At 33.3% G+C, this 72,089-nt stretch overlaps 2 protein-coding genes across 2 annotated transcripts; one reads left to right on the top strand and one right to left on the bottom strand.

Moving 5' to 3' along the window:
- Positions 1-8,101: 8,101 nt before the first annotated feature.
- Positions 8,102-13,292, top strand: LOC140878555 (uncharacterized). The gene is made up of 4 exons (XM_073282160.1): positions 8,102-8,234; positions 10,940-11,269; positions 11,462-11,763; positions 12,016-13,292. The coding sequence occupies exons 1-4, from the start codon at positions 8,102-8,104 to the stop codon at positions 12,295-12,297; spliced, it is 1,047 nt and encodes a 348-aa protein (XP_073138261.1). The 3' UTR covers positions 12,298-13,292.
- Positions 13,293-28,449: 15,157 nt separating this feature from the next.
- On the bottom strand, positions 28,450-67,692 carry LOC140878554 (uncharacterized). The gene is made up of 12 exons (XM_073282159.1): positions 67,228-67,692; positions 66,945-67,134; positions 66,716-66,849; positions 66,450-66,562; positions 66,053-66,296; positions 65,262-65,423; positions 65,077-65,156; positions 64,417-64,585; positions 50,279-50,613; positions 49,937-50,186; positions 49,320-49,576; positions 28,450-28,564 (listed from the first exon to the last, which is right to left on the bottom strand). The coding sequence occupies exons 1-12, from the start codon at positions 67,690-67,692 to the stop codon at positions 28,450-28,452; spliced, it is 2,514 nt and encodes an 837-aa protein (XP_073138260.1).
- Between the last annotated feature and the right edge of the window lie 4,397 nt (positions 67,693-72,089).

Raw genomic sequence — 72,089 nt, 5'->3', positions numbered from 1 at the left:
TTTTAAAAGAAAATCGTCGGATTAATCAGACCCTACCTGATTAATTTATTCGAGCTTACGTCACTTCATATATATGTTCACAGCATTTTCCTTCAGATCAATGTTAAATTTCAATTATATCGCAGGCTAGCTGCTTCCAGAAGGGTCAACCAATAAATGATGCTCCTATAATCCTATGCAACAAAATCAACTAATGAAGAGAGCAAAAGTCAATCAACATTAATCACTCGAGGCTTTGTTTGGATAACAAAAGAATATCAAATGATCAATATCTATTCAGATAGTATCGTGCGTGTATATTTTTTATAAATTACACGAAGACACATAACAAAAAATGTTATTATGAAATTAAAGAATATGTTTTAATGTTTCGATTCGATTTATTATGAACATTTGTTTCTTCTCCGTTGTGGTTGATGTTAAAAATCAACCCAAAACATAGAATTGAACCTCTAGGTGATGTCGACTTACGACCATTAATGCAGGAAGCTTCTTGCTTGTGTATAACGTCAACACGAGAAAAAAAAACAGAGATTATAGTTGAGTAGGAAGAAATGGTGCAGATATATCCGGCTACATTGCAATATACGCAAAAAAGAGGAAGATATATCAATTATTGTTGGTTTTTTTTAATGATGGATCTCGTAGCTGCTATCTTTCGATGTATATTGAGTAAATTAAAATTAAGCATTCGTGCTAACACAGACTTAGAAAAATAACAGGTATGTATTCATTACAGAGATTCGATGAATTTTTTTTAAAATAATAGACTTCTGTGGAGATGATAGATTTTTGTTGACTTCTACAAAATTCTACAGAGTTGAAAAAGATATTTACAGACTCTCGTAGATTTACTTCCAAAGATTTTTACATATTCTATGAACTTTTTCACATATTTCAATGAAATATTTTATGAAAAATAAACTAGTTATACCCAGAGTCGTACATGTGTTCGATAGGACCTGAGGCAAAAAATAAAGACCGGGCACTCTTATTGCGATAAATAGTTTTAAAGTTCAGTTCGTAAATAACAAATTTACTAAATAATACATAGATATATCGGAAATAATATTTTACATAAATAACAAGTTAACCAATATTTGAAATGATTAAATAAATACTATCATCTAATTGTTTTAGAAAGAAAAATATCTATCAAATCTTTATAATCCAGTTATCAAAATATAGTTTTTTTTGTTGATGCAAATGTTATTGATATGATTAACAAAATATTATAGCAATATAATTACTTTGAAATAATCATTCAGTTCCTTCAAACACAGTAAATGCATACCAATTGCTCCTTTTTCACTAATATGTTAACTAACATCTTATGATCATCAACTCCAAACACTACTCATCATCATTAATGTATGAATGTATATCATGACTCAAAAGATTGTTGAAACTTCATAAAAGACTTTATCCAACTAGTTAAAAACTCACTCTTTTAATTTTTTAAAATTCAACAAAAATCCCGAAGTCTATTTATATTGTATTTAAAATTTATTAAAAATTACTAAATTTAAAGCATGAGCAAAACCAACAAGAAAAATTGATTAATGTAGAATTCAAAAAAATTCATGTGAACACAAAGAAATCCTAATTTTACTATGACTATAAAATATCAACCACGACAATTTTCAATTTTATGTTGCCAAATCAATTATACATAAAATAAATGAATAAACAAGATTTCAGTAAAAAAATTATTGAGAATTGGGTCGAAGGGGCTAAAATATTGGAGTGTCTGTGGATTAGGATTGTACATATAATATTAAGTAATTGAGGGGTCAAACCAATACAAAAAGGAAGCTAAAATATTAATCATATTAACATATCTCTCGAACTCAACATATACATCTAATAAAAAAAATGAGCCCCCTATTAGGCCGGGCCCTGAAGCGATGGTCTCTCTCGCCTTACATAAAGTTCGGCCCTGGTTATACCTAAAAAAAAGTACATTTAAATAAATTTAATTAATATTATTTAATAATATTTTTATATGTTTATTCGATATAATTATCCTTATATATATAAATATATGTGTGTGTATCAATGTGTGTTGGTTTATGTATATATTAAATGTAGTGACATTATAATTAAATTAATGAACAATATATATAATTAATGTTCAATAAGAGAATAAATTAAATTAAATTATTAAAAATAATTTATTATTATTTTCAATTCTATGACAATAAAATATTTTTAATAAAATTGTAAGATTTTTATATGTATAGCAGTATAATTTTATTAAGGAATTTCATAACTATAATCTGAAATAATAGAATTTCAAGATTAGAAGTTATAAAATAAAGATAATTATATTTAAAATATTTGAAAAAAAATTTATTTCAATCATATATTAAAATATTAATTTTTACTTTATAAAAAATAAATAGCCATATTTATTATTATTATTTTATCATTTTTATGGAGTAAAATTTCTACTATTTAAAAATTAAATAATTTTGTAGTTTTATTAGTGTATCTTTTATTATAATTTATTACAATTAATTGTATAAATTATGTATAAAAAATAACAAAATCATCTCCAAAATTTCAAAGGTAAAAATAATTTTTTTTATGGATTTTTAATTTTTTTTTTACCTTTTGATTTCACATTGTAAAAAGTTTCATAAAAAAATTTAAGAGGGAATAAGGAAAAACAAGTGGGAAATGAAATTAGAAATAAATTCAAATCTTTCGGTTCAAACGAAAGTAAATCTAGAAATTTTATTATTGTACTTTATACTTTATGTAGTTTAATGACTTTAATGTAGTCATTAAAAATATATTGAAAATTTGAATACATGTCTACTTTTATATAGTTTTTGAAAGTCATTATTGAATACCGCATAACTTTTTAAAACTCCACTAAAATTTATTTTAAATACCATTAGATTTCTATAAAATTTATAAAAGTTTAACTTGAATACCCATTAACTTTTAAAATTTCAAAAGAATATTTAAAAATCATGATTTCTTCCCCTTTATAATATATCTCCAAAAACTCTTGCGTACAGGGCCCACTTTTTGCGTTTGGTGCATAAATCTAGAAAATGGAAAAAGGTCTTGCCCTTAAATCGACTTATTATTCAAAACTTTATGTCTGGTCGGCAAACATCAATTAATAATGTCGTGTTTGAGACACGTGTTAATAAGAAGCACCTAATTTGTTTTCTCTCTCTTTCTCTCTCTCTTTTCTCTCCCTCTATATATATATATATATATATATATATATATATATATATATATAAATAAATCTTAAACACTATCTTTTGTTTTGTCAAAATTGTCTTATGTGATATATATATTACACTTTTATTTTTTTTTAAAATTTTTTTGATATTTCATATTACAGATTAGTGCCTAAATAATTTTTACAACTATGATATTTCTTCTATTTTAATATAAATAAAATTAATTACAAAAATATTATACACGCAACGCGTGCACCAATACACTAATAATAAATAATACCGATGTATGAACTATGGCATAACAATAAATATTTAAATGGCCCAATAAATCAAGGATAAGGTGATCAAAATTGGTGATGGACTTTTATGATTTCAGCCCAAGAAGGAGGTCCAATAGCAAAGCCGAGATTTCAAATAAATTACTTGACAGTTGCTTGCAAGAACAAATCAAATAAAGGTGGAACCGGAAAGTGAATGAGAAACAATGTGTCCCATTTTGCTTAAAATGGAGAGTGACAGATAGAGTATCATTGACGGAGGGTTTATATTTGTATAAAACCCCACTCTAATTGCAAGGGTGGGGTTTTTAATTTAAATTCTTTTAAATCTATAAATCAATCCCAATATTTTTTTTAAACAAAATGTATTTAAGCACAGGAAGGAGAGTGTAGCACTCCCCTCTTAGGATGCGTGCGTGTGCAACAGGCAGCGGGGTTGTCTTTATTTGTTTATTTTACTTATTATTATTTTTTCTTTATATAACTTTTTGTATCTGAAAAAATTTAGCATCCTGTCAAAAAATTTAATTGTTTTGAATTATATATGAAATAATTAATAAAATTCAGACCAACAGATGTCTGACTCGTTTATAATTAATTTCCCTCCTGCTCCCTCTTCATCTCACTTCAAACAATTCCCTACCCCCACTTCATCTTAACAGTTTCTCCTTGGCTCAACGTAAAACTCTTTCTCTTCATCTCTTATTTTTCAACATACAAAAAATTTTGGTGTTCTGGGACATGTTTACATGTCCACAAAAGACACAAAATGATCCATTTTTTTGTGGCAGATGGAATACGACATGCTCTTGGAAGAATTGGAATTGTTGGTCCCATTGTGATTTGTGGTTACGGGATCAACGGTCGATTCCCCGACAAAATCTATGAAGCAATCTACTGCCAGAATCAACGTGGATTGGTTGAAACAGGGCACGTGTATGTTTTTCTTTATATTTGTTATTTTATTTATCGTTAATTTTATTTTTTAAACAGAAGAACAATACAAGGGAGTGTTAGACTTTATATAATGAATTATTGACTTGAAGTTCCATCAGTCAGAGCAAGAGACGGCTTCATCACAAAAAGTAGTTTGCATGATCATTTGCAAGAATGAAAGGTTTGCGAGCCTGCTACATATGCTAACTAAGCAAGGTCAATACGTCACATTCTTGGTTCATCCAGAAAATGAACCAAGGAATTTTCCATATATATATTCTCGTCAAGCATGTTGTTGTCGATATGTGTGGATTTCCTAAATAAAATTGTACCATTATAGTTTTTAGCCATTATTTCTGGGATTTTAATGAGTTGTCAATTACTTATCCACTTAAAATATTTGATGTTTCCGGAAATTTTATTAGCATGATACATGTAATTTTTTTTGAGGGATTTTTTTAAAAATGCCTTTATTAAACTACCATAATGAATTTTGGCCTCCGATTAAGTTAATATTTTAAAATAGACCTAAATTCCAAAAATAACCTTTACGATATATTTTGTATTCAGTATTCTTTTCTATATAAACACGAAAGAGATATTAAATTTCAAAATATTTTTATGTTTTGAATGGATTTAATTTTATTTTCCTAAATACATATACTTTTGACCATTAATAATTGTCGACATATACGGGAAGTCTTTTAAAAGCAAAGAAATTAAAGTAAAATTTATTATGGATGGATACGTGCTGTAAGAAAAAAAATATACATAATTATATTTTATAACTTTTTAAAATACATTTTCTTAGTAATAACCTGATATGTCTATTATTAATGAGCCTTAAAATCAAAAGGTATCCGGTGAGCCTTCAAACCAAAAGTTCACGCTTCACCCTGAAGGCTTTCTCCCATGCTTTTGTTTAGTGCTAGCTAAACCTTTAAACCAAGACGCACAATTGTTTGAATTTAATTATTATAAAAAATAATCGATAAAAAACATAAAACAATGAGATCAAAGAAAATTGAGTGACCCTTGCAACAACTTTCGGTGCCCCTATTTACCTCCTAAGCAATACATGTGAGATTTGCGCGTTTTTGAGGTGTTTCAGGAACTGCAGTACAAATTTTCATGACCTTGGTACTGGACCCTATTTATCACCAATTTCTCCATATTTTAATTAACTAAAATTTCATGTACAAAGGAGATACTAATTTGTGATTTTGATATGGTATTTATCTACTCGTCAGAAGGCGATCCTCAAAAAAAAAAAAAGGTGATCTTGAAATCGGCTCATTAATAATATCCCTACTTCAACATCAATTCGATCAAAATCGTCTCACACCCATTTATGAGAAATGTCCTCAATTTGGTCAAACTCATCTAACACTCGCGTGATTGTTTATGTTATAATTCCTTCGCCAAATTGGATTGACTCTATGTTCCCCTTCCCAAATAAATTGACGCGTCTTTGTTTTTTTTTTTTACATACTTTTATAGAATTACATAGAGTTGTAAAATATTTTCACAAATTTTTGTGGATTTACTTTGACATATTTTTATAGACATTGATAAACTTGTTCACAGATTTAAACGGAATATAAACTTACACATTCAAATAAACATAATTACATTATAATATATTGATATAATAAAATTTATAAAGTTTTATATATTTTATTATTATTATTATTATTATTATTATTATTATTATTATTATTATTATTATTATTATTATTATTATTATTATTATTATATGTGTAGGTATAAATATGATTGTGTGTGTTTTGTTGTACATTTTTAAAAGATATTAACGTTGTACAACACACTCACATAGATATACAAAGGACGAAAGGTGATCCTCGAGTCAGAAGCAATCCTCATCTGGAAAAGGATTCCCTGAATAATTAATAAAATTCAGATCAAAAAATGCATGACTCGTCTATGATTAATTCCCCTCCCGCTCTCTCTTCATCTCACTTCAAACAATTCCCTACTCCCACTTCATCTTAACAGTTTCTTCTTCGCTCACCATAAAACTATTTCTCTTCATCTCTTATTCTTCAACATGCAAAAAATTTCGGTGTTCTGAGACATGTTTACATGTCCGTAAAAGACACAAAATGATTCATTTTTGGTGGTAGATGGAATACGAAATGCTCTTTTGGGAGAATTGAAATTGTTGATCCCATTGTGATTTGTGGTGGATCAACTGTCGATTCCCCGACAAAATCTATGAAGCAATCTACCTAGCCATAATCAACATGGATTGGTTGGAACAGGGGTGAGTCTTCTAGATATGCTAACTAAGCAAAGATCAATACGACACTTTCTTGGTTCATCCAAAAAATGAACCAAGAAATTTTTCATATTCTCGTCTAGAATGTTGTTGTCGATATGTGTGGTCTCCTAAATAAATTAAGTTGTACCATTATAGTTTTTATTCATTGTTTCTGAGATTTTAATAGGGATGACAATGGGACGGGGTGAGGACGGATTCGAACCCCATCCACATACCTGCTCCAATCCCCATAATTTCTTATCTGAGATTCCCCATCCCCATCCCCATTCCCGCGAGGGCCAACTCCCCATACCCATCCCCATGCCTGAGAATATATATATAATAATATAAAAATTATTATTCAATTTATGATAAAATACATAAAATATTTTAGTTAAAATTTTTTATTCTAATATTAAAATTTAAAATTAATCAAAATATTTTAAATAACAAATATTGCTATCAATCAAAATTATTTTAAATTAAATACTATTTATAAAAAAATTAGTAAGATTATATATTATTTCTAAATTTATCAAAATAAATTACAAAGTATACATATATTAATATTAATAGTTTATTTTATTTTATTTTTTAAAAAAAACACCGCCTGCTGTGGCGGGGGGTTTGGCAGACCCCTACCCGTTTATTAAAATAAAAGAAAAATACAAAAGAGGGAGGACTAGGCCAAAACCTCTCAAGAAATAACAAGAGCTACCAAGAAAATAACAGCAGATTTAATGAAAAACCGATTTGCATATAATATAGGGAAGACCTATCCTATCTAATATGCAAATCCCTTGGATTTTGCCATGCAGCTCCTCCGGTCTTAAAATTGCTAACCCATTAGCCACCCCCATATGAGCCAGCTCATTTGCAGCAGTGTTCGCCTCTCGATAAACATGAGATTTCCTAACCACCAAAGATAACAAGATATCTTGAATTTGAGTTAAACATCCACATATGTTCCAGTCTGTAGAATCTGAATCTAAAATAGCCAAGGCTGCCATGGAATCCACTTCCAGCCACAAGGAAAAAAAGTTATGTAATTTACAAATATGTAACCCTTTACTAATGGCTAACAATTCAGCTCTGGTATTTGATCCTAACCCAATATGGTCATGAAATGCAATAAGAGGATTTCCATTATGATCTCTGATAATACCGCCAATCCCAGACTCACCGTCTCCTTTCGAACATCCGTCCGAGTTCAACTTAAATTCTCCTATGGCAGGAGGTAACCAACGAAACACTCGAATAGAAGTGACTCTGTTAACCGAATATTTCAACCCCATAGATTCTGCTACTTCCATATAACCAGACCAATGCCCTGCTCTAAGCACTCCTGCACGGTTAAGGGACAATAGAAATTCAGTAATATTCATAATAATAATGGCCGAATGAATGTTCCTCCCCTTGTGTTTGTGTTCGTTTCTCGCACGCCAAAGAAACCATATAATAAGGAATGTGATCAGTTTTTTGATATGACCCTTTTTCTTCCATTCTCTGGTAGTCTTCCAGTTTTTGGGGCAGGTTCGAGGATGAGGATAACATTCTCATACCCGTCCCAATATATTGCGGGGATTTTTAAAAATCCTCGAACCCAAACCCATACACAAAAATTCTCCTCCAAAACCGCTTCGTTTCGGGTTTTCCCCGCGAAAACCCTAACCTACAGGAAAAATTGTCATCCCTAGATTTTAATGAGTTGTCTATTACTTATCCACTTAAAATATTTAATGATGTTTTACGGAAATTCTATTGGCATGATACCTGTAATTTTTTTTGAGGGATTTTTTTTAATAATGAATTTTTGCCTTCGATTAAGTTAATTTTTTAAAATAGCCCTAAGTTCCAAAAATGACCTTTAAAATATATTCTATAACTTTTTAAAATACATTTTCTTAGTAATATCCTGTAGGTCTATGATTAATGAGCCTTAAAACCAAAATGTATCCAATGAGCCTTGAAACCAAAAGTTCACGCTTCACCCTTAAAGGCTTTCTCCCATGCTTTTGTTTAGTGTTAACTAAACCTTTAAGCCAAAACGCACAATTTTCTAAATTTAATTACTATTAAAAATAATCGATAAACAACATAAAGAAATGTGATCAAAGAAAATCGAGTGACCCTAGCAACAACTTCCGGTTACCCTCTTTACCTCCCAAGCAATACATGTGAGATTTGCATGTTTTTGAGGTGTGTCAGGAACTGCAGTACAAATTTTCCTGACCTTGGTACTGTACGCTATTTATCACCAATTTCTTCATATTTAAATTAACTTAATTTCATGTACAAAGGAGATACTAATTTGTGATTTTGATAAGGTATTTATTTATTCATCAGAAGGCGATCCCCGAAAAAAAGGTGTTCTTGAAATCGGCTCATTAATAATATCCCTACTTCAACATCAATTCGATCAAACTCGTCTCACACCCATTTATGAGAAATGTCCTCAATTTGGTCAAACTCATCTAACACTCGCGTGATTGGTTATGTTATAATTCCTTTCCCAAAATAGAGTGACTCTATGTTCCCCTTCCCGAATAAATTGACGTGTCTTTTTTCACATACTTTTATAAAATTACATAGAATTGTAAAGGATTTCCACAAATTTTTGTGGATTTACTTTGACATATTTTTATAGACATTGAAAAACTTGTTCACAGATTTCAACGGAATATAAACTTACACATGCAAATAAACATAATTACATTATAATATATTGATATAATATAATTTATAAACTTTTATATATTTTATTCATTATTATAATTATCATCATCATCATTATATGTATATGTATAAATAGGATTGTGTGTGTTTTGTTGTACATTTTTTAAAAGATATTAACATTGTACAACACACTCACATAGATATACAAAGGACGAAAGGTGATCCTCGAGTCAGAAGCAATCCTCCTCTGGAAAAGGATCCCCTGAATAATTAATAAAATTCAGATCAACAAATGCATGACTCGTCTATGATTAATTCCCCTCCCTCTCTCTCTTCATCTCACTTCAAACAATTTCCTCGCTCACCATAAAACTATTTCTCTTCATCTCTTATTCTTCAACATGCAAAAAATTTCGGTGTTCTGAGACATGTTTACATGTTCGCAAAAGACACAAAATGATCCATTTTTGGTGGTAGATGGAATACAAAATGCTCTTTTGGGAGAATTGAAATTGTTGGTCCCATTGTGATTTGTGGTTACGGGATCAATGGTCGATTCCCCAACAAAATCTATGAAGCAATCGACCTAGCCAGAATCAACATGGATTGGTTGGAACCAGTGTTTTTAAAAGCGCGCTATAGTGTGCTATGAGGCGCGCTATAGCGCAATTTCTGGGCTGAGCGCTACATAGCGCTCAGTATTTAGCGTGGTACACAATTAGCGCACGCTATTTTCCAGAAAGGCGCGCCTGGGCGCCAATAGCGTGCGCTATTATGCTTTTTAGGGAATATCCCACACTATTTGTGCAAGATTATAAAAGCCCATCAATTAATTAATTTGACGTAAAACATACAATTGACAAGCCATTTCTCATGCCTACATCCAAGAGTCGATTCAAAATTCCTCGCGCGAAGCAAAATTATAGCCCCCATTGAGAATCGAAACTTTCCAGAGCAACTTCAGAGGTGAAGATGAACCCTAGATCTGATTTCAAGGAAGACTTCGGGTGCGAATTTGTGCTCTTTTGGGGCATTTTTTGAGGTGATTTTTGTTAGAAAAGTTGGGCAACAATTATTAGATTTCAGAGCAGATTTCTGTTGCGAATTTGTGCTTTTTTTTGGGCGATATGGGTTTAATTTCTGGGCAGACTTTTTTGGATTTATTGGTTGAATATTGGGCAGATTGTTGACTTGAAAGTGGTTGTAAATGTCAACGAATTCTTCAAAAAAATATATTGGTTGGAAGTATTGTTATCAAAATGAGGGAGAAAAATCCATTCGGTGTAAATTTTGTCACCATGTATCGAATGGGGGTGTTACTCACCTAAAGCAACATTTAGCTCAAAATCATAAAGGTGTTTCACCCTGTGTTAGTTTTTCGGATGATGTTAAGCAGGAAATTTTAGAATCACTTGAGAAATCTAGAGAATTTAAAAACAAACAAAGCGAATTGTTACGATAGATTGGTGAGGGTCCCCGGGGTGCTAGGAAATCATCGAAACATGGAAGTAAAGGGGGCAGCTCAATTGGATTTAATGGTAGTACTAGCACCCAATCAAAAGGTACTCTTGATGGCTTTGTTAGTTCGGAACCTAGACAAACAACCCTCAATTCAGCCTACAAAAAAGAATTGCTTGTTGATGTGAAGCGCAGAGTTGGTCGATTTATTTACTCCGCTGCACTTTCTTTTAATGTTGTGAATGATCCTTATTGGTTGCCTATGGTTGAGGGGATTTCCGAATATGGAAAAGGGTTCAAGCCTCCCTCGATGCATGAATTAAGAACTTGGATACTTAAGGCCGAGGTTGATGATATAAATATTATTTATGAGGAGCATGAAAAGGTATGGAAAACATATGGATGCAGTATTATGTCCGATGGTTGGACGGATGGTAAGAGTAGAAGTTTTGATCAATATTTTGGTAAATAGTCCTGCTGGAACTTTTTTTTTTAAATCTGTTGATGCATCAGCTTCTATTAAAAATGGCGAATTGATTTTTAAATATCTTGATGATGTTGTTAAAGAGGTGGGAGAGGAAAATGTGATTCAAATTATCACAGATAATGCTTCGAATTGCATCAAGGCTGGGAAAAAATTATAGAGACTAGAAAGAGGATATGGTGGACACCTTGTGCTGCGCATTGCATTGATCTAATGCTCGAGGATATTGCAAAGTTAAAGATTTTTACGGATACAATTAATCATGCTAAGAAGGTTGTAAAGTTCATTTATGGTCATGGAACTATACTTTCTTTGATGAGAAAGTATACGAGTAAAGAAATTCTCCGTCTAGCTGTTACTCGCTTTGCTACGTCGTTTCTCACTCTTCAAAATATGTATATGGTGAAAAGACCACTTGAACAAATGTCTGCTTCTAAAGATTGGGTTAGTTTGTCACTGTCTCAAACAACCCAAGGGAAATAGTGAAAAAAATTGTAGTTAATGATCCCAACTTTTGGCCACATGTTGCATTTTGTGTTAAGAGTGTTGTTCCTCTTGTAAGTGTGTTAAGGGAAGTTGATTATGAGGAGAGACCAGCCATGAGATATATATATGAGCTTATGGATAAGGCAAAAGAGACAATTTTAATTTAATTGTGGGGGGGGGGGGGGGGGGGGGGGGGGGGGGGGGTACAAGCCAATTTGGAATAAAATAGATGCACGATGGACTCCACAACTTCATCATCCTCTACATGCGGCTGGGTATTATTTGAACCCTCAATTGCGTTATGAAGAAAGGTTCTCTAATTGTAATGAAGTTAGAGATGGATTGTATGCTTGCATGGATAAGATGTTGACGTTCGATGCTCGTCTTAAAGCGGACATCCAATTGGATATCTATAACAAAGCAGCAGGAGAATTCGGAAGTACAATGGCAATAAAAACAAGAATGTTGCGGACTCCGGGTAAAATCCTTTAATTTTTAAAATTTTACTTTCATACTTAGACACGTAGTTACTTACATTTTTGTTTCTATTTTATACTAACATTCTTATTATTTATGTTATAATTAGCCAAGTGGTGGGAACGCTTTGGAAGTAAGACACCCGAGCTAACTAACTTTGCCATTCGAGTGCTTAGTCTCACTTGTAGTGCTTCGGGATGTGAAAGAAATTGGAGCACTTTTGAGTCGGTAGTTATTCTAACTTGACTTGAATTTAAATTGTTCAATATTTTTTTATATTATACTTTTAACTTTATATGTATAATACTTTGTAATATTAGATTCATACAAAAAAAGGAATAGGCTTGAACATGCCAAGTTGAATGCGTTGGTGTTTGTGAAGTATAACTTCAAGCTACATGAGAGAAGCATTAGAAGGAGAGATAAGATTGATCCCATTGTAGTTGATGAAATTGATTCGGATGATGAATGGATAACTGAGAAAGAAGATCCTGTCCTCCCCGTAGATGCTTCATGGCTTGAAGATGATATATTTGAAAGTGATCCTATTGTGAGTGTGCCGCCGGGTGCCATTGATAGTATTTTAGACTCGGATAAACGAGTTGAAGATGTTGAGAATGCATTTGAGACTCATCCCATGGTTTCAAAAAAGAGAGTTGGTGAAAGTTCAAGTAAATATATGCAAATTATTTATTTTATTTACATCACGTCATCACCACCATTTATTCTTAAATCTTGTCTCTTATATAATAGGTGGTGGTAAAGGCAAAGGCAAAGGCAAAGGCAAACAAGTAAGATTGAGTCTTATTGATGAGGAAGAGAACGATATGGATGCTGAAATTCATTGTGAAGTGGCTTCAACAAACTTGGATAGTAGAAATTTTCCAACCATAGATAGTCTTGATGATGATAGTGATGTAAAATTGGATGATACCGATTATTTTTAGATTATGTCGTTTTAGTTGTAAGAATTTCTAAATTATTATGCTTTCATAACTAATTATATCACTTATGTAACTTATTTGTTTGTATAAGTATATTTCTTACTTATATAAGTATAATTCTATTTTTTTAATTAAAAAATTGGCGTGCACGAATAGCTTACGCTATGCGCCGCGCTATTTACGCTACGCTATCACAAGACAAAAATGCTATGCTCCAACGCTACGCCTTTTAAAACACTGGTTGGAATAGGGTACGTGTAACGATTGTGTGTGTTTTTCTTTATATTTTTTATTTTATTTATCGTTAATTTTATTTTTTAAAATAGAAAAGCAATACAAGGGAGTGTTAGACTTTATGCAACGGATTATTGACTTGAAGTTCCATCAGTTAGAGCAAGAGAAGGCTTCATCACAGAAAGTAGTTTGCATGGTCATTAGCAAGAATGAAAGGTTTTCGAGCCTACTACATAAGCACTAAGCAAGGTCAATACGACACTTTCTTGGTTCATCCGGAAAATGAACCAAAGAATTTTCCATATTCTCGTCTAGAATGTTGTTTTCGATATGTACCATTATAGTTTTTAGTCATTATTTCTGGGATTTTAAAAAGGATGACAATGGGGCGGGTTCGAACCTCATCCCCATACCCGCCCCAATCACCATAATTTCTTATCGGGGATTCTCCATCCCCATCCCTGCGGGGACCAACTCTCCATACCCGAGAATATATATATATCTATATATATATATATATATATATATATATGGTATTAGTAAATCTTATTATATAAGAATATAAAAATTATCATCATCATCATTATATGTATATGTATAAATAGGATTGTGTGTGTTTTGTTGTACATTTTGGAAAAGATATTAACGTTGTACAACGGACCAAGATCCTCTACAGTGGGAGGCCAACAGCAAATGGTGTTGTGTTGCTTAAACGACGTCGTTTAATGCAATTGTCAATTTTTTTTTTAATTCCTTTTACTTCTTATTCTTTCCATTTAATTGTTCAGTTTTTTTTTTTTTTTTTTGTAATATACTTTTACCTCTCATTCAACGTTCCCACGTCTTGAGTGATACACGTACCTTCGACCTCTTTTCTATTGGTTTTGCTCCATTCAATTTCAGGAATTTAATTGAAGAAATCAACGTTTTGTGCTTATACAAATTAAAAACATCCAAAATAGATATCATTATGAATTTAAGGGTGCTATACATGTTGTACGTATCAAAAATTATATATAGTCTATCGCAAAATTATGATTTTAAAAATTATATAACGAAAAAAAATTATATTTTTTAAGAAAATATTTTATTACTTAAACAATTATATATTTTTTCAGTGTTTATATTTGTTCAATATTTCGATATAAATTTTTTTTTTCAAATTTCTTATCGTTGCCTCACCTCACCGAAATCCTCTGTATATCGAAAACTTTGGATACATTTGATATTTTTTTGTACAATAATTTTGACATACCGAAAATTATATTTTTCCCAATCCTTAATGGTAAATAAATTCTTTAAAAAAGGGATAAATTAAATAATAAAGAAAAAGAGAACTTACTTTTTTTTTTTTTTTTGAAAATAACAGTAATATTAAAACCTGAAATCGTGAGTTACAAGAGAATAAAGCCATGAAGGCAGAGTACTACTAGACAAATACAAACAAAAATCTGAAGATAAAATCACATGAGCTAATTTGTGTGCAACCAAATTAGCATTCCTACTCATATGAGATAATGTAAGAAAGAATTGGACAAAATAATAAAAAATTAACAAGCGAAAAAAAAATGAAGTTGGAAGTATATATATATATATATATATATATATATATATATATTTTGTGATAGTGGAAGTTGGAAATGTAACCTCTTTATTGAAGGCAAAAAAAAACAAGCGGACACATTTTCATTAAAGGGAAAGAATGAGAAAGTAAAAGGAATTATAAAAAAAATAATTAAAAATTGCATTAAACGACGTCGTTTGAGCACCACAACACCATTTACTGTTGGACCCTCACTGTAGAGGATCTTGGTCCGTTGTACAACACACACAGAGATATACAAAGGATGAAAGGTGATTCTCGAGTCAGAAGCAATCCTCCTCTGGAAAAGGATCCTCTGAATAATTAATAAAATTCAGATCAACAGATGCATGACTCGTCTATAATTAATTCCCCTCTCGCTCCCTCTTCATTTAACTTCAAACAATTCCCCACTCCCACTTCATCTTAACAGTTTCTCCTTCGCTCATCATAAAACTCTTTCTTCTTCATCTCTTATTCTTCAACATGCAAAAAATTTCGATGTTCTGGGACATGTTTACATGTCTTCCAAAGGCATAAAATGATCCATTTTTTGTGATAGATGGAATACGACATGCTCTTTTGGGAGAATTGAAATTGTTGGTCCCATTGTGATTTGTGGTTACGGGATCAACAGTCGTTTCCCCGGAAAAATCTATGAATCAATCTACCTACCTAGAATCAACATGGATTGGTTGGAACAGGGTATGTGTAACGATTGTGTGTGTTTTTCTTTATATTTTTTATTTTATTTATCGTTAATTTTATTTTTAAAAAAAAATAAAAGAGCAATACAAGGGAGTGTTAGACTTTATGCAACGGATTATTGACTTGAAGTTCAATCATTTAGAGCAAAAGAAGGCTTCATAACAAAAAGTAGTTTACATGATCATTAGCAAGAATGAAAGGTTTGCGAGCCTGCTACATATGCTAACTAAGCAAGGTCAATAGGATACTTTCTTGGTTCATCCGAAAAATGAACCAAGGAATTTTCCATATTCTCGTCTAGAATGTTGTTGTCGATATGTGTGGTCTCCTAAATAAAGTTGTACCATTATAGTTTTTAGTCATTATTTCTGAGATTTTAAAAGGGATGACAATAGGGCGAGGCGGGGAGGGGCGGTGACGAAGATTCCTTCCCCATCCCCGTCCCCGAATTCAAACCACATCTTCATACCCGCCCCAATCCCCATAATTTTTTATCAGGGATTCCCCATCCCCATCCCCGCGAGGACCAACTCCCCATACCCCATACCCCAAAATATATATATATATATATGATATTAATAAATTTTATTATATAAGAATATATAAATTATCATTCAATTTTATGATAAAATACATAAAATATTTTGGGTAAATTTTTTTATTCTAATATTAAATTTTAAAATTAATCAAAATATTTTAAATAACAAATATTGCTATCAATCAAAATTATTTTAAATAAAATACTATTTATCAAAAATATATTAAGATTATATATATTTTTCTAAATTTATCAAAGTAAATAACAAAGCATACATCTGATTTGTGTTTGATTTTGTATACCAACGATATCCAATTGATTGTTTTCCCAAGGGAAGTGGAACCACTATCCAAGTGTTGTTAGCTTCCATTGCATCAAGTTCATCCTTCATGGCTGCCTCTATGAATCATGTTGAACCGCTTGATGATAAAATTGAGGTTCAAATTGGGTAGAGATGTTGAGGACAAAGTTCCTATAAGGCTGAGACAAGGAAGCATAGTAAATATAATCATTTAAAGGGTATGTAGCTGTGGATTGTGGCATGGAGTTACATTCTAACATGTGACAATGATAATCTCTGAAGTATGATGGTTGTCGAGATATCCTTGAGGTTTTTCGAGTTGGAGGTAATTGTGAGGTTTCTTCTGGTGTTTGTGAGATGTCATCACATGGTGTTGTCTGAATTATTTGATGCTGGTCCTGAGAATCACTGTCATTGTGAGCTGGTTTAGGAATTACTACATCAATAAATTGATCAATGATGAATTCTGCTAGAGATATGGATAGGAAAGAAAATATAGATTCATGGTAGACAACATCACGAGAGATAAATATTTCCTCATTACTAATGTCCAATAACTTGTAACCTTTCATGCCTGGAGGATATCCTAGGAAAACACAAATGCGAGCTCGAGGAGTGAACTGGTGACGATGTGCTGATAAAGTAGATGCAAAAGCAAGACATCCAAACACTTTAAGCTGAGAATAATCTGCATGCTTGTTGTATAACAACTCATATGGAGATTTATTTTCAGTCCATGGTGAAGGTACTCGATTCACTAGATAAGTAGCAGTCAGGACACAGTCACTCCAGAATTTTATTGGCATATGTGATTGAAAAAACAAAGAACGAGCTACTTTTAGCAAGTGCTGATGTTTCCTTTCAACCACTGAGTTTTTCCGAGGAGTTTAAACACAAGAAAATTGATGCATTATGCCTCGATTCTGGAAGAGTTCAGTAAATGCCAATTCTTTAGCATTATCAGTACGAAATGCCTTAATCTTCTGTTGAAATTGAGTTTCAATCATGGTACAAAATCTGGAAACCACACTCAATGCTTCAGAATTGTGTTGAATAAGAAAATGTAAATCTTGTTGTATCATCAACTAATGTAAAAAAGAAGCATTGATTTTTGTGTGTTGAAATATGATACGGACCCCAGATATCACAATGTATAAGGTCAAAAGCAACTAAGGATTTATTATGATGAGAAACAAATGGTAAACGTTTCTATTTTTCAAGAGGACAAACAGTACAAGGTGATTCAGAATATAAACCAGCAACATCAAGTCCTAAATGAGTTCTTAAATTTTGTAAAATCTTTAGTGATGGATGTCCAAGTCGATTGTGCCATACTTGTGTGTCAACATGATTGATAGAAATCTGTGATTTTGTCGAGGCATCCTCTAAAATGTAAAGTCCATCTATCCTTTTACCCTTTCCAATCATCCTCTTGGTGAAGTTGTCCTGGATAACAAAAGAGTCATGACAGAAAGTAATTGTATGTGGTGTATCAGCAAGGAGTGAGCTGACCGAGATCAAATTGAATTTGAACTCTAGTATATAAAGCACATCCAAAAGAACCATTGACCCCAACTTTATGTCACCACAATATTTGACTTCAATATCTTCATGATTAGGCACAGTTACGCTTGAATTATAAACTGTCTTAATGTTGATGAAGGCATTTGCATGAAAGCAAATGTGTCGAGATGCTCCAGAATCAACTATCCAAGACGAGGTGGAATGTAACACATTTGGTATTGAGATAGAAAAACAAGTACCTGAAACAGAGGCATTACAAGTGTTTTCTGGAGATTTTGCTGGCTAATCAGTTTTAGATAAATGTTGTACAAACATTGTCATCAATTGTTCCATTTGATGCTTGTCAACATTCTGAAATATATTGGGAGGGGCAGCCTCCACATGATTTCCAGAGAGTTGATTCACAGGAGCAGCATATCCTTGATTCATTTATTTGTTTCTAGATTTGTAACTAGGTGGTGAACCATGAATCTTATAACATGTTTCAACCGTGTGACCTGGACGTCTACAGGAAGCACAAAATGGTCTGCCCTTTTGAGTCTTGTAGGAACCTCGATTGTTAACATTTGTTTGAGATTGATCAACCCCGAGTAAAAAGGCCATGTCACTGGTCGAGGGAGTGGAATTTGACTGATATCCAATTGTGCGTTGCCTTTCTTCTTGTATGATTAAAGACAAAACACGATTGATTGGAGGCAGAGGATCCATATACAACTTGGGCAAAGGAATCATTGAGTCCCATCAAGAACATCATTGTGGGGACCTCGGGTTGCTAATCTCATCTTAGGGCAACTAATGATTAATTAAATAATTAATCAAACAATTAAGAATAATAAACCAAGAGCAGAATTTTTTTTTTTTAAAATTCCATAGCCTCGCTCGATCGGGCAAAATCAGCCGATCGAGCGAGCAATAAGATCATGCTCTCGGGTTTGAGTTTTTACATGCCGCGCTCGATCGGTAACTTTCATCCGATCGAGCGGGCAACATCAAACTGCTCTCGGATTTGCAAAGTGATAGGCCGCGCTCGATCGCACGTTTTTCCCCGATCGAGCGGAAGACATTTCCAGAAACTTGCAGAAATCATTTTGCTGTCAAGAACTTGGAACCATGGCATGGATCAACCATAAATTTGATTCCAAACATAATATACAATCTGGAAACATGCATATCGACAAGTAGGAAGTTTAAAGCATCAAATCATGCTTTCATTACATCAACAAATTTCATAAACATCACGAAACTACAAGCTATTCAATACTTCAAATCTCAACTTCAAGTTTCTAGTTTTCTTGCTAAGTTTGATGTAATCTCACTATCATTATTCCGCTTAAACCCGAGTCCACACTTGCTAAATCTTGCTCCAGAGCCGTCCATGTCATCTCAGACCAGCTCCTGCCCCATCTGTTGCAATGCACACATACAAAACAAAGCAACAGCCGGATAAACTCCGGTGAGAAAACATTCTCAGTATAATCGACATATAAAGAGTTAAATAAATCATATCAACTCTATTCGTAACGACTCAACAATAGAGTAAATAACTCATATCTCGATTAAGAATTGATTCATATATCATCGATGGCATCAAGATTCGTAACCGATCTTGACATGGATATCCATCTATCGAAGTCGTCTCAGACTTGAAAATAAGATCGCCTTAGATCTTGGCAATAGAATCAATTCAATATCATATCATATCGTAATCATATCGACTCAAACTCAAAGATCCACTACCTGATATGGATCGACAACATCGAAATCAAATCAAAATAATAAACAAGTATGTGGTTTTGGCGGGACAACTCAAGAATAATCGTTCTTGAGTTTCAAAATCCCTGACTTGCGATGTCGTCATTATACCTTCGTATTTCTTCTGTTTTGAACGCTTCAAATCTGAAACATAGCATCAAAACATTCATATCAATATTCATTCTATTCAATCATTTCAATATCGATTCAAAATCATCAATATGTCGTCAATGATATTGCTTCAAACCTCAACATCTTCTTCTTCTTCTTTGGTTCGGATTCAAAGTTCTTGAGTTGCAACCTTCAAAAATAATCTGAAATTGAAGAATAAAATTGCTACAACATTAACATCATCTTCAAGAACATCTCGGCTCAATCATAGGCTATCAAAACGGTTCAAAAACACGAATTGATGGTGTAGCGATTAAAAATCGGTAACCGACTTACTATCGAAACCATTCTAACTTCATATGCAACCTTTAATCAACATAACAGAATATATATATCCTCATATCAGCAGTGAAAATAATCGAACTCATGCTGGAAATCACAACTAATACAAACGATAGCTGTTCGCCGATTCGGTTTCGATATCGAAGTGCATACAAGCTCAAGAACACAAATATAAACTCATAATCTGATCTCTGAAATATTTTGATCTTCAAAATATGCTGAAATAATTAGAAACTTACAGAAAATCGAAGCCCTCATCGCAGGGATTCCAGAACACTTTTTGGAATCGAAATCGGACGATCGGATCAAAAGTTACGGCAATTTGAAAATCGGAAATCAAAAGACAAGAAAGAGCTCTCGGCTCTCTGTTCGGAAATCTTCAAGTTTTCTGAATGAAATTCTAAGTTATACACGTATCAACTCTGATTAAATCGGATAGGTATTGCATAAATTGCAAGTTAATCCCTGAACCTTCGTAAATTGCAATTCAGTCCTCGGCCCTCTTTTTAATTCAATTTTAATCCAAAATAATTTAAAAATATTAGAATTTAAATCGAAACTCTAAATATTCCCAAATTAAATATACTTGGATTATAATTAAATAAATTTGGAGTAATTAATTAATCTCGGCCTTTTGCACTTTAGCCCTTCGAACTTCGATATTTGCAAATCAGTTCCTGATCGGGTTTCACTTCCGAATTAAATCATATTAATTCTCAAAACTTGGAATTAAATCTTAAATTCCATAAATATTCAAATCAAATATTTATTCTTTTAATTTAAGAATTCCCGGAATTTAATTCTCAAAATTCATAGATTCTCAAATTAAATATTTCCGGCTCGAAAATTAAATCTATAATTCCCCTAACTTCTCAAATTAATATTAGCCCATAATATGGAATTTAATTCTCAAATACTATAATTAATAATTTAATATTTCTGGGCCTTACAATTCCTCCCCTCTAAGGAATGATTTCGTTCTAGAAATCACATTCAATCGAACTATTCAATCTGATAGACTGAATGATTATCTGAAGTTATTCTCACTTCAATCAAATAGCTCTAAACTTCGTATCTCATCTCTTCATCTCTTATCAGATTCTTTCTACGAATTTGCTTTTATTCTCTTGTATTTGGTATCTATTCAGTTGTATTTTAAGTCATTGAAAAGAATTCGTTCTGAGCCGTTTCTTTCTTCAATCAAGGATTTGTCGACTAATCGACTTAACTCAGAATCTTTTCGATATCTATCTCATCTAATTAAAGTACATAGGAAGAATCTTCTGATACTTCCTTCACTTATATACGTGGAACAAATCGGATTCATTGTATCAAGCTGAAAAGAATAAATCTTTTACTAAAACCATCAATTCTGTTTGTCATCTCATTCAGTGAAGTTCAGTATTTTGTGTTGACTTGTTTCTTTCTCTATATTATTCCATGCTCTGCATAGAACATATATTGTAAGGCCCTGAAATTAATCATTTTGGGATTAGTGGAATTTATTAATTATTAGAATTGAATTGATGGGAATTAGTTGAGCCGAGATGGAATTGATTTAATTTGGAAATTCAGGGACCGAGTTGCAAGATGAGGAGTTGGACCAAGTCAAGACATTGACTTGTTATTATTATTATCTCCATCACCATCACTCCCCATCATTCTCTCCTCTCTCCTCCTCCTTCTCCCTCACGCCATAGAGAGACCGAGATGCCATGGCTTTCTTTTCCAAGCTTTTGCTCCGTCCAAGTCGCTCAATCCGACTGTCAGATTTCAGATTCGAGTTGAGATTCGGGATCACCGCAACGAGGGCTTCGTTTGGACGTAAGTTTTGCTACGATCCATAGACTTTGATTTTTGTTGGGTTGTCAGAATTTGATAATCTTCGAGTATGTTTTTTTTGAGCTAGCATAGATCGTGTATTCGAAGTTGGTTCGGAAAAAGAACAAAGTTTGGATTTTATATGATTTTTGGAGGTTAATTTCGAAAATGGGTCTTTAGATTTTGGTTGTATTTTGATTGTTTGGTTGGTTTAGAAGATGATATGGATTGGTTTGAGTGGTTTGATGATGTTGTTGATTTTTGGATTGACCGTTTATAGCCGTTATGCCGTCGAAATCGAGTTTTGGATTATCAGTTGTTTATTCGGTTTGATTTCCGGGTTTTATTTGAGTTAGAAGATTTATATCGAATCCGTATGTTCAAATTTTTCAGAGTTTGATTAAAGGATTCGGGGTTGGAACGAACTGGTAGTTGAATCGTTTCGAGGATTGAAGAATGTATAGTATTTAACTTCTTGTTTGGCTTGTTTTGATTCAATTCGATATTAATTAAGTTCGTTGTTATTTTTAGATTTGAATCCTCGACGAACTTGGAAAGGTAAGAAGACGACAATTGAATGAATGAGACGATTAGCTCGAATTTGAATTAATTCGAATGCCCAAAAGAAATCACATACTTGCATGCTACTTGAATTATATGATATTTGTTTTATTTGAATGAGTTTTGACTTGCATTGCATTCATATTGAGCCAATTACCTTGGTTTTACGGGCAAGAGAGGCCCAAAATAATTAGACGTTCTGTGGACTATAGTTGAGTGACATTGGTTAGCAGATTTTTACCAATTGTCGAGAAACACTCTCTATAGGTGCCAAGAGTATAGAGGAGTAAAATATTCACCGTCCACCTCGATCGGGAGAGTCGGTGAGTTGGTGATATTTTATCCTCGGGATCCCAAATAAGAGAAAAGAACCTTTACCTCGTGATTATCCAGACTTGATAATCCCAGAGTTTTAAAAACATGCATTGCATTGTATGTATTTGAATTGAGTTTAGAGATGCTTTTGGAATTGCTTGTCTTGTATGTATATATATCTTGTTTCGATATATTATTTGACATGTTTGTCTCTTTTACTGGGAATTGTATTCTCACCAGATTATCCGGCTGTCGTTTTGTTTATATGTGTACTTGACGGCAGGTGGGACAGGATCGTGTCAGAAGATACATGACTAGATCGAGTTGGAAGTGATAAAGTGAGACACCGTCTAGAAGTTTGTTCTTTTAGCAATCTTGCATTATAGAGTTGATGAAATTTCATGTCTTGATTCATGTTTAGGGAACTCGAATTTATTCGATTTGTCGAATGATTATATCGTCGAATTTGTATGGTTAAATCGTTTTTGATGGTATTTCGAATCCCTTATTTCATGTATGAGCTATGGATTGAACCTTGGTGGCTTGGATTGTTGATTTTGAGTTTGTAAAGATTGGTCTTGCCCTGGTTTTTTTTCTGCAGCTTGATTGGACGGCGCGGGCGCGCCGTGGTTCCGCGAGGCGTGAGCGCGGGCGCGCTAGCTCTTGCGAAGCTAGGGCGCGGGTGCGCTGGTTTTGCGAGGTCTCGGCGCGGGCGCGCGACCCCCCTTTTTTTTTTTTATAAAAAAAATTGATTCGATTTTTTCGTGGCTCTTCGTGATTTATTGTGTTTAATTATTCGAGATTAGACGATTAGAAACGGGGTCTCACATTAAGTGGTATCAGAGCGATAAGATTCTTGGATTTGAATTAGAGTGAGCGGGGTAGATCGAGTCCGCATGAATTGAATTCTCGCATGTGATTGATTTATTCAAATGATTATTTAAATACGTGCGAGCATGATTTATTGATTCTTGAATTAATTGAATTACATGAGTTGTAATTTAATTTTTGAAGCACATTTACTTTATTTGATTGAAAACATGCTTTATTATTTATGAGTTACTTGGAATTACGTGGCTATGTGATTTAAATTTTAAAGCATGAATTACTTGGAATATGAATTGTATTTTAAGTTCGGATCCGAGTTCCACCATCTGCTTGAGCTAACAGATCAGAGATTTTTGTGAGGTGAATTAGAATCCGATTAAGATCCGAAATTCAGTAATCTATAATTGATTAAACCTATCGAACAGAGATGTGGAACACGGAATTTTGAGATGGAGATTTGGTACTCCTTTTCTTACTGAATATCAGAATTGTCCCCTGAAGAATTTTAGCAGACGACAACCAGCAGTAACTCCTTCGACTGATCTAGATTGTACCACTACCTCACTTATAGATTTCACTCTGACACCGATGGGATTTCTACCGAGAAAGTTTTGGTCGTTTAGGTTATCGATTTTGAAGAGTACTGAGAATGCTGTTGGATGCGGGAGTTGAATAGAAGAGATCGATCAGTTGGGTGATTCTCCAAACTACACAGATGATCGGAGAATTCGGTTAGTGTGGTACCAACATAGAGGATTGTTAAAGGTTGGTAGTATTTGAAGAAGAGAGCATTAGGGAATCAAGGTTCGATCACTTTTTGGAATCCGCTTTCATCCGAATTTCTTCGACATATTCCTTTTCACCGTTTGATCAGAGTTAGGGGGACTTGGAGATCATCTTTCATCGAAGAGAAAGCAGTTTATGAAATCAGTGAGCAGTGCTTTGAGATCAGAAGACGCTGTCAGGTCTGTCATCAGCCCGAACACTATGCCAGAGTTTGTCATCATAATATTATCGAAAGATCTCCGAAGGGAATTTTCTTGTGTCTTTAACTCCGACAAAGATACTAGCCATTTCAGTTGCTCCTATCAGCTGCAATGACAGAATCTATGAGAACTTAATCATTTGGCGAATCAATCTTCGAGGCAACAGATTCTGGTTGTACTCTTATAGAGGATCAGCCTTAGATTTCACCGATGACGACCGCAGGAATCAGTAGAGTATTGCTTCTTTTCTTATTATAATATGATCGGTTATGCACCTCATCTTCCTTCTTATTGATATCTATCGTTGCATCTCGTTTGTTGAATTTTGATTATCAGTAGTCGCAATTCTTTGAATTGATGGGATGAGTTGGAACCGAACAGTATTGTACTTCAGATTCTGATTTGATTGAGGTTTTGATTTGATTGTAACTGAGCAGTATCGTACTTCAGTTATCAGATTTCGATTTGATTTTCTGTTAACTGCTTTTTTCCAGTACAGGATTACTGTGGATTGTTTCAGGAAGTTGACAGATTCAGATCCGAGTCAAGAGACGAACGAAAATCCTCCGGTAAGGATTCTCGATTCCAGGATTCTTTGTTAGTTGATCTGCCGAATGACCTTCTGATATAGAATTTCGCGGAGGAATTCTCTCGTTCACAGTTGATGTCCTATAATCTAGCCTGAATTGGTTGATAAACCAGTGGTTAGAGATTTGCTAATATCATCCGGATGAGGTTTCTGGATTACCTCTGAGTCATGAGGTTAGATTCAGCAATTACTTGAGATCAGACATCATCAGTTGAGAGTTTGACAGGAAGAAGTATTGAAGATTGGACTTGGATCGACGTATGACTGCCATGGAGTATAGTCGTACCATTTGAAGTGAAAACTCGTCTACTGTATCGTAGATCTTTTGAACTGAATATATCAGAGGTATTTAGATGGAGTTATAATTCGTATCGATTTTTTCGGTTCTGTTCGAAGTATAGTACTGATCATACAGAGTTTGGAGATTGGTCTTACAGAACTGCATGCCGAGGCGTTGCATGCTATGCTATTGAAGTCTGAATTTGGATTGTATCGAGATTTCCTTTCCTAGATCATGTAATTCTAGAGCTGGAGTTTCTATGAATTATTGCAAGATCAAAGCTGCGTTGATTGAAGCCAATTCGGCATCTGTATCTGAGAATTGAAGGTTTTGAGTTCTATAGCAGATTTTTTTAGAGATTCTTATCGTTGTGGAGCCGATTTCTCAGCTAACTCCAGAGAATGCACTTGTACCTAAACCGAATCTTATGAGATCAGTTTGTTTGACGCGAAGAAGAGATCCCCCAGAGCTCCAGTAATTTTTATTTCCTCTGTACTGATGATCTTCAGTGCATTGCATCTTCTTATCCAGATTCTGGAGGTATTCTTATTCAGAGGAAGTCTGTGTTAGCGCAGTCATAGTAGCAGTTGGGCCAGTTCGAGACTCAACATCCGATTCGTGTTATTGAATTGGCAGTGGTCTTATTGCTTGTTAGATCGGGCATCACTATTTTCAGTGAAATTTTTGAGGTCTTTTCTGAAATCGAGAAGTCAGAGTATGAATTTTTGCAACCGAATTGATTTTGAGATTGAGGAACAGATTGGATATGGTGAAGAATCTGATGGTGAATTCCAGTATGATCCGAAGTAATACGAGGCAACAACGGAGGTTGGAACAGAATGATCTATTATTATTTTATCTACTACCGTTATTCTCTTTGAGCCGATGAATCTGTTCTTATTTTATCTACTATCCTTGACTTTGCCGACCGATGGGTGTAGCACTTCCGATTTAGAGTCTGGAACAGATGTGGAGTTATCAAAATTCTTTTATCCAAACTGAGCCAGAATTGATTTAAAAGATGGAGATAGCGTAGAAAACATATTCGTTTTGGAGAATTTAATGAAAAAAAGTCAGAACTGGGTGCAGTCTGAGTTTCAGGACAGTGACGATACCTCAGTTGTAAGTAATTGTTTTGTTATGCCAGAGATTTTGATTGAGACAGAGTATATTGAGATTGGCACTTGCAGTTATTCTTAATCTTTCAGACGACCGAACGATATTCAGAGGATTGAGGAATCGATCAGTCTGGAAATTAGAAGCTATCTGAGCTTTATTAGACCGATTGCAGAAATCTGCTGTGGTATTCCGTACGGAATGAATTCCAGATTCGACCCGATGTTGAGTATTGGTCCGGAAGAATTTCATAATGTTTTACCCTGTCACAGTTTATCCGTGCAGAATCGAATTGGGGAGCGTTAGACTCGTGGTCATGGAGGTATAGAACTGTTTGAATTGGAGATGTTATCTGAGTATAATCGAGATATCGTTGTAGTCTATTTCTGTTTCCGTGCATAATGGACTTCAGACACGACAGTATGACTGGGATTGTTGTCAGGAGGATTTTTTTTAGATAGTTGATTTGTCAAAGTATGTCCCCTCAGAATGAGATTTTGAGTTAACTCTCACCTTGAACTCAGTCCTCGAGAGACTTTGTTATTGGATTATTATCGGGTTCAGTTTTTTATCCTCAGAACGACGGACAACCAAGAATAAGCGATATAGATTTTAAGAGGATATGCTGAGCTGTAGTGCAAGATTTTGGCACTAGCTGGATGGATTTATCATCTTTTGTGAAGTCTCTGTACAACAGCTATCAGACGAGTACCTTGATAGCATTTTTTTTTGTAAATGAGTTGTACGAGAAGAAATGGGGATCCAAATTGAATTGGGATGATTTTCTGAGTTCCCGGCCTTGGGATTAGATTTGATTCGAGTTTTGATAGACGGATGAAGTTTTCTGTCTAAGAAGGAGACGACGTGAGAAGAAGGATGAACAAAGTATTCGGACTCCGACGCAGATCTCTATACTTACGTTCACGGAGGCCGAGTAATTCAGAAGATTCCTCCTTTTCGAGGCTATGGCGGTTATGATAAGGGAGAGAACTGTCTCGATGAACTCACGGGTTCCTTTGATATTCTAGAGGAGATAGGCGATCTCGCCTACCGACTTTTACTCCTTCAATTCTCCTTGTTTCCATCACTTTGTTCTTCCGTATTCTTCGGGTATTCTCGACGTGCTTCACGTCTTTTGTTGCCAAGTTCGCAGATTTTCTTGATGTTGGGACGGAAATTGATGTGTCGCCAGTTTTGTTTGAGGCAACCGATTCAGAGTTGATCGTATATAGCTACAGCTTCTTAGCGGAACTGTTTCAGATGAGTTTGTGTCGTTGAGCTGATACGAATTTAAAGAAACGGTGCAAGAAGCGGAGTTTGATTAGAACCGCGATTTCAAAGTTGTTTTGAGAGAAGAATTATTATAGCAGTCTTCAAACTGTATCTTGTTTTTGTGAGATGGAACTGCTTTGATTTCGAGGACGAAATTGATTCTTAGAGGGGGAGAATTGTAAGGCCCTGAAATTAATCATTTTGGGATTAGTGGAATTTATTAATTATTAGAATTGAATTGATGAGAATTAGTTGAGCCGAGATGGAATTGATTTAATTTGGAAATTCAGGGACCGAGTTGCAAGATGAGGAGTTGGACCAAGTCAATACATTGACTTGTTATTATTATTATCTCCATCACCATCACTCCCCATCATTCTCTCCTCTCTCCTCCTCCTTCACCCTCACGCCATAGAGAGACCGAGATGCCATGGCTTTCTTTTCCAAGCTTTTGCTCCGTCCAATTCGCTCAATCCGACTGTCAGATTTCAGATTCGAGTTGAGATTCGCGATCACCACAACGAGGGCTTAGTTTGGATGTAAGTTTTGCTACGATCCATAGACTTTGATTTTTGTTGGGTTGTCAGAATTTGATAATCTTCGAGTATGTTGTTTTTGAGCTAGCATAGATCGTGTATTCGAAGTTGGTTCGGAAAAAGAACGAAGTTTGGATTTTATATGATTTTTGGAGGTTAATTTCGAAAATGGGTCTTTATATTTTGGTTGGATTTTGATTGTTTGGTTGGTTTAGAAGATGATATGGATTGGTTTGAGTGGTTTGATGATGTTGTTGATTTTTGGATTGACCGTTTATAGCCGTTATGCCGTTGAAATCGAGTTTTGGATTATCGGTTGTTTATTTGGTTTGATTTCCGGGTTTTATTTGAGTTAGAAGATTTATATCGAATCCGTATGTTCAACTTTTTCAGATTTTGATTAAAGGATTCGGGGTTGGAACAAACTGGTAGTTGAATCGTTTCGAGGATTGAAGACGGTATAGTATTTAACTTCTTGTTTGGCTTGTTTTGATTCAATTCGATATTAATTAAGTTCGTTGTTATTTTCAGATTTGAATCCTCGACGAACTTGGAAAGGTAAGAAGATGACAATTGAATGAATGGAACGATTAGCTCGAATTTGAATTAATTCGAGTGCCCAAAAGAAATCACATACTTGCATGCTACTTGAATTATATGATATTTATTTTATTTGAATGAGTTTTGACTTGCATTGCATTCATATTGAGCCAATTACCTTGGTTTTACGGGCAAGAGAGGCCCAGAAGAGTTAGACGTTCTGTGTACTATAGTTGAGTGACATTGGTTAGCAGATTTTTACCAATTGTCGAGAAACACTCTCTATAGGTGCCAAGAGTATAGAGGAGTAAAATATTCACCGTCCACCTCGATCGGGAGAGTCGGTGAGTTGGTGATATTTTATTCTCGGGATCCCAAATAAGAGAAGAGAACCTTTACCTCGTGATTATCCAGACTTGATAATCCCAGAGTTTTAAAGACATGCATTGCATTGTATGCATTTGAATTGAGTTTAGACATGCTTTTGGAATTGCTTGTCTTGTATGTATATATATCTTGTTTCGATATATTATTTGACATGTTTGTCTCTTTTACTGGGAATTGTATTCTCACCGGATTATCCGGCAGTCGTTTTGTTTGTATGTGTACTTGACGGCAGATGGGGCAGGAACGTGTCAGAAGATACATGACTAGATCAAGTTGGAAGTGATAGAGTGAGACACCGTCTAGAAGTTTGTTCTTTTAGCAATCTTGCATTATAGAGTTGATGAAATTTCATGTCTTGATTCATGTTTAGGGAACTCGAATTTATTCGATTTGTCGAATGATTATATCGTCAAATTTGTATGGTTAAATCATTTTTGATGGTATTTCGAATCCCTTATTTCATGTATGAGCTATGGATTGAACCTTGATGGCTTGGATTGTTGATTTTGAGTTTGTAAAGATTGGTCTTGCCCTGGTTTTTTTCTGCAGCTCGATTGGACGGCGCGGGCGCATCGTGGTTCTGCGAGGCGTGAGCGCGGGCGCACTGTTCCTGGCGCGGGCGCGCTAGCTCTTGCAAAGCTAGGGTGCAGGCGCGCAATTTCCTGGCGCGGGCGCGCTGGTTTTGCGAGGTCTCGGCGCGGGCGCTCGACCCCCCCTTTTTTTTTTAAAAAAAAAAAATTTGATTCGATTTTTCCGTGGCTCTTCGTGATTTATTGTGTTTAATTATTCGAGATTAGACGATTAGAAACGGGGTCTCACATATATCAAGTCTATGCTGTCATTCTGTTCATCGCTTCAAAATCAGTATTCTCATTCATATTCTGAATCTGTAAAACAACTCTGCTCTTTCTCAATTCTGATTGAATGATGTTTCAAGAATAACTTTTCCTCTTAACTAATCAGTTTCAGCTTCAAAAGTTAAATCTATCATTCAATTACTAATTCTGTATCTTCTTCTCTGTTTTCATTTCGTACAGATTCATCTTCAAAATCTTTGTGTGTCTTAAATCAAATCTGATCTGATATCGACAAATCATGTCTGATCTGATGTCATATACTTTGGTAGTATCATTTCAACACAAAGAAATTGGATTTCTTTTCATCATATCATCATAGAATTATCTCAAAATCGACTCAATAGCTGTTACAGGAATTATAATCATCAAGTGGCAACACATCAAGTCAAGTAATACCGAATCAGGTATTAAAGTTCTGAGAATATTCTCAACATCTGGAAAATCAACTCAGATAATCCATCAATCGAAGAATGGTATATTGCAATAACATATAACCAACTCTCAGAACATCAGTCAATCAATCGATGCCACATTCTGTTGAATAAATCTAAAGTCTTAATCTTGACAATAGATTTTAATCATTCCTGTAATTTCATCATATCTCTATCTTCTTCACAGTTATCTAGTCATATCTGTATCACATCTTATACAGCGTATTCTAACATTCTGATTAGTCTATTCGGACTATCTATTAATCAGAGTATAAGATGTTGTATTCACAGATTTCAAAGTATTCAGAGCTGTTGATAATCGGTATCATGTCAGGTAAAGTTCATTCTCGAAATTCGATTCACCTTCTCTGACTATTCTTCCAATTCAAGGATAATATCTTGTACTTTCACATCCAAAAAGTACTCAGAGCCTTCTGATCGTCTGTATTACAATTCACTAGTAAACCTAATGTCTCAATTTGAAACAATAATTCTTGGCTTACTGTGACATCTCACACAATTCTGATCACAGATCAGTGATTCATTCGTATAGACAGATCATCTTACCCAGTAACTTCAGTCAATCTGATCATAACTACCACCTGTTTACCTCATCTATACTGCTTCATCATGGTAGTTTCGCAAAATATTCTTTCAAATCATAATCTCGTAACAATTCTGGAGTTTCTAAAATGCCACTGAACTAATCTAGTCAATGATTTTCAACTTTATAAGAAACTCTCTGTACGTTTAACTTCGAAAACGTACTAATTTTGTTACCTCTATTTGCTTTATCTTCTGATAAAACAATTATTGGATGAATCGTAAATTCATTGTTGTGCATTTTCTTCAAAATCTGATATTTTTTTTCGGAAATATCAAGCACAATCAGATAATCAATCATCATTCTGATCTGAGGCTTCAATTCATATCTCAATCTGGCATTCTTTATTGAATTCTCATCGCTTCAGTTTACTTTCTGTGTTTCTTTCATTTTCTGAATAGTTCTGGCTTACTTCCAATCGAAAATCATTCTGATTGGTGATATATTCGTCTGAATATTCAAACCAGAATACACAGAAATCTGGAATCAATTCATCGGATGCCTATTTCATTCCTCATTTCTATCTCCAAATACCGACAATTCATATCATCTAACCCAAAAATCATGGATCATATTCAAATTCTTCTATCAGTTACGAGCCAACAATCTTAAAATACGCTGAAATATCATCAAAGGATCAATAATTCTCAAAATCAAAAGAAATAAATCAAGATTGAGAAAATCCCTCAATCAAGGTCATCCAAAATCAAATATTTTGGATAACAAACTCTGCAAAGTGAAAACAACTCACTTGCATCGCACAACTCAGAATGAGTGAATTAACACAGGCTCTATACGAAAGCAATGTGCCATGAGAGCCAATCAATATTCAAAAGTTCAAGAATCATATCTCCAATTGATGTATTCGATTCAGCATAATCAAAGAAAAGACTTAACTGTAACTGATTTTCATATCATCGTCTATCTTATAAACCTCAAAAGCAGCATTCAATTCATCAATTCATCAAGTCTCTATAAAATTCTAGTTCACAACTTAAACTAAAGTTGAAATCTTACTGGAATATATCTGTCATCTCTATTCATTGGCATATCTATCAATGCTGATTTAGATCTTGAACATATCTAGTGCATTGAATATACTTATTTCGGAATATTTCTATAATCAAACATCATATATAAAATCGAAATCAAAGAATCTTATTTCTAGATCCCATATCATATCATCTTATTCATATGCACATTATGTTCTGGCTGATCTAATTCAATCATTTCGTATCATCAATTTTCTAACAATCTGTGATAGGTTATTGCATCATCATCTATCATGCAACCTAACAGATATCTCAAATATGAACACAATCATATTCAGTTTCATTTCTTTGAAGCAAAATCATGTTCAGTCTCATTTCATCAATTCAATAGTTTCATTCTTCAGTTCAATTCACAAAGTCTCTTTTCTGATACAGAGGTGATCATATAATAAGCTTTCAGCTATCATGTATCTATTGCACCAATAACATAAACAGGTTAAAACAAAATAAATCTGTTACCTGCAATTTCGTTCTCAGGTGCAATTTCATTCTGATCCTCTGTATACTTCTGGAACCATTCTTCATTCAAATCATCTCAGAATCTGATTTACTTAGGACATCGCCTAATACATCTGCCTGAACTGTCTTTAAAATGATCTTTAGGATATCTCCTCCCACAATGAGTGTAATAATCATTAGCATACTCTACATTCAGAACCAGAATAATCTGTCTCAGTTAGCTATAATTAAAGAACTACTTCTAGACCGTTCATCTCATATCTGCTCTAAAATAGAAATTGTAGCTAAAGTTGTGATTATCTCACATACTATGACATGTCTACAATTTCATTTTTTCTGCCTCATCATTCAAATTCAGTTCTCTTCGCTCTGTCTATGTCTTGCATAAAATGTTTCAGTCGTCCACATTTATTCAGACATAATCCTCGAATCCAAGCCACCACTAACAATTCAATGTTGAGCTTCTTCATCATCATCATCAACAATTCAAAGAATTGTAGTAAACTTGAAAATCAAATAAGGCATTCTTCAAGATTCAAAATATTCGAAATATTCGACTTCTAATGGGTATGTCTTTCTTTCTGATCATTCCTATCTTTTGTGGCAAAGAATCGTTAATCAAAATCTGTTATGAGCACTTACCAACAAATAAATATACCTCAATTCTGTCAGAATTTCTTCATCAAAATCTATCAGCTGGTTGCTAGGTCTTGAAGTTGGTAGACAGTCAATATGATACGATATTCATCTGTATCTTTCAGGTATTTGAACAACTGGTCATGTTCTTCAAGCCAACTTCTACCTGCAATAACATCTATTCATTCGCTGATATTCTGTTCTGTTCAATCAGAGATACTTCTTTCAGTTGAGCAATACTGTTCTGTTCTGTTCAGTCTGACCATACCATTCTGTTTAGTCTGGGGTGCTTACATCATCCAAAGAACACTGTTCTCTTCGATTCTGGGTGCTTACATCACCCGGGGAAAATCTTATAACAAAATCAGTAAGAAATTCAAAAATTTACAAATCAGTAAATTAGGCAGTTGAATTTCAAAGATATATCACGCTCACATGCAATTTATCAAATCATCGAATCATCAAATCGAGTAATGCATAATCATGCAATACTATAAATGCATGTGACTCAATCTACTCCGCTCAGCTTCTATCTCAGTCCAAGAAACTTATTCTCTGATACCACCTGTTGTGGGGACCTCGGGTTGCTAATCTCGTCTTAGGACAACTAATGATTAATTAAAAAATTAATCAAACAATTAAGAATAATAAACCAAGAGCAGAATTTTTTTTTTAAAAAAATTCCAAAGCCTCGCTTGATCGGGCAAAATCAGCCGATCGAGCGAGCAATAAGATCATGCTCTCGGGTTTGAGTTTTTACATGCCGCGCTCGATCGGTAACTTTCATCCGATCGAGCTGGCAACATCAACCTGCTCTCGGGTTTGCAAAGTGATAGGCCGCGCTCGATCGCACGTTTTTCCCCGATCGAGCGGAAGACATTTCTAGAAACTTGCAGAAATCATTTTGCTGTCAAGAACTTGGAACCATGGCATGAATCAACCATAAATTTGATTCCAAACATTATATACAATCTGGAAACATGCATATCGACAAGTAGGAAGTTTAGAGCATCAAATCATGCTTTCATTACATCAACAAATTGCATAAAAATCACGAAACTACAAGCTATTCAATACTTCAAATCTCAACTTCAAGTTTCTAGTTTTCTTGCTAAGTTTGATGTAATCTCACTATCATTCTTCCGCTTAAACCCGAGTCCACACTTGCTAAATCTCGCTCCCGAGCTGTCCATGTCATCTCAGACCAGCTCCTGCCCCATCTGTTGCAATGCACACATACAAAACAAAACAACATATGGGGAAGGAGATGGTCTGAGATGAAATTGATAGCATACAAAACAAAGCAACAGCCGGATAAACTCCGGTGAGAAAACATTCTCAGTATAATCGACATATAAAGCGTTAAATAAATCATATCAACTCCATCCGTAACGACTCAACAATAGAGTAAATAGCGCATATCTCGATTAAGAATTGATTCATATATCATCGATGCCATCAAGATTCGTAACCGATCTTGACATGGATATCCATCTATCGAAGTCGTCTCAGACTTGAAAATAAGATCGCCTCAGATCTTGGCAATAGAATCAATTCAATATCATATCATATCGTAATCATATCGACTCAAACTCAAAGATCCACTACCTGAGATGGATCGACAACATCGAAATCAAATCAAAATAATAAACAAGTATGTGGTTTTGGCGGGACAACTCAAGAATAATCGTTCTTGATTTTCAAAATCCCTGACTTGCGATGTCGTCATTATACCTTCGTATTTCTTCTGTTTTGAACGCTTCAAATCTGAAAAATAGCATCAAAACATTCATATCAATCTTCATTCTATTAAATCATTTCAATATCGATTCAAAATCATCAATATGTCATCAATCATATCGCTTCAAACCTCAACATCATCTTCTTCGGTTTGGATTCAAAGTTCTTGCGTTGCAACTTTAAAACTAATCTAAAATTGAAGAATAAAATTGCTACAACATTAACATCATCTTCAAGAACATCTCGGCTCAATCATAGGCTATCAAAACGGTCCAAAAACATGAATTGACGGCGTAGCGATTAAAAATCGGTAACCGACTTACTATCAAAACCATTCTAACTTCATATGCAACCTTTAATCAACATAACAACATATATATATCCTCATATCAGCAGTGAAAATAATCGAACTCATGCTGGAAATCACAACTAATACAAACGATAGTTGTTCGCCGATTCGGTTTCGATATCGAAGTGCATACAAGCTCAAGAACACAAATATAAACTCATAATCTGATCTCTGCAATATTTCGATCTTCAAAATATGCCGAAATAATTAGAAACTTACAGCAAATCGAAGCCCTTGTCGCAAGGATTCCAGAACACTTTTCGGAATCAAAATCGGATGATCGGATGAAAAGTTACGGCAATTTGAAAATCGAAAATCAAAAGACAAGAAAGAGCTCTCGGCTCTCTGTTCGGAAATCTTCAAGTTTTCTGAATGAAATTCTAAGTTATACACGTATCAACTCTGATTAAATCGGATAGGTATTGCATAAATTGCAAGTTAGTCCATGAACCTTCGTAAATTGCAATTCAGTCATCGGCCCTTTTTTAATTCAATTTTAATCCAAAATAATTTAAGAATATTAGAATTTAAATCGAAACTCTAAATATTCCCAAATTAAATATACTTGGATTAGAATTAAATAAATTCGGAGTAATTAATTAATCCCGGCCTTTTGCACTTTAGCCCTTCGAACTTCGATATTTGCAAATCAGTCCCTGATTGGGTTTCACTTCCGAATTAAATCATATTAATTCTCAAAACTTGGAATTAAATCTTAAATTCCATAAATATTCAAATCAAATATTTATTCTTTTAATTTAAAAATTCTCGAAATTTAATTCTCAAAATCCATAGATTCTCAAATTAAATATTTTCGGCTCGAAAATTAAATCTATAATTCCCATAACTTCTCAAATAAATATTAGCCCATAATATGGAATTTAATTCTCAAATCCAATAATTAATAATTTAATATTTCTGGGCCTTACAATCATAGTGTAATCCATTTGAACATATTCTTCTATTTTCTTTACCCCAGTACAGATACATTTTCCACAATTGCATATGGGACAAAATTGATTTAATTCTGCCCAAAGTGCTTTAAGTTTGTTGAAATAAACACTAAACTGATCTTTTTCTTGCCGCAGATTGATCAAATCCCTTCGAAGTTGAAAAATTCTGGGGCCATTAGTTTGTTGGAATCGATCATGAAGATCATCCCATATTTCAGTAGCCGATTCCGCAAATAAGATGCTGGCAGAAATGTCTTTAGAAACTGAATTCAATAACCAAGAAATGACGATATTGTTGTTTCGAATCCAGACATTCATCAAATTCGGATCGTTCCACGATGGTTAGGAAATAGACCCATCAACGAATCCCAATTTGTTTTTGACTGAAAGATAAATTTTCATTGCACTCCATGATGTGTAATTCTCATCGGTGAGGGGTTGCGATACAAGAATGAGTCCTGGATTATCAGAGTGATGCAAAAAGTATTTAGTTGAATGATCATCAATGGCGGATCGACCAGCTGACAATTTCCATGGGGAAGATTGTGGATTTGCCATGAATTCTGATCAAGTTTTGACTAGAAATCGGTGAGAATTCAGACTTGATCGGACTAGAGAAGCGGAAGAAAGTTTTTTCCTGATACCATATTATGATTGATTTACAGAGAAAAAGATAAGTAGAAATGTTTTTCATTATTATTGAAAAATGATCAAAGAAGTGTATATATATACACTTGTACATAACTAACCACTTAACTACTGTTAACTACTATTTTAACCACTTAACTGTTGGTCCCAGGTGCGACATCACGAGATAGAAACTATGGAAATTGAAGAATAAATAGACACCGAGATTTACATGGAAAATTTGGGTAAAAACCACGGGAAAGATCAAATGATTCCACTATAATATTTGAAGAATTACAACCTCTCTCTGTGTTTCCAAAGAGACACTCACTCTCTTATATAGGAGAAAACCTATCTCACAAATATATATAAAAATATACTGAAGATAAGAAAAACACTCGTGAACTGAAGAATTGCTCGAGCTGTGGGATGCGATTCAACTTAAGGGGAGACACCTATTTATAGTAGGGGATTCTCGTCTGAACACGGTATAGACATGAGAAAGGAAATTCATTGTGAATTTCCTTCACACTTGCCGTCCATTTTTTGCCAACCATATTTGAATATGTAAACATGCATTTAATGCATGTCTCCCGTGTGTCTTTTGCCGACATTTCTCCCACTTGAAGATTTGATTGAGAATCAAACACATCTCCACACATCCTTTCAATCTTTCCATTTCCACTGCTTACATTTCTGCTAGGCCACTTGAGGATCTACTCCACTCGAACTTATCAGTATTCACTGGCTTGGTCAGAACATCAGCTATGTTATCCTTAGTATGGATCTTCAGCATGTCCACACTTCATTCCTCTACTATTTCTCGTACAAAGTGAAATTGAACTCCAATGTGTTTAGTCCTGGAATGAAAGGCTGGATTCCTTGCAATGTTCAAGGCACTCTGACCATCACAAACAGAGGAATCTTTTCTTGCTTGTGCTCAATCTCCTCCAATAACCTTTTAATCCATATCGCCTCCTTGCAAGCTTGAGTAGCTGCCATGTATTCTACCTCCGTTGTAGATAATGTCACAGTTGTTTGCAGTTTTGAAACCCAGCTTACTGCACCTCCTGCAACTGTAAACACATAAACAGTAGTAGATTTTCTTTTATCTGGATCACCCACATAGTCTGAATCCACATAGTCCCTGAGTGTAAAATTTGATCCTCCAAAACATAATGCAGCATCCGAGGTACCCTTAATGTATCTAAGGATCCTCTTAACCGTGCTCTAATGCTCTTGTACAGGATTCTCCATATACCGACTGACTGCTCCCACTGCTTGTGCAATGTTTGGTCTTGTAAAAATCATGGCGAACATTAAACTTCCTACTGCTGATGCATACGGTACTCAAGACAACTTCATCCTCTCTGTTTCACCGATAGGACACATCTCAGAAGATAACTTGAATTTAATAGGAAGAGGGGTTAAAACTGGCTTACTATCTTGCATGTTGAAGCAGTGCAAGACTTTCTTCAAATAACTTTTCAGGGAAAGCCAAATCTTCCTTTTACTTCTGTCTCGGTGAACTTGCATCCCTAGAATCTTGTTTGTTGGTCCCAAGTCCTTCATATCAAATTTCCTAGCCAACTGTGCCTTCAATTCTTGGACCCGATCTTTGTTGGGGTCTGCTACCAACATGTCGTCCACATACAACAGCAAAATGATATAATTATCATTATCAGACCTCTTGAAATACGTACAAGGGTCTGCACTGAGTCTGTTGTATCCAAGGCTCGTGATATAGGAATCAAATCTCTTGTACCAACACCTCGGCGCCTGTTTGAGACCGTACAGAGATTTGTTCAACCTGCAAACCAAGTTCTCTTTGCCTTTTTCTGCAAAACCTTCTGGCTGGAGCATATAAATTTCTTCTTCAAGATCGCCACGAAGAAATGTCGTTTTCACATCTAGCTGTTCTAGATGTAGGTCAAACATCGTACACAATGCCAATACTACCCTGACTATTGAAAGTCGAACCACAAGAGAAAATATCTCATTGAAGTCAATACCTTCTTTTTGAGCTTACCCTTTGACAACCAATCTCGCACTATACCGCTCCACTTAGTTATTTCCATCACGCTTGATCTTATAGACCCATCTGTTACCGATAGCTTTCCTTCCTCGTGGTAGTGTAACAAGATCCCAAGTTTTATTCCTGTCCAATGCTTCCAATTCTTCCTGCATCGCTGTCATCCACAGGGATACATCCGAGATTTGAGTAGCCTCATGGAAACTCGATGGCTCACCATCCTTTGTTAATAGACAATATTCAATGTTTCTTTCAGTGACATAATCTGAAAGCCAACCTGGTGGTCTTCTCTCTTGAGTTGACTGCCTCACTTGGAAACCTCTGACTCAACTGGTTCTTGTACCTCGTGCTCTGGTACTGCTTCACAAGAAACATGATCTTCGTCTGTCTTATTTTCTACCTGAATGATAGTAGTTTCTGAATTCAGTGTGCCTTTGTCTCCGTTCACTTTATCTTCCTCGAAGATAGCATCTCTGCTGATGATAAGCTTGTGGACAGTAGGATCCCACAAGCGAAACCCCTTTACTCCATCAGCATAGCCCAAGAAGATACACTTTCTGGATTTGGAATCCAACTTTGATCTTTCTTGCTCATTGTACAAAACGTACACCGTACTGAAAGAGTGGGTGCCCGGTGAGCCAACTTGTGGCTAAGGGCTTTTATGACTCTATGTATAAACAATCTTTTGTTTAATATAATTTACATTTTTATAATGGCATTTACTTTATCTTTTATCATATTATTATGTTGTGACATACTATAAGATGTTTAGATGAAGACCTTGAATATACTATAGTGTATGTAAGATGTGGTAGCACATGAGGATGGCTATCATGAAACACATCTTATAGTCACTGTATATTCTAAACAGTTCCTAGTCGATTGAGCCGTCCGTTAATAAGGATAAGGATCGCTCGAGATTGAGACTAGCATTTGCGATGCCGAGTATCACGTTTCATTGGTATGGAACATATAGATGTTCGAAGCATGCAAATGGATATTCATATGATGAATGATCGAACTACCCTATTCGAACTTTCCAAGTGGTTATCATTTATCGAGTGGATAAAGTTCGTGGTTTTAGTTGTACACCATTAGTCCTTACTACTTGAAACATCATTGAGACTCTATGTGCTAGTACTGTACTTTGAATCGTTTATCGACTCTATTGGGGTCATCAGGTGTCGGCATTGGGTACAGTTACGACACATATAGGAGTCGATGCTTTGTTGTCAAGGATTCACCACATACTTGCAAGTGTTGATATCCTATGCGATATGAGGAGATATTAGTGTGACGAATCTCTGGCCAGAGTACATGATGTGTTTTAGGTTACTTGGTGTTCCTAGTAACACATGCGATGTCACTATTTGATCTCCAAGATGTAATGCATAGTTATCGAATATCGAACGACTCTCGATTTACCAATGGTTGTTGATTCGATCGGGATATATGGATGAAGGGACCGTACTGTACGCTAACCAAAATATGTTGGTTCTTGCAGGCACTATCAGTGATACCTAGGGAATCATGAGGCGATGTTGCTAGACGCTCTTACCATGATTCGTTGGGTAAGTCGGAAATTGTTGTTTCGAGTCACAAGGAGTTGTGAGCCCACGGCTAGCTGTATCCCTGAACCATTGAAGGTCACACAAGTAATGGATTTTTAATCCCCGTTGAGATAATTAAATTTAAAGAGTTAAATTTAGTGGATAAAGAAGTAGGACTTCTTATTTAAGAGTAGAGGAAGTAAGATTTCCTAAAATGACATAGTGATGGACATTTTTGAAAATCACTGAATTCGGATTCAAAAAATTTATCTCGACTTTAAAAGATGCAGAAATGGTTTTTGTACACATTGGTGAAATTGGTTTATAAATCTGAGTCACGATGAATTTTATATTAATTTCTGAACATGCGGGCTTTGCTTGTCAGGCTTGAACTTATGACTAATGGGCCCTAAGCTGTTAGCAGCCCACATTATAAATAAGTTATTGCAGTACAGAAATTATACACAACTGGTCACAAAATTTTTGAAAACCCTAGTTTTTCTCTCTAGGTGTGGCCGCCCCCTCTCCTCTCTCTGTTCGAAAAATCCAGCCTGTGAATTTCGAATTTGCAGTCTGGTTTAACGGATCAAATCTGTTAATTTTCTCTTCGTAGAAACTTCTGATAGACTTTCTAGTGCAGTCTATCAGAGGGATTAAATTTCCGTTCGTGGACCTAATTGAAGAAACGTTCGTTCATCAGTTCCTGGGATATACAACAAGAGAAGATTAATCTGTTGGTGTCCTTAATCTCGCTTCGAGATTTTAAGGTAAAATTTATATTGTTTAAATTTTATGTTATTAATTTTAATCGTAGGAATTTGATACTCATATGAAATCGTTCCATATAAAATTTTAAAACTTCCGCTGCACCGGGTATCACTTTCTTTTTCGATCCGGAGAACGATCGTGTTCCAACAGTGGTATCAGAGCCAGGTTGTTCTCGGATTTTACGATTAAAATTTTATCGATTGTACAAAGCCTCGATTTTTCAGAAAAATAAAATGAAAAAAAAAGAAAAAAAAATTATTTTCGGGGCTGCCCGCTGCCCGAAGGCAGCGAGCAGCGCCGCGCGCAGCTTGGCTACGCGCAGATGGGCTGCACGCAGCAGCCCTGCGCGAGCTAGGGCAAGCGTTGCCCTAGCCCGCGCAGCTGGGCCGCATGGAGCGGCCCAGCGGCTGGGCTGGATGAGTGCAGCCCAGCGACGGGCGGGCAGCCCGGGATTGTCCCGGGCTGCCCAGAAATTTTTTTTTTATTAAAAATAAATTTTTCTTTGAATTATGAATTCTAGCCCAAAATGGTTTTGGGCCCAGTTTTTGGCCCGATTGAAAATTGTTTCAGTTGGTCCACGAGGCAATGGGTCAAAATTGTTTGAGCCCAAAATTTTTAAGAAAATTAATTTTTGGATAAATTTTGAATTTTGAAAATTTATAAATTTAATCCAATAAATTAAATCTATAAAATTAATAACTTTGGTACAATTGATAATAAAATACGATTTTATGTATAAAATTGGATTTTATATGTAAAATATGATTTTATGAATAAACTAGTTAAATATGATTTTATGTATAAAATAAGATTTTATATATGAAATATGATTTTATCTATTTAAATTTATTGACATTGCATGATATCCAATGAATTAATTTGAATTAAATATTATTGGATAAGGATGATCGATTGCCATGACCAATATTATAGGTGTATGTTAGGTTGTTTACATTTGGCTTTATTATTGATTGTTGGGTTTTATTAATGGGTCTGGTTTATGGCCCGTTCCCACCCCTATAATGTATCCCTTTATTTGTCATAGTAATTTATTGTAAATTCACTAGAAATAATGGGAGATTTTGAAGATGAAGGTGGGCCCAGTAAGCAATGATAAAGACTGAAAAAATGTAAATTGGAAGTACAATGTAATAGGATTGTATTGCATACTTGCATATCACCTAGGATTGGACTTAGACTCGTGATTGGCAATCACGGGTCGATTAGTAATGAAATCGATCATCCTAAAATATAATATATGATATTATTATTGTATGCATGTTTAGACTAAATTGTATGAATCCCGCAAGCATACAAATTTTAAATGATGAGACAAATTTTCAAAATTAAAAATCCCTCATTTTAAATATGATTTAAAATTGATATCAAGATAAATAAAGAAAATTTAAATATTGTTTAAATGTTCCTACCTTTCATCAACGATCAATGTATGAGATGCTACCCGCGGATACGGTCCGGCTCATATTATTGGGGGGGCCCGTTCGTCGGAAAGCTGTATATTGGATCGACACATGTTGTAAGTTGGATGGAACTCCCATGGGATTGGCTCATATTATTGGGGATCCACATGGCGACCGTCCATCATAACTTAATATTGATGGGTCATCTTGACGTGTCACAATAAACGGCGTCATATTATTGGGCCCTTATTGGACATGAGGTAAAAACATGGAGGTTGCTTTGGAAGAAATTGGGTTCTACCATTTGAAAATTATGGTTGGCTGATATTATTCGGGACTATAGTTTGTCAATTGGACTTCATGTTCCCACTAAAGAAAATGTTTCTCGTTTTCACTAGAGGGTAGTGAAATCGTTAAAATAGTGGGAGTGAGATTCATAAAATAAATTTCGCCTTATTTTATGTCTTAGTAAATTAATTAAACAATCACTGATTATTGTCTGTTTCTTTTCAGTATTTCATTAAGATGAATTCGCGTAATCCACTATTCTCTATTCTCGAACAAAACAAACTGACTGGCGCAAACTATACGGAATGGTTCCATAAGTTGAAGATTGTCTTGACCTCGGAGAAGATATTCTACGTGTTAGAAAAATCTCCTCCGAAGGAAGCACCAGCTGATATAAGTCCGGAAGAGTTGGCCAAACTTGATAAATGGTGGGACCATGATATCAAGGCCAAATGCTATATGCAAGCTTCGATGTCTGATGAACTCCAGAGGCGATTTGAGGATACCGTGAATGCTGCTGACATTCACGCACAACTCAAGGAACTTTTTGGGGCTCAATCGAGAGCTGAAAGGTTCGCTACTGTAAAAGAGTTAATGACGTGTCGCATGCGTGAAGGGACTTCGGTCTGTGATCATGGGGTACGCGTGATTTGGCTCATTCAGAAGTTGGTAATGCTTGAATTGGTATTGGAGCATGAACTCAATGTGGACTTATTACTTCTCTCTCTTCCTTCATCTTTTGAAGGTTTTGTGGTGAATTTCAATATGAACAAGATAGAGGCCTCCCTTGAAGAGATGGTCAATATGCTTGTAACTTATGAAGCCACATTAAAGAAGGATAAACCGGTACTCTTGGTTGGCTCCTCTTCTAACTCTAAGAAGGGGCCAAGTGGAAAGGGTAAGAAATGTTCTGCCCCACCAAAGAAAACAATACCGAAGAAGAAGGGCAAGACAAAGGCTTCTAACGGGAACAAAGATGATGATACATGCCATTACTGCAAGAAACCCGATCATTGGAAACGTAACTGCAAAGAATATCTCGAGCAGTTGTGAACTGCAAAGGGTATGTTTACATTGAAATAAATGTTTCACTTAATACTACTTCTTGGGTATTGGATACCGGATGTGGATCTCACATTTGCAATGATTTGCAGGTGATGACAAGAAGTCGTAAGCTTAGGATGGGTGAGACCCAGCTGAGGCTCGGAAATGGTTCTAGAGTTGAAGCCAAAGCTGTGGGAGACGTTTATTTAATTTTGCAGAACGATTTTAAGTTACTTTTGAAAGATGTTTTATTTGTTCCAGATTTGGTTAAAAACATTATTTCTATTTCTATTCTTGATAGAGATGGTTTTTCTTGCAATTTTGTGAATGAGATTTGCAATATTTACAAGAATGAATGTTTGATTGGAAATGAACAACTTGAAAATGATCTATATAACTTAAAATTAAAAGACGTTCCAATAAATTATGTTGATAAACCATTAACAACGAACAAAAGGAAAATCGATAGTCAAAACCCGGCAAACCTTTGGCATGCTAGACTAGGTCATATTTCCTCAAGGAGGATGAACAAGTTAGTGGGAGAGGACATGTTTGATATGTCTGATATTAACTCTCTACCTACTTGTGAGTCTTGTCTGAAAGGAAAAATGACTAAATCTCCTTTCAAAGGAAAACCTGAGCGTAGTCAAAATCTATTGGATTTGATCCATACAGATGTTTGCGGACCATTTAGTATTGGTACAAAATTTGGTCACACCTACTTCATTACTTTTATTGATGATTATTCTAGGTATGGGTACTTATATTTGATGAAATATAAGTCTGAATCATTTGAAAAGTTCAAAGAATTCAAGGCTAAAGTAGAAAACAAACTAGGTAAGAGTATTAAAGCACTTCAATCAGATCGAGGTGAAGAATACTTAAGTACCGAGTTCTTGGATTATCTAAAAGAGAATGGGATTCTCTCTCAGCGGACTCCTCCTATGACACCTCAGCTGAATGGTGTTTCGGAGCATCGCAATCAAACCTTGTTGGACATGGTTCGATCTATGATGAGCTTCACTGAGCTCCCACCTTCGTTTTGGGGCTATGCTCTTGAAACGGCGGTATTGTTGTTGAAAAACGTCCACACTAAAGCAGTGGACAAAACACCATACGAGTTACGGAATGGCAAAACTCCTAAGTATTCATACTTGAGGATTTGGGGATGTCCTGCTTACGTGAAGCAGACAGTGGGAGATAAGTTGGATAGTCGATCCACCTTATGTTATTTTGTAGGGTATCCGAAGAATTAAATCGGATATTATTTCTATCATCCTACTGAAACAAAAGTGTTTGTTTCAAGGAATGCCACCTTCTTGGAGAAGGAGTTCTTATTGGATAAGAAAGGCAAGATGATGGAACTCGAAGAAATTCGAGAAGAACCCGAGATACAAAATAACGATCCTATACCTCAAGAATCATCACAAGACACGCCTATTATTAGAAGATCCGAGAGGACTTCTAGGCCTCCTATTAGATATGGTCTTCTTCTTGAAGGGGATCAAAGTGAACCCGACATTGAATGTGATCCGAGAAACTTCAAGGAAGCAATTTCTGATGCTGATTCGAACTTATGGCTTGAAGCTATGCAGTCGGAAATAGACTCGATGCATGCAAACCAAGTTTGGTATTTAGTAGATCCTCCCGATGGAATAGTTCCAATAGGGTGTAAATGGATCTACAAGAGAAAGCTTGGGCCTGATGGTAAGGTACTGACCTAAAAGGCACGATTGGTTGCAAAAGGTTACACTCAAAGACAAGGTGTTGACTATGATGAAACTTTTTCACCAGTCGCAATGTTCAAGTCCATAAGAATCCTTATTGCCATAGCAGCATGGTATGACTATGAGATATGGCAAATGGATGTGAAGACTGCATTTCTTAATGGAAACATTAAGGAAGAAATCTATATGATGCAGCCCGAGGGATTCACATCCATGGGAAGCGAGCATAAGGTATGCAAGCTTCAGAGATCAATTTATGGTCTCAAATAAGCATCAAAAAGTTGGAACCAGAAATTTGATGAAACAATAAAGGACTTTGGTTTCATTAAAAACTCGGAGGAACCGTGCGGGTACAAGAAAGTAGTTAAGGATGCGATGACGTTCTTAGTGCTTTATGTTGATGACATCCTACTAATTGGGAATGACGTAGGGATGTTGCAGTCAACAAAGATATGGTTATCATGTAGATTCTCGATGAAGGATTTGGGTGAGGCATCCTATATTCTAGGGATACAGATCTATAGAGATAGATCTAAGAGAATGATAGGACTCACTCAAGCAACCTACATCGACACCATATTGAAAAGGTTTTCTATGGATGAGTCCAAGAGAGGACATCTACCTATGTGTCATGGAGTTTCTCTATCCAAGTCTATGTGTCCCAAGACTGACGAAGAGATAGAGAAAATGACACACATACCATATGCGTCAGCCATAGGGAGTATCATGTATGGGATGATATCTACCAGACCGGATGTGGCATTTGCTCTGAGTGTCACGAGCAGATATCAAGCCAATCCTGGTCAAATGCATTGGAAAGCCGTGAAGGATATTCTTAAGTACTTGAGAAGAACTAAGAATGTATTCATGGTTTATGGAGGAAGAGATCTGAAATTGGAAGGCTATACCGACTCTAGCTTCCAAAGTGACGTGGATGACTCGAAGTCAACCTCTGGATTTGTGTTCATGCTCAATGGCGGTGCTGTCTCTTGGAAGAGTTCCAAGCAGGACACCACAGCAGATTCCACCACTGAGGCAGAATACATTGCGGCATCAGCTGCTGCTAAAGAGGCCGTTTGGATGAGAAATTTCGTCCAAGAGTTGGGCGTTATTCCTGAAGCTGTTGGTCCAGTCCCGGTGTACTGTGACAACACGGGTGCCGTTGCTCAAGCAAAGGAACCAAGGTCTCATCAAAGATCCAAACACGTACTGAGGAAATATCACATCATCCGGGAGATCGTGGAAAGAGGAGACATCACTGTCGAGAGAGTGGCCTCTGCAGACAATATCGCTGATCCACTTACTAAGCCCTTGCCAGGACCATTATTTGACAAACATCGCGAAGCAATGGGATTACGTAGTATGTCTAGTTGGCTTTAGGGAAAGTGGGAGATTGAAAGAGTGGGTGCCCGGTGAGCCAACTTGTGGCTAAGGGCTTTTATGACTCTATGTATAAACAATCTTTTGTTTAATATAATTTACACTTTTATAATGGCATTTACTTTATCTTTTATCATATTATTATGTTGTGACATACTATAAGATGTTTAGATGAAGACCTTGAATATACTATAGTGTATGTAAGATGTGGTAGCACATGGGGATGGCTATCATGAAACACATCTTATAGTCACTGTATATTCTAAACAGTTCCTAGTCGATTGAGCCGTTCGTTAATAAGGATAAGGATCGCTCGAGATTGAGACTAGCATTTGCGATGCCGAGTACCACGTTTCATTGGTATGGAACATATAGATGTTCGAAGCATGCAAATGGATATTCATATGATGAATGATCGAACTACCCTATTCGGACTTTCCAAGTGGTTATCACTTATCGAGTGGATAAAGTCCGCGGTTTTGGTTGTACACCATTAGTCCTTACTACTTGAAACATCATTGAGACTCTATGTGCTAGTACTGTACTTTGACTCATTTACCGACTCTATTGGGGTCATCAGGTGTCGGGATTGGGTACAGTTATGACACATATAGGAGTCGATGCTTTGTTGTCAAGGATTCACCACATACTTGCAAGTGTGGATATTCTATGCGATATGAGGAGATATTAGTGTGACGAATCTCTGGCCAGAGTACATGATGTGTTTTAGGTTACTTGGTGTTCCTAGTAACACATGCAATGTCACTATGATCTCCAAGATGTAATGCATAGTTATCGAATCTCGAACGACTCTCGATTTACCAATGGTTGTTGATTCGATCGGGATATGTGGATGAAGGGACCGTACTGTACGCTAACCAAAATCTATTGGTTCTTGCAGGCACTATCAGTGATACCTAGGGAATCATGGGGCGATGTTGCTAGACGCTCTTACCATGATTCGTTGGGTAAGTCGAAAATTGTTGTTCCGAGTCACAAGGAGTTGTGAGCCCACGGCTAGCTATATCCCTGAACCATTGAGGGTCACACAAGTAATGGATTTTTAATCCCCGTTGAGATAATTAAATTTAAAGAGTTAAATTTAGTGGATTAAGAAGTAGGACTTCTTATTTAAGAGTAGAGGGAGTAAGATTTCCTAAAATGACATAGTGATGGACATTTTTGGAAATCACTGAATTCGGATTCAGAAAATTTATCTTGACTTTAAAAGATGCAGAAATGGTTTATGTACACATTGGTGAAATTGGTTTATAAATCTGAGTCACGATAAATTTTATATTAATTTCTGAACATGCGGGCTTTGCTTGTCAGGCTTGAACTTATGACTAATGGGTCCTAAGCTGTTAGCAGCCCACATTATAAATAAGTTATTGCAGTACAGAAATTATATACAACTGGTCACAAAATTTTTGAAAACCCTAGTTTTTCTCTCTAGGTGTGGCCGCCCCCTCTCCTCTCTCTGTTCGAAAAATCCAGCCTGTGAATTTCGAATTTGCAGTCTGGTTTAACGGATCAAATCTGTTAATTTTCTCTTCGTAGAAACTTCTGATAGACTTTCTAGTGCAGTCTATCAGAGGGATTAAATTTCCGTTCGTGGACCTGATTGAAGAAATGTTCGTTCATCAGTTCTTGGGATATACAACAAGAGCAGATTAATCTGTTGGTGTCCTTAATCTCGCTTCGAGATTTTAAGATAAAATTTATATTGTTTAAATTTTATGTTATTAATTTTAATCGTAGGAATTTGATACCCATATGGAATCGTTCCATATAAAATTTTAAAACTTCCGCTGCACCGGGTATCACTTTTTTTTTCGATCCGGAGAACGACCGTGTTCCAACACGGACTTCCAAATGTATGTAATCGAGAATAACAGTTGGCTTGCCAATCCACACCTCCATAGGAGTCTTCAAATCAATCGCCACTGAAGGAGAACGATTGATGATATAAGAAGCGGTTTTGACTGATTCTGCCCAAAATGACTTTGGTAGACCCGCAGTACTCAACATGGCTTTTATTCTGTCCAACAAAGTTCTGTTCATCCGCTCCGCCACTCCATTCTGTTGAGGCGTGTAAGCCGTCGTGAACTGTCGTTTGATGCCCTCATGGTGACATAATGCATCAAATTCATCACTGGTATATTCTCCTCCATTGTCAGTCCTCAAATACTTGATTTTCTTGTCAGAATCAAGTTCAACCCGCGCTTTGAAAACTTTGAATACTTCAAAAACATTTGAATTCTTCTTAATTGGATACACCCAACATCTCCTAGAGAAATCATCAATAAACGATACAAAATATCTCGCTCCTCCTAGGGATACCACCGGTGCTTGCCAAACATCAGAATGAATCAACTTCAATATGCCTTTGCTTTTGGCAGTAGATGTGCCAAACTTTAATCTGTGTTATTTAATGGTAACACAATGCTCACAAAAGGGTAGAGTCACTTTTGTAAGCCCAGACAACAGCTTCTGTTCTGAGAGAATCTTCATTCCTCGTTCTGACATAGGCCCGAGCTTTCTATGCCACAACACTGTTGATTCTTCCCCCGAACCAATTGATGCAACAACTAGTTTCGCCTCTTTGTGTGTTTCCCCCAACAATACATACAGATTTGCAGCAACCTTTTCCCCCTTCATACCACAAGCGCACCTTTCACAATCTTCATGATTCTTTTCTCGATACGAGTTTTGCACCCTATATCATCCAATTGCCCCAAAGACAAAAGATTCTTTGTCAGGCCCTTCACATGTCGTACCTCCTGTATGGTGCGAATAGTACCATCAAACATTTTGATTTTAATGGTACCGACCCCAGAGATTTCCAAGGCATGATCATTTCCCATGAATACAGATCCTCCCGAGACTGGTTCATACTGGCCGAACCATTCTCTCCTTGACGTCATATGCCACGTCACTCCTGAATCCATAATCCAGGCATCACAAAATCTGTGTCTGCCTTCCGCAACTGTTGCTGCTTCGCTGAATAATATTTTACCACTGCCTGAAGTACTGGCCACAATTCCTTGAGTTCCTTTCTCATTCCACTTTTTATCGTCCGTGACGTCCGCCGGTCTATCTCCAATAGCTGTCAAGCAACGCTCCTTTGTCAAAATTGCTTGCACCTTTAATTTTCACAGTAAAAAATTGCTCCCATTGAACTTTTCTATCTCGTATTTTGCCGTCATCTTGACTACAAGAATCCTGCTTTATAAAATCTTCAAAAAATCTTTTCTGATGTGGAAGATCAGTCAAAGCTGAACCACAGAGCATACTCAGAATTTTAAAAAATTTTATGCAAAGGCTTTGATACCACTTGTTGCTCCCAGGTGCGGCATCACGAGATAGAAACTATGGAAATTGAAGAATAAATAGACACCAAGATTTACGTGGAAAACCCCCAAAAATATTAGGGTAAAAACCACGGGCAAAATCAAATGATTCCACTATAATATTTGAAGAATTACAACCTTTATCTGTGTTTCCAAAGAGACACTCACTCTCTTATACATGAGAAAACCTATCTCACAAATATATATAGAAATATACTGAAGAGAAGAAAAACACTCGATGTTGGGATGGATTTCAACTGAAGGGGAGGCACCTATTTATAGGTGCAATCTCTCGGTTATGTGCAAAAGAAGAAAACTCATTTGAGAATTTTCCTTCTTCGTGTACGGCTCTGAAAGTTTTCGTTTCAATCTTTTATTCTTTGTCACTTAATGCATCCACCAACCAAGACTTTTCAAAGGCCATATTTCCTTGAGATCCCTTATCGATTCTCTTCATACACTCTCTCTTGAAGTGCTCTTTACCGCAGTTAAGACGTCGTCAAAATTTAAATTATCCGAAAGAACATTGGTAGTAACGTTGAAGAATAAATAGACACGTGCACCAAGATTTACGTGGAAAACCCCAAAAAATATTAGGGTAAAAACCACGGGCAAGACCAAATGATTCCACTATAATATTTGAAGAATTACAACTTCTCTCTGTATTTCCAAAAAGATACTCACTCTCTTATACAGGAGAAAACATATCTCACAAATATATATAGAAATATACTGAAGAGAAGAAAAACACTCGAGAACTGAAGAATTGCTCGAGCTGTGGGATGCGATTCAACTTAAAAGGAGACACCTATTTATAGTAGAGGATTCTCGTCTGAACATGGTATAGACATGAGAAAACACTTGCCGTCCATTTTCTGTCAACCATATTTGAATATGTAACCATGCATTTAATGCATGGCTCCCATGTGTCTTTTGCCGACATTAACTACTGTTAACTCTAATAAACTAGAAGTAAGACGAATTTTACAAAGTATAAATCATATCCCGAGCAAGAATAAAATAATGAAATTTTAACAAGCCACATTCCCGAGCGGGAATGAAATTATGAGATTTCCAGACATTATTTTAAAATATTAATAATAATTGATGTACGTAGTACATTTATATCGAAGAAGTATGTGCTTTGTTGAGATCGGCATAGTATGTTTGGATCCATCTTTCCATTATCTTGATTTCTGTTTTTTGTTGCATCACCAGCCATTCCGGATCCGTCTTGTTCCCAAAATAATATAAATTAGTGCAAATGCACATACTTTGTATTGTGTAAAATAAATGATGTTTTATGTATTTTTTTTAAAAAAACCAAAAAATAGATTGAGAGGGAGGTTTATTGAGATAGTGGATAAGAAGAGATAATTATGGAATAAAAAATTTTGGTATCCTCAAAGTTAAATACTATAATAGACTCAACTTTTATATAATAGTATATATATAACGATAAAATATTTTTCAGTTTTTATTGTTAATGAAGAATCGAAAAGGCTAAATTATGTAAGTGAAAACTTATTAATACATCTAATCTAGTGCGTTTACCCCCATAATTTCTGGCCATTAATAAAAATTAAAAAAAATTAAAAAGTGAAAAAATGGGCAATTTTATTTATCTATCTAGGAATCTTATCAAGATTATGTATGATTCAAACAATTAGATTAATAGGGAATTATTCTTGATAAAGATGGAATTGGAAGCATATCGTTGATTGTAGACACCACAACCATACTTTGTGATATATCCTCTAACACCCTTTATATATAAAAATATACAAGAAGATCATGCAAAATGACACAAATAATCATTAAAACTAAATATCGATTACATAGGATGTTGAGAATATGACGAAAAAAAACATCTACTCTAATTGTAATAATAATAAAAATATTTATGTCATAAGTTAACAGGATAATTTCGTCATCTTATACTATACATTAAAATTTTGAGAAAACAAATTAAATAAGGACAACTTGTAGATAACTCCCTAAATCAAACATAACTTTCAATTTACTCTCTATATTTGTCTTTACGAAAATGTTCTTGTCGTTATTTTAATCATTATTATTTCTTGAATTATCAAATGTGAAATCGGATTCAAAACCTGATTCACTTGATTCATCAAGATAATAAATATTTTCATCATCGGATGAAAATTCAATTGTTTCTACGGGATAGAATCCAATAGTATATATTTCTTCAAGAAATTTAATTTTATTTTTCTTTTCGTTTCGTTTTGGACATTCATTCGCATAATATCCTTCTTCGTTGCACAACCAACATGTGCAATTTTTTCCTTTACCCTTTGGGCAAGGTGGTTTTTTGTTATCAAACTTTTTATAAAATTTTCTTTTATAAGGTTTTCTGAAGAAATTCTTTTTAAATTTCTTTTTCTTATAGGTAATAAATTTCTTATTAAAATATTTATAAGATTTATTAAATTTATTCTGTTTCTGTCGTTTTAAATATTTATGTGACATGTTTGTTTTGCAACCGTATTCTTTTACTGTGAATTCCATTTTGTCACAACAAAGTTTATTGTTTTGTTTGTAGGATTTAGAGATTCTTTTATTTAGTGTTACTTCATGACATTTCTTTGTTATTATGTCTTTGATGAATTTAATAGCTCATCCTAAAGTTTTAGCATAAGGACTAGTTAAGAATTCATCTTTACTGTGTATAGGTATATTAGGTATCTTATTAAAGATACTTAGTTTATAATGTTCTTTTTTTATCAGCATCTATTAATTGATAATAGTTTGTTTCATAATCACAAATAAATTCTTCTAAGTAACATAAATTTCATAATTTAATATTATTTAATATAAATATTGCTCTATTTTGTTCTATATTCTTAGCTACCAAATTAGCATCATTATTAGAAACTCCTAAAAATTCTTGGTACAAGGCATCAACAAATAGTTCGAAATATCGATGTCCTGTTATTCCTTGTGGTAGATTAGTAATTATTAGGTTTTCAGCCCAAGTTCTTACTGCTCCTACCAGTGTCATTTTTATCATCCCATGAGTTAAAACTTGAATATTTTCACTTTTGTCTAATAATGATGTTAATTAAATTTGTACTGATAGTTTATTTGCCCAATGATCTATCTTTGATTTTTTTTCTTTGGCTGTTGAACATCCTAAATCTAAGATATTTTGTTTCACAAATCCTGATGTTTTTGATTCTCTAAGAATATCTCTAACATCTTTATAAGATCCAGAGTATTGGTCTCTGTTATATTTAAATTCTTCATCATCTCTTCCACCACTACCTTCTACATTCGTTCGTAGATTTAATCGTGGTCTAGAATCATCTTCAGATTCTGATTCTGAAATATCCATATCTCTGTATTGTTCTGAGTCCTGATGTGAATGATATAATTCTGAATGATATAATTCTTCTGTATTTACTCCTATTTGTTCAAAATCAGATGAGTCGGTTTCACTAAACATCTCCATACTTATGTTTGCCATAACTAAGGGGATTTTTATACCATGATTCAATTTTGAATGGTGGTTCTTCTTCCATTTTTCTTTTTCCTTTATCTATTGGAAGAACTTCCTTAAGATAGTTTAATATTTCATTACTATGTCTTTCTTATTCAATTATTAATCTAGTCGTTGCTAAATCAATATATTCTTTGAAATTCTTCTCTAATTCTTGTATTGATAGATTGATCTTATTAATATTATTTTCTAAATCTCCTAGATCTTTTTCTAATTTTATTAAGAACGTCATTGCGATGAGGTTGACTCATTAACAATAGCTTGTTTAATTTTAAGAATATTTTGATTCATGGTTCCAATCTTATCAAAAATATCTTCATCATTTCTAGCAAATGATAATGATCTTCTTGGTACAGGCTGTTTTGTGATTTGGAGGTCATCTGAACTCCATCGTTTATAGGGATTTATTTCTTCAATAAATGCTTTTCGAGGGTGTTCAATTCTTGTAATATTTTCAAACATTCTTTCAACAGAAATAGTTGATTTTGTTGAAATTATTCCTGTTTGAGAATTATTACTTATTGCTAAACCGACAACATAGTTTATATTGATCGGATGGTTTCCTGTTAACATAAGATTATTTCTATAAAAGTAATAATCTAATGTTAAAACGTCATTTATGTTTTTATCAAAAAGAGATATATTGTATTGTGGATAAATACAAAATTTCATCTTTTTGTAACATAAATTTCCTTCAATTTTTCCAAGGATAGAATCCTCGAAATTACGTATTCTTTTGTCACGAACTGTTATTTCAATTGGTGTATCTATTCCTTCTCGGTAGTGAGCTGATATTATTATTTCAATTCCTCCGATATGAACATATTTCAGTTCAGATCGTTCTTTTTCACTGGCTTTTGCCATGATGGTATTAATATCTTGAGTTGTTAATAACTTCAGAGTATTAGACCTTGATTCGTTATTTATTTTACAAGATCGTTCTTTTTTACGAATAGAATAATAAATTAAATTTTTCCTGGGATTAATAAAATTTGAAATCTTACTTAGTATTTCTGGTTGGTCTATTAAATTTGTTTTTGAATTAGAAAACCTTGTTTTCTGTATTTCAGCAAACTTGCTTTGATTGAATATAATATTCAAATTATACTTTTGGTTTTTTTCAGATTCTTCAGATTCATCGACTAGGTTGTTTTGATTTGGAATTGTTACTTCTGTCATTTTAACAGATGATAGAACTTCTTAATTTTCTTAAGGCTATTAAAAGCCTTTTTGTCGAATCTATCTGTTCTAATAAATTCTGAAAATCTTCGATACTATCAATTGAAGATTGAAAATTTTTAAGATGTTTCAAATTGTTTTCACAATTTTCTATATCAAAATTTATATTTTGAGAATATAAATTAAAGATATTCATTTTTGTATTTTCATACATTTTCCATTTAGTAAAAATTGTTACTTTTATTATTTTATTTTTGTTGATCGGATTTCGATAACAAAGTTTGTTCTTATTCATAACATATTGTTATGTCTTCAATTTCATCGTTTTCAGAAATTTGAATTATCATTTTCCAGTTGCTTGAAAAATGTTCTTTTTTATGATTTTTGAAATAAAAGGTTTGGAGATCTTTTATTTTATTCCATAATTGATCTATTTGACGTAAATCTTTTAGTAAGATTATTTTATCAAATAAATTTTTAATCTCAATATCTAAAGTTAATTCAGGGATTAATAATTTGCTTTATTTAAGCTCTGATACCAGGTTGCGGAATTCTTCAAATTCTTATGAATTTTCTTATTCATGGATTTACAGATCTGATTCATGGATTTTCAGATCTGATTCATTTATAACAGATAAATGTTTTCATATTAGTTTGGTTCCATTCATGGATTATTAATACAAATTTTAGTTGATAAATTGATTCAAATATGGTTAAATCAGAAGTATTTAAACGATATTCACGAAATGTATCATATTCATGATCATCTTCTATTTCGAACCAGTTTTTTATTATTAATCTTCCATTTCTTATAAAGGATGATGACATGATTAATGTATTTTGACTATTTCTTTGAATTAAGGGCTGCAGGAGGTTTAGAAAAGTTACTTTGTTTGAATGAATCTTGGTTTTGAGCAGAGGCCAAATCCTTGCTTTTCCTTAACGATCACTTGATCAACTGGTACTTGCTCTATGGATCTTCAGGTTTACTCTTAACCATGAATATTCAATGATTGGTTTCCAACCTTATCCTCCTTACGACCTGCTTGTTTAGTTATTAGCCATAAGGCTTATTTTGTTTCTGATTTTATGTTTCTTAGTTTCTGATAGTTTTCATACGTCTTGTATGAACCAGATTGTAAGAAACTTTAAGAAGAGAGAGATACTCAAACTTCACTTACCCTTTTACAACACAAAACATCTACTTTTATAGGCGTGGAGAAACGCATACATAATTAAAAATAAAAGAAAAGAGGGGGATCACCCGACACTACATAATGGAAACAGCTCATTTTACATCTGAGTGGATGCCTTTAACATGTGGTGTGGTCCACGATTTCATTTGTTTTTACATTGTGTCACTCTCTGAATCACTGGTGCATTCGGACCATTTCTTTATTGGTTTGTCTTCTTTGACAGCTGGTTTGTCCTCTTTGACATCTGTTTCTTCTGTCTGAATGGGTTGGAAATGTCCACATTTGTGAGTGGATATCATTGTTCTTAGTTTTTGACATAATATTTGTTGGGTTTCTCAGGTCATGTCAACTCTTACTTCATATATTGGAGCTTCGAATTGAGCTAACATGGCTTGTTCTTTCTTTTGGATTGTCTTCTTGTGTCCAGTGGTTAATAAAATTTTACTGGTTGCAAAATTTATTTTAACCTTTGAGTTTCCATCAATCTTTTCTGTCTTTGAGATCATATCAATCAATGTCTTTATTCTTATCTCAGGAAGTGTTGAGATATCCATTACTGGTTTCTCTTCATTTGATCCTTCGAATAAGAACTTGTCTTTTTGTTTTCGACATTGAATATATACCATTGGTTGATAGAATTTGTTATCATCCCAATCTGGAAGGGTTGAGTGAATACTCAATGTTAATACTGGATCGTCCTTAAAGACTGCTTTCTTGAACTGGATGATACTATTTCTCAACTGATATGGAAATAGTTCTATTTCTTGATTGTTGGGACTGACTTCCAATCCACTTAATAATCCATTTGAAAAGAATCTTGCGACTTCATGCGTTGGAGCACCTTGCAGTGTTCTTGCTCTTGATATGCTCTGTGTGTCACAAGTTTGTAGCCAAGATTCTGCAGATGGTTTGGCTATTCTCAAATAGTTTAGTATTTCAAAGAATTCAGTCTTGAGTTTTTCTGAAAAATTTGTTTTCTCAAAAATTGGTTTTTGTGGTCGCAGATTGACCATCTTTCTTTCTTTCTTTTCAAGGGCACTTTTAAACGTCCTTTCTTCTTTTTTATTTTTCTCAGTGCTGGCTGTGTCCACCGGTTCTTTTTTCTTTTCTTTTTCTTTGTCAGTGTTGGCTGTGACCACTGACTGTTTCTCTTTTATCTCTATTATTTTGTCAAATGGAGTTGCCATTTTGATTGGTGTTCTTGGTGAGGATGATGATGATGAAGTTATCATCTTTTCTTCTGTCCTTTGAATTTTTCTACTCAAATTCCTTTCTTTTAGTTGAAGAATTTGAATTTCTTCCTGCAATTCAATCAATTGTTCTTTTAATTGACTTAGTTGCTCCATCTTGATTATACTCTGCACAAGAAAATATATTTATATATATAATGGTTAGTAAAATAACTCTTTTCGTGAGTAATTCGGATAGTTTTATTATGCGTATCATTGCATTTATAAATTCTTTTGCAAGAATTGAATCAATCTTAAATTGATTATTTTACTCAAAGAGTAATTTATGTTTCTGAATATAAATCTCATTTCATCAATTTATATTCCCCATGCTTTCTGAGGCATGTTCGGATGACTGAAAGTCATAAAATAATTCATGTTTCTGAATATAAATCTCATTTCATCAATTTATATTCCCCAGTATTCATCTGAAGCGTCTGTTTCAATTATTATTATATCTTTATTTGAAGAAAAATATAATTCAGGAAGATTCTAATTATTTTCTTTTTAATAGTGTCTATGTAATTAGTATCTTCTTTCGACCATTTCCACTTATAGTCCTGTTTAAGTTTTATCTGAAGAGGTTTTCTGATTTCTGCAAGTTTCTTAATGTAATTTCCAGAATAAGTTAATAATCCTAAAAATCTTCTTAATTGATCTTTATCCTTGATTTCACTAGGAAAATCATGAATTTTCTTAAGTATATGCGATTGTAAACAATGTTTTCCATCTTATATTTGTAATCCTAAATAATTTATTTTTGTTTTGAATAATTGTGCTTTCTTTTCAGAAAGTATAATTCCATCTTTATGACAAATATCTAAAACTGTCATGAGATCTTTATAATGTTGATCTAGTGTTTTTGAATAAATTAATATGTCATCTATATAAACGCAACAAAAATCTATATATGATTTAAAAGATTCATCCATATATCTTTGAAAGATACCTGGTTCTTGTTTAAGTCCGAAAGGTAATACAGTCCATTGATACTGTCCTTTTGGACAACTGAATGCTGTAAGTAATTGTGTTTGTGGTTTTAGTTGAATTTGTCAGAATCCTGATTTACAATCTAAACTGGAAAAATATTTTATTTCTCCTCTATAAGATAGTAAATCATTCTTATTTGGGATATAATATCCATCCATAATTGTTGCTTTATTCATCTTTCGATAATCAATTACCATTCTTTTCTTATCAGTATCTTTCTTACTGACATAAAAGGCTGGTGAAGAGTGTGGACTTTTACTAGGGATGATTATCTTAAGTTTTAATAATTCTTGAACTTTTTTTTCAAATATTTTTGCATCATCCATGTTACATCTTCTTGGTGCTTCACGGATTGTGATATTAGGGTCTTTGAGTTTTATTGAAGCAATGAATTGTTTTCTTTTCTTAATTTTGTCCTGAGGATTTTCAGAACATATATCATGAAATTTCCTCATGATTTCTTTTTCAGGATTAATCGTTAAAATATTTTCTATTTTTAGTTCTATTGGATTTGTATTTCATTTATGAAATTTTTTGTAAATCCTTCATTTCCTACGCGAAATGTTGTTCGTATTTTGGGAATGTAAATCATTGATGATCCTTTGTTTAAAGTTATGTGATCTTCAAATTGTGTAAAGGGAAGATATTCTCTTAAAAAGTTATTTCCTATTATAATGTCCATTCCTGATTCTATTTGATATATAATGGATATTACAAATTTTGTTTCTTCTATTTCTATTTTTAATTTTTCTGCTACTGTATTAAGCATGATTATTGATCCATCTCCTATTCGAACTTTTAATCCTTTATCATATTTCTTCCAATAATGATTTGGAAGTATATGCTTCCTTCCTAAACACATACTTGCTCCTGTATCAATATAAACATGTATATGATATGGTTTATGTTCTTTGATTTTAATTTGAATTTTTATATATATACTATTTGGATTAGTTTTGTTTTTATTATCCATTCTCTCATTTTTTTTATTTTTTTTAAGAGATAAGGGTAAAATTGGTATTTAAAAACAAAAGTTTCTCTCTCCAGAGAGTTGAAAGTAAGTTTTATTTATGTAGGGATTTATAAATAAGTTATAAAGTGTTTTAGGGAGTGATTGACAATTAACCCATTAAATAACCTAATTTTCCTCATGTATACTTTTTTTCTTTATTAATTATCTTAATGAGCTAGCATACCCTCCACTGCTATATGGATCTCTTAGCCCATTGGATAAAATAATATTGCTCCCAAACCTTTGAAAAACGTAACCAATCTGATATCCTGCATATCTTTCCCTATATATCAAGAATCTCCCCCTTAGACACCATCTTTTAAATTACCGAAATTGTCCTTATGTAATATAAATATTATAATTTTATTTTTATTTGTTTTTTTTATATTTCAAATTTCCATATTTTTCTCAACTAAACATTGTAGATAAGATAAATTGATAAAAAAAAATTTAAATTTATTTTTATATTATTTTATAAATCTCTCCCTACATATAAAGAATCTTTCCCTTAGACACCATCTTTTAAATTGCCAAAATTGCCCTTATGTAATATAAATATTATAATTTTATTTTTATTTGTTTTTTTTATATTTCAAATTTCCATATTTTTCTCAACTAAACTTTGTAGATAAGATAAATTGATAAAAAAAATTTAAATTTATTTTTATATTATTTTATAAATGTTAAAAAATAAATTTAAATATTATTTAAAAAATAATATTTATATATAACATACATATTAAATATATTGCATGATTTTATACACACGCAATGCGTATGCGATTATGCTAGTATATATAATTAATAGATATTTTATTATATAAAGTTTTCATTAAAATAATTTTATAAATTATAAATATAAGCAAATATAATTACGTGGCCTCCGTAATAAATTGGATCCAGTGAGGTCGTGGTGGAACACCGAACTTGCCCTTGCAATCCTCAATGTATTGTGTTAAATTGAAGGGCGATGATAATTCACATATTTGTTTCTCCTTATCATAAACATAAATGCGGAATATAAAGATCATCAATTTTCAAGTTCTTTCGATTAAATAAATGTGCATTTCAGTTCATGAAAAATTAATTAATTCCGTCTCAGTCCTTGATATTTTATAGAACTTTTACGATCTAACTTTGCTAAAATGATTTTTTTTATCAAGCACCTGTGTTATGGTTAGAAAACCAACATGAAATCCAACATTGAGTTAAGATCTTTCACTACAAGAACAATGGAATTTTCAAGAAAAATACTTTTAATTATTTTGTGGGCTTACACAATTCAGTTCAACATATCTTTAAAGAAGTGTCCTAACTCCTAAGTGTACATGAAATAATTCACATTTATATTGATAATTTTTGTTTCAAAATTATTTTACTAAAACATATCGTTTAATCAGGGACGGAACCAAGAAATTCAACTAAAAGAGAATAAAAGGATTTTTTATCGGACGAAGCGATGCTGTGGATACATCAGTTAGAAAAATAATATTATTGTAACATATCTTTCGATTAAAAAATTCTACATATTTTTAAAACGACAATTTTTTAAAATTATGAATTTTGCATTATATATATATTTATTTAGAAGAAAAAAAAACCTGCCTCATTAACCTTCGAGAAGGCAGGGTCTCAAACCTCGCCTCCTCAAGAACGGGCCGGGGTTTGAAACTACCCTTGATAATAGATTTTAGTTTTTAAAAAATAATTTGTTAATTTTTCAAATTTTTCAATATTTATTAGAAAAAACAAAGTTTCTTTTTGAAAGGGGGAAAAAGTTTCTTATATGTACGAGTATGTACCCAAATTTCCTTCACATTTGAATTGATCATTGGGAGAAATGATGGATAGTAGACTTTTGATTTATTTATTGGGGGATGTGTCACTAGACATTATCATTGGCCTTTACTAACTTTCATTAATAAAGCTGATGAGTTAGCGGGATGGGAAAAACCCTTAGCCTGCGTTTACTTGGAATGATTATCATGTGATAAGACTATTAATAATAATTCATCACATGTTTACTTAAAAATTTACAAATATTCCTAAAATCAAGGGCCCGTTAATAACTAGATTTGAGCATGATTTTTAATCTTCAATTTCATTAAGGATAAATAATATATGTCTTGTATAACTAGAAAAAAAATTAGAAAACTCCTAATATAACCTTCTTTCTAATCTTTTCTTTTATATTTAAAGGGAAAAATTGTGAATTTTTGTTTAATCACAATTCTAATTACAATCGTAATCAATCACAGTAAACAAATTATTATTTATCTATAACACTCTATATCATATCTAATTAGTTTAATAATCATCTAATAAATTATATCTTCACAATCCTATCAACGTAAGTAAACGCAGCCTTAAGACATAGTTTGGTACATAGGATATGATAAGTATATGATATATAATATAAAGATAAATTAAGGATAAGTAAAATGGTAGGATACTATATTAAATGATTGATATGATTTTAACAAGAGTGATTAAATTTATATATTGGATTGTAATGACGAAATTAACTTTAGGCATAGTTTGGTACATAGGATAGGATAAGTATAGGATATATAATATAAGGATAAATTAAGGATAAACAAAATGATAGGATACTATATTAAATGTTTGATATAGTTTTAACAAGAGTGATTAAATTTATATATTGGATTGTAACGACGAAATTAACATTAACATAATTTTATTTTTCATTGTTATTAATCAAGATCTTGCACCTACATAAATGTAATAATTAAATTTGGTTTTTTGTAATATTTTTTTGCGTGTATTAAATTTATTACACCAAACTAAAGGGATATGCATAGTCCACTTGTAGAAGTATTTATCACGGGCTCATTTACTTATCATTAGCTTTTTAAAAATGTACCAAGCATGAGATGTGAAAGGATAATTTATTAATCACTCACTTATCAAGTATACCAAACTATGACATGACATGATAAATTTTATTTTTCATTGTTATTCAAGATCTTGCACCTGCAAAATGTAATAATTAAATTTGGATTTTTGTAGTATTTTTTTGCTTGTATTAAATTTATGACATCAAATTAAAGGGATACATAGTCTACTTGTAGAGGCATTTATCACGGGCTCATTAACTTATCATGAGCTTTTTAAAAATGTACGAAACATGAGATGAGAGAGGATAATTTATTAATCACTCACTTATCAAGTGTACCAAACTATGCCTTAATTTCATATTTAGTCTTGAAATCGAATATTATTATCCACAAATTTAATTTAAAATGAAATTTGTAATTTTAACCTTTAAGTTGATATGTTTTGAGTTTTAGTCCCGAAAGTTATGAAAGCTTTTTTCCATCCAATAACTGATTTTTTTGTCTTTTTTTTCCCCACCGGAAGTCTTTTAAATTTGAACCGATCTAATATACATAAGTAAAAATAATGGAGAAAAATAAAGAAAAACGACATTCAATTTCAAAATGCATGGGATGAACAAATCTTCATGTCGTGTTCTTTTATTTTTGCTCAGGTAAATTTTAATGTATTTGATATAAGTTTTATTCTCGTCTCGTAAGCTACGTAATAGAACATCGATGGCAATATTTGTTGAGTAACATATTCAGATGAAAAATGATCAAAGCTAAAGAAAAAAAATCCAAGTTATTGAATGAAAACCAAATTTTGGCAAATTATAAGACTAAAACCAAAAACATACTAATTTATCAAAATAAAATTACAATTTTCCAAAAACACAAAACTACCGTATGCTCATCATGTACAAAAGAACGTCGAATAAATATTTTTGAGATTTTAAATATTTTTTTTTAACTTTTAAAAGTATACCGATCGACAAGTTATTATTTTCGATTAATATATATGTAGCGCAAACATTTGGTTCACCATATTATAAACATCAATGTGGATTTTAAGTGGAATATAATATCCATCAATATTTCAAGTTTGGATTAAATAAATAAGATGCAAAAGCTAAGAACTATAAATATGAAAAATAAAATAAAAATATGAAAAATAAAATAAAAATCGTGCCACGAGGATAACGATATTATTTTAACAATCCCAAAGGCTAGCATTTTATTTTTAAATTCCACAAAACATATTTTCTCCATTGTCATTCAACTGTTTCAACATCTGTCAAATTGAAATGACGTTACGCTTTACCCTAAAAATAAATCCAATCATTCTCAATTATTACTACATACATGTGAGGTCTATAATTTTAAATTTCATGTAGAATCATATATAAACACGCGCGAATGTGAATAACGGGTTCACACATATAGTCAGCTCAAATAGTTGCTTAGTTAATGTTCCAAATACTCTAAAGCAAATTTAGAGTGATCAATGATCAGTGCGCACGCAAGGTTAAAAGAAAAACATATAAATGAAAATTTGAGCAAACCCCATAAGGTAGTGAGACCAAGGGGTCGATTGGGTTGAAGCCGAGCCTAGCCCGCCCTTGATTCCGACCATGTCAGCATAATATGTCTCAAGCCATCCTTCCATTATCTTGACTTCTGTTTTCCGTTGCAGCACCAGCCATTCTGGGTCTGTGTTGTTCCCAGAATGCAAGTCCAAACAATGAGAACCATTCCTTGTAGACACCGCAACAATGCTTTGTGATATGTCCTCTAGCACCCTTTAAAATACAATTCATTCAATATATTACAAAATAGGCAAAAACTCCTATGAGACGGTCTCAAGGATCATTTTTATGAGACGGATCTCTTGTATGGGTTATCCATTAAAAAATATTACAATTTATGCCAAAAGTATTACTTATTATTATAAATATGGGTAGGGTTGACCCGTTTCACGGATGAGACCGTCTCACAGGAGTGTTACTCTACAAAATATGTCTACATATATGAAATGTGAAAAGAATTATTGATGAGAAGGTCTTTTATGAGACGGTCTCACGGATCGTGAGATGGTTCAATCATGTCCATATTCACCATAAAAAAGTAATATTTTTGGCAAAGTGAAACTTTTTCATGGATGATTGAAATAAGATATCTGTTTCACAAATTGACCAAACTTAATCATGCATGTGAAACCGTCTCACATGAGTTTTTGTGATTATATATATATATACACATGCATATACATACATATAATGAACATACATACCCTCCACTGCTATATGGGTCTCTTAACCCATTGGAGAATATGATATTGCTTCCAAACCTTTGAAGAACCAATTTAATATCCTGCACATATAATTGATGGATATTAATTTTGTTTTTCACCTATAAAGTTTGCATGAAAATAATATAATATAATAAATTAGAAATAGAAATTAATAAATTAATTACATGGCCTCCGTAATAAGTTGTAACCCAGTGAGGTCGTGGTAAAACACCAATTCCACCGAATCGGAGCTTGCATAACTGGATGTATCGCGTTAGATTGAAGGGCGATGGCGGAAACATTGTCCCATTGTCAATGCCAATCGGGATCACCATTTCACTACAAATCTATCAAAATTTAAAGTTCATGAGTTCTGGTGCGTTAACTAACTTTCATATTTTTTGTTTTTATAATAGTCTTACCTCGACGAATATAATTAGATCAAAATGTTCAAAAATTAAAAATTAATGTATAATAAACAAATAATGGATTATTGGACAAGTTATTTGACCACTTATTTTCCAATTTTATATATATATTTGACCATCACAACAATATTGTAGACTTTTATTTTAATACAATTAGCAAAAAATAAAAAAAACGCATTATACTAAAAAAAAACAATTTAGGATACAGAACCATTAAAACATAATTTTTTTTAAAGAAAATTATGCGTAAATTTCAATATGGCTAGTTATGATCACTTGTCCAATCTTGACTTGGCCTAGGTTCTCCTGAATATTGCTTGGAAATTCACATCCACCCTCGGTCAATTACTTATATATATGCAACTATATATTATTCTTTTTAAAGGAATATCTGAATAATATGCATGAATCAAGAAAAGTCCACTTAGATTTAATCAGATAATTTCTCATACTTAAATATGCAACCATGGAAATGAAAAACGTAAAAGTTCCAGTAAACTAAAATATATATATATGATTAAAACAATAATGTTAATATGGATCCATACTTGCCATCGCCATCCCATTATCGTTTCCGTGGAAATAGCACTACTAGTATTATAGCATGCCTGATTGCCTTTATAAGAAACAACTCCGGCGAAGATCCGGCCAAGGATACTAGTTCCATTAGGAGCTCCATCGATCCCGCCACAAATCATCGTCACCGGATAACTTGGCGGATGATTATATTGAGCAGCCCTTGCGTACATTAATTTCAAGAAAAACTGTAGCTCATAATAATTACTCAATTCCCTGAAATTCCATGAAATTATTTTATTTTATTTTATTTTTCCACGTACGTATGGGGATAATTGATGATTTATTTCTATGTAGCTATAACATAATATTCAAAAGAATTTTAGTAACTAGACATGAAAATTATGTTTTTTAAAAAATAGATATTACGAGCAGGTCTTGAATTGTTGAGTAAGACTTGAGAGGCCATTGGGTGTGGAGGCGACTCTTTCAATTTCAGCCCACGATTCTCGAATAGTTTCGAAACAAGTTTCGCTAACCTCCTGTATCATCGATGGTTAGAAAGCGTAAGAGAATTTAAAAGAATCTTGACACATTAAAGTCAAATCAGGACGATGATTTTCGTCGGCCCTGCCGGTTAATCCAAACATTAATAATAATAACCGGTAAAAGAAATATTTGTGTAAGTACGTAACCTGGAAATCCTTGGTGACAATGGAATAGTATCCATTCTGTGGAGTGATGTCATCAAAATAAAGCACAGGCGCTGATGACGCCAATGCTCCCAATGCTATATGTGGATACTTGAGTCGAAACCACGAGGCCAACACTTGAAAAAAAAAAACATTAAATTAACCAACGAAATTTGATCACTTGAATGAAATGAGAATATATATATATATATGTTAATTAAAGCTTAATTACTTCCTCCATAGGATCCTCCAACAACAATAATTGGAGAATTGTGTGCATAGAAATTTTCCTTTACATGCAACAACACCTCTGCATAATCGGCTATGGCTTGAGCCGAGTTGAAATACCCTCGTAGGGTCTCATTTTTCAAGGCTTCTTTCAATGTAAGCCCGAACGGGATTGAATTCCCATAAAATCGATGCTGCATGCACCGAATTACAAGAAAACGATAAATTCCAAGCCAAGAAATTAAAGTTGAGAAATTAAATGTATTAGCTAGCTAGCTAGTGATCACCTCCATGTAAACGGCAAGAGCTTTGAAATCGGGGGCGACATCATTGATAAAACCGACGATCGTTAACTCATCGTCGAGGGATGCTTCTGCTCCAAAGTATGCAAGGATTGGAGAGCTCGAATTCGAGCCGCCCCAGTGTTTGAGATTGATGACGTATCTTTGTTTGAAAGTTGCATAACTCTCGGGCCCGTAGTTGAAGTGATCAAGGGTTTGATCGTAATAATATGTTTGGAAATCTTTCGAAATATTTGCGTATTCATCGGAGAAAATTCCATCAGGCCGGGTTCTCAAGTTCATTAATGCTTCTTTATGATCATGATCATAGAGACTGAGTCTTGGGATTTTGTGTGGAAATGATGATGCAGATTTCAAACAAAATGGAAGAAGAAGAAGAAGAAGAAGAAGAATGAGGAAAAGATTGAATGGAAGCATGAACATGGGAGTCACAAGTACTTTTGATGGCATGTTTTTAAGAGAGATGGATTCTTTCAAGTTCGATAATATATATATATATAGAAACCATAACAACTTGTGGTGTTTAAAATATTGAAGTATTTTGCATATCTTTTAAAGAATTAATCCTTTATGAGCATCCAAGAAAATAATATCCATTGGCAATGGCGGAGCTTTGTTTTTATATATTTTCACTCGGGCTAGGATTTTTAAATTTTTTTTATGCATTGAGTTGAGATCTTTTTATTTTTATTCCGAAGATCGGGATAATGACAAATTTGGCTAAAATTTAAAATATAAAATACAGAAGCATACATAGTTTCTGTAAAATAGTTTTAAGTATCCACATATATATAGCATTGGGAGCAGTATAATAAGGTCAACATTTAACATATATATAATTTAAAAAATTATCATAAGGTCAAAATTGAAAAAATAGTAAAACTTTTTTTTTTAGAAGAAAAAATAGTAAAACTTAAAAGAAGAGTTTATGTAAACTCTAACACTACAATTATTATCATTATAAATGTTTATAATTATATTCACATTTCACAAGCCTATTCAGTTAATAGACACAATAATTTCTCTATATGAGTACAGCTCACATACTTGGGTGTGAATAACAAGATAACACAGATTGAGGCTTAGGAGTTTAGAGCATATATATAAAGATTAAAAATTGAAAAGGTTATCAAAGTACACTACAGGTATATATAGTTCGATTTTAATGATAGAATAAATAATAAATAGATAAATAATATAATGTAATAAAAAAAATAAGAAATGATAGTTAAGATAGTATTTGATTGATAGATTATAGTTTATTTGATTTGATCTATTAATTCTATATAAAAATAGTAAATTATCATTTTGTCACTTTAATAATAAATAAATTATATAAAATATAAATAATATTATTTATAAGTGAAACATTGTCCCATTGTCAATTCCAATCGGTATCACCATTTCACTACAAGTTTACCAAAATTTAAAGTTGTGCGTTAACTGACTTTCATTTTTTTTTTTTTTTTTATTATAGTACTACTCTTACCTGGTAGAGTTGGATCAAATGCTCGAAAATAAAAAATTAGGGCATGTATAAATTATAATGACCAAATATCGGAAATTTAGCAAACCAAAACAAATATTGGACAAGTTATTTGACCACTTATTTTCCCATTTATATAATATTTGACCATCACAACAATATTGTAGACTTTTATAATTCAATTAGCAAAAATAAAAAAAACAGATTATACTGAAATAAAATTAAGAAACAGAATAACTAAAAAATAATTTTTTTAAAAAAAGAAAATTATGCGTAAATTTCAATATGGCTAGTTGTCCCATCTTGGCTTCGCTATGTTTTACTCAATCGCTTGGAAATTCACATACACCCTCGGTCAATTAATTCTTATATAAACGCAACTATATATATTCTTCTTTTGCAAAAATGACATATATCATCTTTTTAAAATCACGAGCTTGTTGATAATTTCTTATGAATTTTTTTTTTAACTAATAGTCTCTGTGATTCTAGTATATAGCATATACACCCCTTCCGACTAAAAAATTATTAAACTATTCTTAAATGAATTTTATGAACTCTTTTATCACCCTTTATTAAAAAATTTAATTAAACATCAATGCATTAATAACTTATTTTCAATTAAGTTTACTTAAAACAATCACTTTAATTAATTTAAATATTATTCGGCAATTCTTAATCTAACTATCTAAGCATTTATATATTGTATCATGATTTCTAATTAAATTAAACATTTAATATGAATAATATGATCAATAACAATTCATGGCACATCATCCATGGGTAATGGATTGCCAATTGCCATTAAAAAATTTATATATATATATATATATGTATGTAATCGAGAAGAGAGAGTAATTGAAGTGGGTAGAGGTGTCGGCCATTTTTTAAATTCCCAATCACAAAAAAAAAAATCAAAATAATATAATAATTTTTATTTATATGGAACATACATCATGTGCTTCCCACTATATTAAATTAGTGTATACCTTGAAAAATCGAAGAATAACTCAGTAAAAATGGGGGCGCCACGAGCTTGGGTTTCGAGTTTCAAATTGGTTCATGATTTACACCCCAAACTTGGTATTAAAATTAAACTTATGGTGTGAGATAGTAGGTGCACAAGTAGATCACGTTTTGACAAAAAATAGCCGTCCAAGTTTTAAGAATTTAGGACAGAAAGAGAGAGAATTATTTGATTGTTTATTTGAGTCTGCTATGTTTTTTGGGCTAAAATAAACTTATTGGGCTAAAAATGTAATACATTAAAATCCAAAATAACTTACTTAGGTTTAAGCCCAATAAAAAATAAAGCCCAAATACCCAATACATACTAATAATTAAAAAAAAAAAACAAGCCTGAGCTGGAGCTCACTTTAGCCTTTGGGGTAGCTCCGCCCTGGGTATAACATAATAAATCAAATATTATAATTTCAACACGATAACATCAAATTTAATATGAGTTAAAAATCACAAAAACAAATAAAATTTCTATTTGCTCTACTTCTTCTTCATAAATTTCTCTACTTATTATTCTCCATATTTTTCTTCTCTTTTATTTGGAAACGACGTTGAAAAGGATTTTGTAGAAGGGTAATAAAATTTTTCTCTCATTTTTTTTATTGGGTTTATGATTTAAAAGCCCAAAAAAATTTCATTTCCAGGGAGGGACGCCTAGAACCCGCCTAAGGCCGCCTAGGTCCGCCTTATAAGTCCGCCTAGGACGCCTAGGCTGGCCGACTAGCACTTATTCGGTGTGGTCGACGGGCACCTAGCGCCTAGGCACTGAGTATAGAAGTGCTCTTGGCCAAAATGTTACACCATCTCCTTATCGAAGCAAGGCGCAATATTAATTTTTCAGAAAAAAAATATTTATCTAATGATTATATGACAAAAAATATAATTCAAATAATTAATCTAAGTAAAAATATATCATATCACAAAAAATATTTATATATTAATGCTATTTCATAGTAAAGTACATATATTTTGATAATGCAGTAAGAAAATCTTTCATTATTCGTATATTTATGCGTTACTTTTACTTTTATAATCTAAAATATTGATATATTATTTTTAGTAAGTTGTGTGTAGTTAAAAAATATGTTATTACTAGCAGATTTTTTCTTTACTTTTATTTTTCTTTCTTACCATAATAACTGTAGGAATTTTCTCTAATAACGTGTCCAGTCAATTAATTTAGATTATAGTTTAAGTCAAATTGACAGTTTAGATCTTAGAGGGTGTTTGGCAGAGCTTAAAAGCTCTTTCAAACAAGTACTTATAAGCTGTTTTAGAGCTTTAAGCTCTAATTTTGTTTGACAAAAATTTTAAAAAACAGTTTATAAGCTGTCAAAATAAGCTGTTTTTAAAAAATTAAGGGGGAGGTACTTTTTTCAAAAAGATCTTATTTTAATATTCTATCTCTCTAAAATATCCTTGAATATTTTCATAAATCTCCATCATATCTTCCACCCATTAAATATTAAATATTATTTTTTAAAAAAAATTAAAAATCACGTAAATTTTTCTAAAGTAAAATATTAAAACAATTTTATTTTTTAATATATGTTTATTCTAAAACTATTTCCGTATGTGTATAACTCAAAATTTTATTTTCATAGAATTATACCTTTTTTTGATAATTTTGACAATAAAAAGATCTTATAATACCAAATATATCAACATCTTTAAGTTGTTTAAAATAAGTTTATACAAAAACTTTAAATGCTTATTTTTAAAATAAGTTCTAACAGTTTATAAGCTCGTAAAACAGCTTTTAAGTACTGAGAGCTTATAAGCTCTTTTTAATAAGTTTAGTCAAACACCCTCTTAATCTATAGTTGTTATCAATCTATCAATAAATGTAATTTTGAATATTTTGTGAAATAAACCTCAATTAAATATTCTTTAAATTAAAAAAGAGAAAATATATGACTTTTCTTAGGCCCATTTATTTTATTCTATGAATAAAATCTATGAATCAAGTTACGGGATCAATAAAACATATCGTGACATAACTCGAATTTTAAAGGCTTGATCTTTGGATTTTTTGTTCATCCATCTAGCAGCATAGTTTGAAATCTGAGTTGCATCACGACTGTTACGGGATCAACAGTCGTTTCCCCGGAAAAATCTATATATGAATCAATTTACCTACCCAGAATCAACATGAATTGGTTGGAACATGTATGTGTAACTATTGTGAGTGTTCTTCTTTATATTTTTTTATTTTATTTATCGTTAATTTAATATTTTTTTAAAATAACATAGCAATACAAGGGAGTGTTAGACTTTATGCAATGAATTATTGACTTGAAGTTCAATCACTTAGAGCAAAAGAAGGCTTCATCACAAAAAG

This window comes from Henckelia pumila, chromosome 2 (genome assembly GCF_033568475.1).
Source record: "Henckelia pumila isolate YLH828 chromosome 2, ASM3356847v2, whole genome shotgun sequence".
Classification (NCBI taxonomy): Eukaryota; Viridiplantae; Streptophyta; class Magnoliopsida; order Lamiales; family Gesneriaceae; genus Henckelia; species Henckelia pumila.
This window is presented reverse-complemented; position numbering and strand designations above follow the sequence as displayed.

Coding starts and splice junctions, on each gene's coding strand:
- LOC140878555 (XM_073282160.1), top strand. CDS start 8,102: ATGAATGTTCCTCCCCTTGTGTTTGTGTTCGTTTCTCGCACGCCAAAG. Junction 11,270..11,461: donor GTCCGATGGTTGGACGGATG/GTAAGAGTAGAA, acceptor AATTGCATCAAG/GCTGGGAAAAAATTATAGAG. Junction 11,764..12,015: donor TGTCTGCTTCTAAAGATTGG/GTTAGTTTGTCA, acceptor GGGGGGTACAAG/CCAATTTGGAATAAAATAGA.
- LOC140878554 (XM_073282159.1), bottom strand. CDS start 67,692: ATGCCATCAAAAGTACTTGTGACTCCCATGTTCATGCTTCCATTCAAT. Junction 64,586..65,076: donor GACCCATATAGCAGTGGAGG/GTATGTATGTTC, acceptor TGTATTTTAAAG/GGTGCTAGAGGACATATCAC. Junction 49,577..49,936: donor TGTTGTCTGGGCTTACAAAA/GTGACTCTACCC, acceptor ATCAAACGACAG/TTCACGACGGCTTACACGCC.